General features: G+C 50.5%; 2 long non-coding RNA genes across 6 annotated transcripts in view; both read left to right on the top strand.

The window, feature by feature from the left end:
* LOC102168168 overlaps positions 1-23,418 on the top strand; it is a 39,219-nt gene extending 15,801 nt beyond the window's left edge. Inside the window, exons 2-4 of one of the 2 annotated variants that reach the window (XR_304437.2) lie at positions 7,100-7,169; positions 7,321-7,412; positions 22,062-23,418. This is a non-coding gene — a long non-coding RNA (uncharacterized LOC102168168). Of the gene's footprint in view, positions 1-7,099; positions 7,170-7,320; positions 7,413-20,399; positions 21,807-22,061 lie in introns of those variants that run through there. The other variant, XR_002345714.1, reaches the window with a different exon arrangement.
* LOC110261523 lies at positions 38,003-70,512 on the top strand. Of its 4 annotated transcripts, none has more exons than XR_002345711.1 (6): positions 38,003-38,627; positions 40,675-40,781; positions 42,058-42,097; positions 42,194-42,370; positions 44,625-44,727; positions 69,340-70,512. It is a non-coding gene; the product is annotated as an uncharacterized LOC110261523 (long non-coding RNA). The 4 variants fall into 4 exon arrangements; XR_002345709.1 differs by lacking the exon at positions 69,340-70,512 and adding an exon at positions 68,092-68,220; XR_002345712.1 differs by lacking the exon at positions 69,340-70,512 and adding an exon at positions 51,147-52,097.

Genomic DNA, 70,726 nt, shown 5'->3' with positions numbered 1-70,726 from the left:
ACCAAACATCCCCCTCAAAAAATGGGCAGAAGATCTAAACAGACAATTCTCCAAAGAAGACATACATACACATGGCCAAAAAACACATGAAAAGATCTTCAACATCACTCAGAGAAATGCAAATCAAAACCACTGTGAGGTACCACCTTACACAGAGAATGGCCAGCATCAAAAAGCCTACAAACAATAAGTGCTAGAGAGGGTGTAGAGAAAAAGGAACCCTGTTATACTGTTGGTGAGAATGTAAATTGGTGCAACCACTGTGGAAAACAGTATGGAGATTCTTCAGAAAACTAAACATAGAATGACCATTTGATCCAGCAATCCCACTCCTGGGCATCTATCCAGAGAAAACCATGACTCGCAAAGACACATGTACTCTGATGTTTACTGCAGCACTATTTGCAACAGCCAAGACATGGAAACAACCTAAATGTCCATGGACAGAGGAGTGGATCAAGAAGATGTGGTACATATACACAAAGGCATATTACTCATCCATTAAAAGGAACGAAATACCGGCATTTATAGCAACATGGATGGACCTAGAAATTATCATGCGAAGTGAAGTCAGTCAGACAATCAGACACCAACATCAAATGCTTCCACTGACATGTGTAATATGAAAAAAGGACAGACTGAACTTCTTTGCAGAACAGATACTGACTCACAGACTTTGAAAACTTATGGTCTCCAAAGGAGACAGTTTTGGGGGTGGGGGGATGCGCTGGGTTGTGGGATGGAAATCCTATAAAATTGGATTGTGATGATCATTGTACAACTATAAATATAATAAATTCATTAAGTAATTAAAAAAACCTTAGAATGTTAAAAGAAATAAAATAAAAATGTCTTTATTTGCCATAGTTTTTGAAAGATATTTTCATTGCATGTTGAATTCTAGATTAGCAGTTTTTACTTCTTACAGTACTTTAAAGATGTTGCTTCACAATCTTCTTGCTTGTATTGTTTCTGACTAGAAATATACTAGCATCCTTGTCTTTGTTCCTCTTTATGTAAGTTATCTTTTTCTCTGGTTGCTTTTAAGGTTTTCTCTTTATCATTGGTTTTGAGTAATTTTATTATGATTTGGCTTCACAAAGTTTTCTTTGTGTTTTTTTTTTGTTTGTTTGTTTTGTTTGTTTGTTTGGGGTTTGTTGACCTTCTTGGGTCTGTAGATTAATGTTTTAAAATCATATTTTGAGGGTTTTTTTTTTTTTTCATCTTTTTGCCTTTTCTAGGGCCGCTCCCGTGGCATATGGAGGTTCCCAGGCTAGGGGTCTAATCGGAGCTGTAGCCACTGGGCCTACACCAGAACCACAGCAACATGGGATCCCAGCCACGTCTGTGACCTATACCACAGCTCACGGCAACGCTGGATCCTTAGCCCACTGAACAAGGCCAGGGATCGAACCCGAAACCCCATGGTTCCTAGTCAGATTCGTTAACCACTGAGCCACGATGGGAACTCCATATTCCGAGTATTTTAAACCAATATTTCTTAAGACTTTTTTTGTCTCTTCCTTTCTATACTATCCTCTGGGGACTCCAATTTTAAGTATAACAGGCAGCATGAAGTTGTACAGTTCACTGATCTTTTTGTTTTTTATTATGTTTTCTCTGGGTATTTCATTTTAGATTCTTTCCATTGCTGTGTCTTAAAAATTCACTAATCTTCTTCTCTAATGTCTAATCTATGTTAATTCCATCCATTGTATTTTTCAAGTCAAACATTATAGTTTTCCTCTCTAGAAGTTCAATTTGGGTCTTTTATGTCTCTATACTAACTTTTGAGTTCATAGGTTACAGTTATAATAACTGTTCTAATGTCTGTGTTAATTCTAACATTTGTAGCCAATTCTGGTTGGTTTTAATTAATTGATTTTCTCCTCATTATGGGTTATATTTTCCTGCTTCTTTGTATATGAGGTACTTTTTTATTAGATACTAGACATTAGGAATTTTAATTCATTGGGTTTTGGATATTTTTGTGTTCCTGTAAACATTTCCTGAGCTTTGTTCTGGGTGGTGCTATGGTATGAATGTATCTGCACCCTCTCCCCCAAATTCATATGTTGAAATCCTAGCCCCCAGAGGTGATGGTATTAGCAGGTGAGGCATTAAGTCATGAGAATGGAACTCTCCTGAAAGAGATTAGTGACTTAAAAAAGAGGCCCCAAGAGTATCGCAGCCCTCTCCACCACATGAGGATGCAGTGAGAAGTCTGAGACCAAAGGAGGGCTCGCACTGGAGCACCCAGATCTCAGACTTCCAGCCTCTAGAATGGTGAGAAGTAAACATCTGTGGTTTATAAGCTTCCCAGTCTTTGGTGTTTTGTCATAGCAGCCCAAATGGATTAAGGCAGGTAGTTGCCTCACATGTATGTGCTGATTAGCATTCTGTTGAATATTTGAGAGGGCCTCTGCAATTCCCCTCTCTCTGTGCTGTAAACTCTTGCTACCTTGATCTCTTCCGATGCTCAGCTTCTCAAATCAGGGAGCCCTTGTAGGCACTAAGCTGGTGGAATTGTAGAACTCATCTCATTTGTTTCCTAGCTCTTCAAGATCACTGTCCTTCATGGTTTGATGTCTGGTATCCTGACAACGACTGTTTCATATATTTTGTTCAGATTTTTTGTGTTGTTTTCAGCAGGAGAGTAAAGTCAGTCCCTTTTTCTCCATCTTTAAAAAGGCATTTAAATTTTTTTCTTTTATTTCTACTTTTACTGCATTGTGATCAGAGAATTCTGTTTGTAATATTGCTACTATGGAACCTGCTTATGTTTCCTTTGCAATATAATGTATGATCAATTTCAATGAATGTTTCATGTCTGCTTGAGAAGAAAGTATATTTTTTATTAAAGAGTGCAGCATTTAATACATATTTATGAAAGCTAATTTATGATTCATGTTGGTTAAGTCTTCTGTAGTCATACTTATTTTTTTGTTCTTGTGCCCTTCTTGTCCTGAGAGTGGTGTGTAAAACTTTCTTATTATTATTATTTCTATCTATTTATCCTTGAATTGCTGTAATTTCTGTTTTACAAATATGGTAGTTTCTTTATAATCTAGAGCATAGCTATTAACAACCGATCTATTTTGTTATATTGTAGATTGTGGCTTTTCATAATATAATATGTTTTAATTTATCTTATTTGATGTTTTTGTCCTAAATTCTGCATTATCTAATATTAGGCTTGCAAGCCTTACTTTAGAGTTGTTCTATTTAGCTGGCATAACTTTTCCCATGCTCTTGGAATTTTTTAACCTTTGAATCACTATGTTTTTTTTTTTGTTTTTTTGTTTTTTTTTTTTTGTACAAGGATGTTCTTACTAGCTTTTTTTTTTTTTTATTTTCCCACTGTACAGCAAGGGGTCAGGTTATCCTTACATGTATACATTACAATTACATTTTTTTCCCCCACCCTTTGTTCTGTTGCAACATGAGTATCTAGACAAAGTTCTCAATGCTATTCAGCAGGATTTCCTTGTAAATCTATTCTAAGTTGTGTCTGATAAGCCCAAGCTCCCGATCCCTCCCACTCCCTCCCCCTCCCATCAGGCAGCCACAAGTCTCTTCTCCAAGTCCATGATTTTCTTTTCTGAGGAGATGTTCATTTATGCTGGATATTAGATTCCAGTTATAAGTGATATCATATGGTATTTGTCTTTGTCTTTCTGACTCATTTCACTCAGTATGAGATTCTCTAGTTCCATCCATGTTGCTGCAAATGGCATTATGTCATTCTTTTTTATGGCTGAGTAGTATTCCATTGTGTATATATACCACATCTTCCGAATCCAATCATCTGTCGATGAACATTTGGGTTGTTTCCAGGTCCTGGCTATTGTGAATAGTGCTGCAATGAACATGCGGGTGCATGTGTCTCTTTTAAGTAGAGTTTTGTCCGGATAGATGCCCAAGAGTGGGATTGCGGGGTCATATGGAAGTTCTATGTATAGATTTCTAAGGTATCTCCAAACTATTCTCCATAGCGGCTGAACCAGTTTACATTCCCACCAACAGTGCAGGAGGGTTCCCTTTTCTCCACAGCCCCTCCAGCACTTGTTATTTGTGGATTTATTAATGATGGCCACTCTGACTGGTGTGAGGTAGTATCTCATGGTAGTTGAATCACTTTGTTTTAAATATTTCCCTTGTATATGGAAAAGACTGGAGTTTTCTTCTGTAAGATATTTTGAAAATCTGTTTCTTTTACTAGGCAAGTTAATCTCCTTTACATTTATTGGTGTGACTAAAATATTGGGTTTCAGTTCCTTGCATTTTGTAATATAATTAGTCGATGCATTAGTTATGTTTACTTTGTTTCTTTCTCTATATGTCTCCTTCAATCTTAAAAAAAATGATTTGGGGAGTTACGATTGTGGCTCAGTGTAAACGAGCCCGGCTAGTATCCATGAGGAAGTGGATTCAATCCTTGGCCTCATTCAGGGATCTGGCGTTGCCTTGAGCTGTGGTGTAGATCACAGACGTGGCTCAGATCCCACATTACTGTGGCTGTGGTGTAGGCTGGCAGCTGCAACTCCAATTCAACCCCTAGCCTGGGAACCTCCATATGCCACATCTGTGGCCCTAAAAAGCTAAAAGTGTATATTTTTGTAAACTGGTAGTCACCTTTGCATTGATATCTTTTGAACTACCCTCATTCTCCTTTTTCCTTACTTAACCTTTTACTGTCTGGATTGCCAATTCTAAATGGTATCATTTGTTTCCTACTTGTTCCCTATGTAACAATGATCTTATTGTACTTCTCTTTCTGTCTTCCTTCTTTGCTCAAATTTTAAGGTGCATTTTTTTTCTACTTTATCAGAACATATGACATTTACAAAATATTTTCCACCTTTGTTCATGATCCTCATTTGAATTTTAGATCTACATGCTTTAAATACACTTTACACAACATCCTCCACTGTTCTTTTGCCTGAGTTTCCCCCAGTCATCTCTTGATTGGATAGAATTCATCCTCTAGCGGGTTTTCCAAGAAGGGCTCATGTGCACAGATTATTTCAGTCTTTGCACATGTAATTTATTTTTCTATAGTCTTGATAATTGAATGATGGCTTTGTTGTGTATAAAGTCCTTGGCTCACAATTTGTTTCCTTTCTTTCATGTACCTGAGAATAATGTTCCATTCTTGCCTTGCTTTACAGGTTGCTCTTGAATATCAATATGCCAATATAATTTTCATATTCTTGTAGGTATTATGGGTACTGTACCTGAAAGCCTTGGGTATGTTTTTGTCTTTAAAGTCTAATCATTTTGTAGTCTGTGTCTCCAAGTTGATCATTTTCAGTCAGTTTTCCCAGACACATAGTTGACCCTCATATAAGTTTAGGTGTTCTCTTATTTCTATAAAAGATTCTTGAATTTTATTTTTAAAATATTCTATTTCATTGTTCCCTACAACTTCCAGGGTTACCAGTGTTCTTGAACATGAGAGAAGGAGTAGGATATAGCAGAAAAGTGGAGAGACTGGATTTGGGTAGGAACACAGATAATGCCCACTTATGTAATGGGCAGGGAAGCAGAGGTGTGGACCTGGATGCTGACAGGCAGGCAGTACCTAGCTATGGCAGTGCTCTTCTCATGCCTTTGCCTTTCTCAGTGGTAAGCAAGATCTAAGATCACTCTCCAATTCCTCCCATCTGAAAAAAGGGAAAGGGATGAGTGCCTTCACCAAATTTAAATGTGTGCTCTGAATGTAAATTCTGTGAATAATGTTCTAGAGGGAGCTTGGAGAAGAGTTATTCCCTGGCCTTTCTACCTAATAGAACACCTAAGGCTACTTCCTCCTGGGATTTGTTCATGTCCAGAGGGACTGAAAGCAGCATTGATGGGGATATGAACCAAGGGAGAGGCCAGTCTGGAGGACTGTGGGTGGGAGGTGGTGGAGACATTCCTTGTATTGCTCTGGGAGCAGTGAGAAAAAACCTGGCCATGAGCTTAAGTATAAGAAAACTTCCACAGACCCAGTGAGGCTGTTGTGTGGGGTAGCGACTCCTTTCCCCAGGAGTCACATTAAGTGGTTGAGTATCGTGATGTCAGGGATGTTGGGCTGGAGATTCCTGGGTCAGCAGGGTGATGGCCAGACAGTCTCCATAAGCAACTCCAAGTTGACCGTCATCTCCTCTCTCTGTCTGAATCCCCACTCTCAACAGCTCTTGTCTACTCTACTTTCGATATGTATTCAAAACCCACCGACTTCTAACTTCCTCTGTCTGATTCACCCTGGACCAATACATTGTTTTCTTTCTCCTGACTTATTCTGTAGCCTTGTAGATAACTGCTCTGCTTCCCTCTTGGCCCCCCACTCTCCTACCCTAATCTGTTCTCAAAATAGCAGTTCCTTTTTTTTTTCTTCTTCTTCGTCTTTCTGTCTTTCTAGGGTCACACTTGTGGCATATGGAGGTTCCCAGGTTGGGGGTCTAATCGGAGCTGTAGCCGCCAGCCTACACCAGAGCCACAGCAACTCGGGATCCAAGCCACGTCTGTGACCTACACCACAGCTCATGGCAACGCCGGATCCTTAACCCACTGAGCAAGGCCAGGGATCAAACCTGCAACCTCATGGTTCCTAGTCAGATTCATTTCCACTGCGCCATAATGGGAACTCCGACTGTTCGTTTTAAATAAGTCAGACAATGTCACTCTTCTTTGTCAAACTCCCGTTCCCCCAAGTCCTAACCATGGCCTGCATGGTCACATGTGATCTGTCCCACGCCCACTAACCTCTGACCTCATCCTCAACGGTGCTGCTGTTTGCTTTGCGCCCCCCGCCTATTCCTCAGACCTGCCAGACATGCTCTGTCTGCCTTCCAAAGACCCTGGCAATTTTTTTTTTTCCTGAAATACTTCTGCTTCAGATAGTTAGAGAGTTCACTTTTTTCTACTTTCACCTTAGATTTCGTTACCTATTCAAAGAGGCTCTTCCTGTCCACCCTTTATAAAAAAGCACTCCCATCCTCTTACCTTCCTTTATTTTTCACAATAGTACTTATCATCTGCAGATGATATATTTAATTATTTGTTTACACTCTGACTGCCTTGCCTGACAATGGCTTTGTCTCTTTCTTTGCAGCTGAATTCTAAGTGTCTAGAAGGGGCCTAGCACAGAACCGGTGCTCGAGAAATATTTGTGAAAGGAATGAGTAAGTGAATAGGTGTGATTGTGTTTTCATGGGGATGCAGGACAATGTGACAATCAGCCAAGACTTGTCTCCTTCCTCCTAAAGGGAGGAGAAGGACTGAGGGTTTTATACCTTGATGGGGTTTTAAAATCTCACTATGTTCCAATTCCAGGAGAGATGCAGTAAATACATGCAGCCTCTGTCTCCCACTGACTGTAAAACCTGGGCGGAGTATACGATACAGTTATTTGAAGTCTCTGAACAGTAAGTACCAGCGGGTGGATTGAGGGGGAACTGGGATTCCAAGTACACTGAATTGGTGGTGAACTGAACCTGTTTTTTCCTTGGGTCTCCCCTGTGCAGAGCTCAGCACAGCCTGAAACCTGGAAGTGAGTGTGTGGAACAGAGAGAGGGAGAGAGAGAGATGCAGCAGAGACCTTCTGGTTCTGGTTAGAGCCATGAAAGAGGGGGTGCCTGAAATTCAGAACATGGGGAGGGATCCCTGATATTTCCTTTCTTTTTCCTCCCATCTGGTGTCCCAGCCACCAGGGAGTCGCTGGCAGGAGTGGGAGTGGCAGCCAGGGCTGTCAATGTACAAAGGTAGGGCCAGGCCACTGGGGAAGGAGAGCCTGTGCCCTGGCCCCAGGGCGCTCTTTCTCCCACCCCCCCATTGGGTTCCTCAAGGCTCCTGACACCTATTGCTCTTACCTGTCACTTTTTAACCTCAGGGTATGGGGATGCTCTTGGGGACACAGCAACTGTCAGATCTGAGACAAGTTAAGAAGCCTGGCTCCAGACTCCCCTATAAATGTCACTCCACCTGGACCCTGACCTCAAATGAGCTGAGCCCGGCCCACTGGACCAAAGTGCAGAGAGAGGAGATAGTGAGCCACCAGCCTTTAAAAAACACCAGTCAGATCCCACTGGTCAGGGTCAGCTGTGGCTCCTGGGCAGCTGTGACTCCTGGGCAGCTGTGGCTTCTGGGTCAGCTGTGGCTCCTGGGTCAGCTGTGACTCATGGGCAGCTGTGGCTTCTGGGTCAGCTGTGGCTCCTGGGTCAGCTGTGACTCATGGGCAGCTGTGGCTTCTGGGTCAGCTGTGGCACCTGGGTCAGCTGTGACTCCTGGGTCAGCTGTGACTCATGGGCAGCTGTGGCTTCTGGGGCAGCTGTGGCTTCTGAGTCAGCTGTGGCTCCTGAGCAGCCTTGGCTCCTGGGCAGCTGTGGTTCCTGGTTGTGGGGAGTGGGGCTAAGTTGGAGATCAGGAAAAGGATCAGAGAGGAGGGGCTCCAATATCTGATCCTCTGGAATATTCTGAAAGGCACTTGATGGGCATCTGTGATGAAAGATGGAAGCACAGGAGGTGGGGCCCCTACTAACCTTCCTTGAGTGATCTGAGGCTCCGTGTAAAGGAGCACTCTCAACAACGCAGAAAGGGCTTTATGAGTAGGAAAGGGAGAAGCTCGTATTTTTTTTTGCAGATGTGTGCTGCCAGTTAATCCTCACTAAGCGCATGACACGGGGGATGGGATGCTCCTGTTCCAGAAGTTAAACCTCTATGTCCAAGGTCACTGTCCTGGCAAGCGATAGGGCTGAGGAAGGCTTCATAAACACATTTACCTGTGTCGGAATTGATATGAAACCTAGACAGTGCCTTAATTCCTGCAATCCTGAATCCTAACCCCTGGACACTTTAAGAAGGCGGAGGCCAGCAGCAGCGTGCAGGATACTAGAAATCGGAACAGTTCCCGTGGGTGACTGGCTGAGTACAGGACCCTCAGCCCCCATGGTGAGAAATAAAGAACTGGTCCCAGGCCCATGAGGTCTGCACAGTCTCCCTGAGGAGCTTTCTCTTGTTGACAGGGACAGGGGTGCTTTTCACTCTTCCCTGGTCCCCATGGGTCTGAGGGGCCACATGGCCAGGGCAAGGATGGATAGGCCAGAGGACTGCCTGGTCCAAGGCGGCTCTCCTCTGCGCATTTCTGGCGCTCTGCCAGGCTCCCAGACTTGCGGGCCTTACTTATCAGAGAAAGTGACTGAGGCCTTGGGGGGGGCCGGGGCCGGCGGGGGAGATTTGCTTTTAGTCCAGCCACGGGTCCGTGAATACTGACAGTAGTTTCTGAGGAAGAGGAGGCCTGAGGGAGCAAACTCTGCCTACATACTGTGGGCTCGTGTTGCTGTGGGCTTGTTGGGGAGGAGACAGTAGGCAGGGGAGAACCTCGAGGGGGCTGCCCCCTCTTCGTGAATGACGGGCCCTTTCATTTGTGGCCTCAGTTCCTTAACTGGTAAAATGGCAACAGAGAAAGATCAAGTTCAGGGTGCTGGGTATTTATAAACTGGGAAGTACCGAGTAATTAAATCCATAACCCAGAACTGGAGAAATGGAAGGCTAACAGCACCATGAGTTCCTGTTGTGGCTCAGCGGTTTAAGAACCCGACCTAGTGTCCCTGAGGATGCCAGTTCGATCCCTAGCCTCGCTCAGTGGGTTAAGGATCTGGTGTTGCCACAAGCTGTAGCATAGATCACAGATGCAGCTTGGATCCCACGTTGCTGTGGCTGTGGCATAGGTGGCAGCTGCAGCTTCAGTTTGACCTCTATCCTGGGAACTTCCATATGCTGTAGGTGTGGCCCTAAGAAGAAAAAAAAAGAAAAAAAAGGAGTTCCCGTCGTGGTGCAGTGGTTAACGAATCTATCTAGGAACCATGAAGTTGCAGGTTCAATCCTTGCCCTTGCTCAGTGGGTTAACGATCCGGCATTACCATGAGCTGTGGTGTAGGTCACAGATGCGGCTCGGATCCCGCGTTACTGTGGCTCTGGTGTAGGCCGGCGGCTACAGCTCTGATTAGACCCCTAGCCTGGGAACCTCCATATGCCGCGGGAGTGGCCCAAGAAATGGCAAAAAGACGAAAAAAAAAAAAAAAAAAGAATATGCACCATTGAACACATTGTGATCTTTTATATCATATTGATGATAATACTGGGGGTATTGGGTTCCAGAATCACTGGGCTGACACGGTTAGTGCCTCAAAGACCATCCTTTCTCTGATCAGTATTTGTGCCAAGGACTACTGATATCATTGCGGGTAATAACGGACATGTTGATTTCAGAATTCACCCAGTGACTGGCAGAGAGGGTTCTGTTCAGACCGCCCTCCAGGCAGCCCAGGTTGGCCAGACATGTTCTTGTCCTCTCACACCCTGAGCACAGACAGACAGATTTGGCTTCAAGGGGGTTCTGTGCTCCCACCTGAACAGGAGAACCACCTCTGGGTGGGGACTGGGACTTGAAAACCTTCTGTGGTGTTTGCTGTTCTCGCCCCAGCTCAGAGGGAAGAAGGGCACATGGGCACAGGGGCTGGGGATAGTGGCCACTCCCCTAGATCCAGAAGGAAATGGGCCCCATTGTCCCTTCATCAGCTAGAAGACCCCAGAGAGCTCCTGCTGTCACTCCACAGCATGCGCCACAAGCGCAAGGCCCTAATTCTCTGTGAATCACATCCCCCCAGTGAGGTCAGCATGGCTGCCACATTCATCTGTCATCAGGAGTCATCCTTTCACACAGTCCTTTCTTGGTACAATCACTGAGAAACCACACCAGTGAAGAAGAACACTGCCCCTTGGAGTTCCCTGGTAGCTCAGTGGGTTAAGGATCTGGCATTATCACTGCTGTGGTTTAGGTTTGATCCTTGGCCCCAAGACTTCCATAGGCTATAGGCACAGCCAAAAATAAAAGAATCCTGCCCATCCCACCCCCAGCCTTGCCCAGTACCTGGCACTGGTGGATCGCCCATTCCTTCGTGTTAGCAGAACCCCCTCACAAAATGTAACAACACAGGAAGATGACCCCTCCTTCCAGTGGCTCTAGAACTATTGAGGCCACAGGAAGTGATCACTACCGGAGGGGTGGGGAGTCCCCCAGGCAGCCAGGGACCAGGACCCCTTCCCTGTAATTCTCACCTCTCTTCTTTCCCAAACGTAGTCCACCTGTTGGGTGGAAGGTAAAAGTAGAACTCTCATCTTAACTTCATCAGTCCAACTTCAAGGAGTAAATTATAAGATTAAAAACTCTCTTTAAAAAACCTGTTCAGGAGTTCCCGTCGTGGTGCAGTGGTTAACGAATCCGACTAGGAACCATGAGGTTGCGGGTTTGGTCCCTGCCCTTGCTCAGTGGGTTAACGATCCGGCGTTGCTGTGAGCTGTGGTGTAGGGTGCAGACGAGGCTCGGATCCCGTGTTGCTGTGGCTCTGGCGTAGGCCGGCGGCTACAGCCCCGATTCAACCCCTAGCCTGGGAACCTCCATATACTGTGGGAGCAGCCCAAAGAAATAGCAAAAAGACAAAAAAAAAATAAAAATAAAAAAAAAAAAAAAAAAAAAAAAAAAAAAAAAACCTGTCATCCCAGCCTGATGCCAGAGGGACTCTCTTGGAGCTGGGTGATGGCTGGACCCCTGGGGCCATGGCGAAGCAGTACTCTGGAGTCAACTTTGAGGCAGCAAGGGGATGCACCAGGATGTAGGGTGTAAGCGGAGGGGCACGGCTGAGCTGTGGGCAGGGATGATGGCGGGGCTGCATTTTCCTCATACTAGAGCTCCAGCTCGCAACCCAGCCCTGCCTTCTGAACTATTCTCGGGACCTTCAGGAGGAGAGGGTGGCCCTGCAAACCACCCTTCCCCTGCCGCATCTCCTTCTCCTTCTCTGAGGAGGGGCCAACTTACACCCTCCAAAGAGAGTCAGGAAAAGAGAAAGGAATCATGATGCAAGTCTGCCTGCATCTTTGTTACTTGGTTGACACACTGTGCTGGGTGCTTTTCTGTCCTCTCTCATTCCATCCTCAGAACAGCTCTGAAGAGGGCCTTATAATCCCATTTTACAGACCAGGTCCCTTGCTGGTGGGGGCGGGGCAGGATGATTGTTGCTGATGCTCTTATAGGGAGAAACTCGAGCCACAGGAGTGGGCACCCTCTGCACCGTCCCTTGGCCCAATTTCCCATTTCCAGCCACAGCCTCCTGGCTCCCTGACAGGCCAGGGGGAACATCATCCAAGGTGTAGGGACACCAGGACCTCCAAAGCCCACAGTGTCCAAAGGATGAGGGCCTGGAGCTTGTTGGCACTAGGCAGTTAGTTCAGAGGCGCGTAACTGGGCTTGCAAAACCTCTCTGGGATCTGCACGCCCCCTGCCATGGAGGGCTTTGCCCAGCCCTCTCTATTCAGTATGGGACTTTAGGGACCATCGACATGGAAGCAGAGGCTTTGGGCATCTGCCAGGCTGATGAATGGCAGTTCTGGGGTTTGCTCCACCTCCATCCCCATGCCTCTGCCCTGGGAGGGCATCATATTTAACCTGCTGGCCTTTACCCATAAGGGGGTGTGGGGGTTCGGTATTCTCCTAATGTATGAATCGCCACCCCCCTACACACACACACACACACACACAAATGCACATGCACACAATGCTTGGAGCAGCATTGAAATTGGTAAGACCTGAGTGCCCTAGGACAAGGCTCACATCTACTGGAGCTGAGATGTACCCCTTGGATCATGTACAGTGTGAGGTCCTGCATTTCCCCTGTTGTCCAGAACAGAATGTCCAGCTCAGCTTAGGCCCTGGACCAGAACATCCGTAGGCTTAGGTCCCCTCCATCCCCCTTCCCTCCATCTCCTTGTCGGGGTAGACATGGCATCACCTTCCCCCAGATTGCTCCTGGGCTGAGAGTGGTAAGGTAGGGGGCAGGGAGCTGGGGCAGAGGCACCCCCTCCATCTTATTGGATCTTGGACCTGCCTTCTCAGGGCCTCACCCCCGGCTCTGCTGTCTTTAGCTCAACTTTAGCTGGAGCAATTGGGCCACCCTAGACCCCTCCACTTCCAAGGACTCTGGAGGGACCAGTTCTTCACACCTTTTCATCAGGTCTTCTGCTTCTCCAGGCAACCGGCACAAAAGGCCTGGACCAGGTGATAGAGGTTCTCTTTCCTGTCTGCCTTCTTCCAGGCCAGGTAGTTATGGCTCTGGCCTCAGAAGCACCCTGTTTCTTAGCATCAGCTGCTAAAAAGCCCATTCGTGTTAAGCTATTCTCTTGACTTCTGGCTGGTGCTACCCTGAAGAGAGCTGTCTGTGGTCTGTGCCTGGCATGGCCGCCTTCATGTACACACTCTAGTACAGGACTGTATGTGTGTGCGAGTGTGTGTACTGGTGTGTGAACAGAGTGCTCATTGGTCCGTGTGAATCTCCATCGAGTGCCTGCTGCATGCGAGGCCGGGCTGATCTGGGTGCAGGGTGCACCACGGCGAGGTCTACGGAAGATCACTGCTCCTGTGGAGTTTACATCTTAGTGTCAGAAACAGTAAACCGAGAAGTAAGGTTGTGTCAGATAGTGAGAAGGAAAGACAGCAGATGGATGCGTGGTGAGTGAAGGGTGCTTGGGGTGGCTGTGTTGGCTACTTTAGGTGGTGTCATCAGGCTGGGCCTGTCCCAGGAGATATGAAAGTCTGAGGGCCAAGCATTTCGGGCAGAGGGAACAGCAAAGACTGAAGCCCTGCGTGGGAATGAACATACTGTAGCTGGAGAGTGTAGCAGGGCCAGGCTGAGGAGGGATGGTAGGATCTGAGGTCAGAGATGCCAGCAGGGGCCAGGTCTAAAGGGCTCAAGGAGTCAGACCGTGGACTCTGCAGTCACATTTCCTGGACCCAATTCTGTCCTGGGCCGCTTACTAGCTGTGTGACCTTGAGCAAGTTACTTAACTACTCCGGGTATCTGGAGTATGGTAACAACAGTACCTCCTTTTGAATTGTTGAGATGATCAAATAAGTTAACACATGTAACGGGCTTAGAACACTGCCTGGCACATAGTAGGTGTCATGCGTGTGTGTGTGTTAGCTCTTCTTTTGAAATAAATGTTTGCTATTATAATTAGCCTTATTGCAAAAAAAAGGAGCTTAGATTTTAAGAGGTGTTTGTGCATGTCTGCTGAGTCAAGTTCTGGACTGGAAATTAGGAGCAAACTGAATCTTCCTCCTTGTCCTATCTTCAAGTCCCTGGGTGTACAGTCCCTCTAAGCCAGTCCCAGGACAGTCCCGAGGGACCCCAGCTAAGCAGTTGACACAGGAGTAAGATCTGAAGGGTGAGGTCATATTAAGAAGATAAGGTTGTTGCTCTAGGAGTGAGTTTAGATCCCATCAAGGGAGTGTCATGGGCTAGCTCAAACTCACAGGACACATTGTCACCTGCAGCAGGGAAGGGAGGCAGGCAGAGAAATGAAGGGGCCGTCCCAGGCCTGAAGGAGACTGGATGGTAAGGCCACTTCCCCAGAATCCTTCTTTATGGATTTTGGCCCCACTGTGCGCTTATGGGGATGGCGTGGAGAACAGCACCAAAGGTCCAAGGTCAGGTGGACACTGGGCTCGCGGTAGACCTCTACCTCATTTTTTTCATCTGTCTAATGAAAGAGTTGGTTGAGGAGTTCCCATCGTGGCACAGTGGTTAACGAATCTGACTAGGAACCATGAGGTTGCGGGTTCGGTCCCTGCCCTTGCTCAGTGGGTTAACGATCCGGCGTTGCCGTGAGCTGTGGTAGGTCACAGACGTGGCTGTGGCGTAGGCCAGCAGCTGTAGCTCCGATTGGACCCCCAGTCTGGGTACCTCCATATGCTGCAGGTGCAGCCCTAAAAAGCAAAAAAAAAAAAAAAAAAAAAAGAAAGAGTTGGTTGAGATGGTTAAAAAGGTCTTTTCTAGCTACTCCCCCTGAAAACACTCACGGGAAGCTGACCTGTTGGGGGACCGGGTACAAGAAGAGCGCCTAGAGATGGAGCCCTCATTGAAGAGCCCTGGGTTGGGTCACTGTTTGCCTCCCTCTCTGCCAGCCGGAGGTGGAAAAGGATGTGAGGCTGGCTAGGGGTCCACCCTGTGACCAGACCTCTTAGGTGTGTAGCCACGCCCCCAGAAACGCCTGCGCCCCGCCCATCTAGAGGACCAGAGGCCCTGACAAGTTCCGCACCCCTATGGTGCCTGAGCTTCTGAAAAGGTACAGGTAAGTCACATTTTTGTAAATGAAGTTCCATCCGTTCAGTGCAGTTCGGTTGCTTACTGCTTCAGGCAGCCGTGTCGAAAATCGTCTTGTGAAGAAAATAGCTCCCCCTCCCCCCTGCCATAAATATCAATGTTCATATTCAGGCTTTCAAAGCATGAGAGTCCCATCTGTTCCAGTGTGTGTGTATGTCTGTGTGTATGTGTGTTTGTGTGTGTGGTGTGTGTGTGTGTCTGTGTGTGTACATTGGCATTCACTCTGGTGCATAAAAGAATCCATGAATACAAATTGTTTCTTTTTCTCCCCAGCTTTGTTGTGATATGTTGCTGGAAAAAGACACTGTTCCAGCAAAGGGCAGCCCCTGGGCAGCTCAGATCTCTATCGGAAGGTGTGGCCTGTCCTTCCTGGCGTCTGACAGGCACTCCCAGGGGCATATCCCCTCTCCCCACCTCAGGGAGAGGCACAGTGGGAGTTTCACCTTTGGGGAGAAGTGAAAACCCTGCCTGAGGGCTGGCAAGGGATGGGAAGGAGAGGCTAATGTGGGAGGAGGGGCTGGCTGGGAATCCTCGTGGAATTCATTCATGAGACTGCAATCAGTTATTCGTCAGAGGACATCCAGGGAGCCACCGCTGTTTGCTTCCTGTCCATCTGCAGGACCAGGACGGTGGCCCTCATGGTTGTCTATTACTTCCCCTGGTAAATTCAGGCCACCTCCCTGAACCTTACCCTTGTGTCACTGCCCCACACCGCTGAATTCTGCACTGGGAAGGGTTCCCCTCACTCCCCAGCCTTCTGCAGGCCACAGAAGGGGCCAGCTGAGAAGCCTCTGGAAAGGCTCTTCATCATTTATTTATGGTCCCTGGCCTCGTCCCTGAAATAATTAGGGTTGGATATTTTCATATCATCCAGCTAATTGCCATCTCACTGCTTAACAAGTCAGGGCACCGGGTAGCGATCTGGGGGCCCAGGAGGCTGGTGGATGGACGCGTTGGCTGCCACAGGCAGAGGCAGAAAGTGGTGAGCCTTTCCTGGGTTGTGGGAGATGAGAGGAGTCGGGGGAGGGCGAGGGGTCACCGGGAAAGTGTTAAGAACTTGCCTCTCCTCTAGGAGAAGGAGAGGGGGACAAGATCCTGGCAGAGGCTGGGTTCTTACCACCACAGACACCTCAGGACACCCTGGAGACTGTCTGAAGAGCGTGCAGGTCTGAGATCAGAAGCCCTGTGTTCTGGCCCTTCTGGTTCCCCAGAAGTGGGATCTTGGATGGGAGCCCTGCGGGTGTATGATTTGTTCAGGGAGTGCTCTCAGGAGAAGCTCTGAAGAGTGAGGGGAGCAGGTAGAGGAAAATCTAGGCAAAGCAGTCACTTCAGGTGAGGCTAAGCCAAGGCCTGACCCCACAGGGGGCTCTGGAGCTGAATGGCACGCACAGCTGCCCACCTGAAGACAAGGGGACTGGTGGAGTTCTCTGATGGCACAGCAAATTTAGGACCTGGCATTGTCACTGCTGTAGGTCAGGTCGCCGCTAAGGTGCAGGTTCAATCCCTGGCCCAGGAAATTCCGCATGCTGGAGGAACTGCCAAAAAAAAAAAAAAAAAAAAAAAAAAGGACAAGGGAACTGGTTTTAGGCCCTTACACAGTGTCATTAGCCAAAAGGGCTGTTCCCAGGGGAGGGGCAGGTGATGGCAGCCTTAACCTCCTGGGTGTCTCCCAGGGAAATGGCTCCTGTCAGCTAAGGATCATCGGCTGGAGAAGGACCCCTGTGAGCCATCAGCAGCCAACACTATGGCAGCTCAGGGCCAGTGCCCAGCAGGTGCAGGAGACGTGGGTGGAGCACCGAGGGTGTCTGAGTTCCACGATGAGCTGGACCAGCCTCTCTGAGGCCCCGTTCCCTCCCGTGTGGAAGAGGATTAAACAGCCTTCACTGCTGTCTTGTAGTGCAGAGGCTAACAAACTGACGGAGTGCGTGGAAGGCCTCTTTCAGTGTGATGTGCTCTATAAATACCCGCTCGTGTTATTGCACTAAGCCCCGCACTGTTTGGGGAAGAGAGGTCTGGATCTAACTTGGCAAGTGGCTGGAGGGCCCAGAGCAACGCCGGGCTGGGTTAAGGCTCCTCTCACACCCCTCGCCCCGGCTGGGCCCCTCCATTAGACAGACCTTCCCTGGAGAGGACATTACCCCTGAGGATCATTTACAAAGTGGAGAGGGGTTAATTTCCTGCTCTCAGTCCTGGATGCCAGTGTGAGGACCGTTTTCAGGCCGTCTTAGACTAGTGCAGGGAAGCAGCAGGCTCCAGGCTCTGCTGAGGGATCTGCGGGGGGCCTCTTCCCACCCTCACCTGTGGTGGGGCAGCTTGACGTGGAAGCTCAAAGGGGCTGGGCACTCAGGCTGGTGACAGTGGCCCTCTGCCAGCAGAGAGCAGAATGAGTCCAAAGGAAAGGAAGCACTCCCGCTCTGCCCGTGCTGAGCCCCCTCCTTCCCTCTCCCTGCCCCCCAGAGTTGGCTCCTGTGGGCTGAGCAAGGTTGTCTCTGTCCAGGGTACAACCCTGAAGGAGAGGTGGTCACCGGGGGAGGCAGGGGAGGGGACTGGGAGGACAACTCTCCATTGTGACAGGAACTGGGGAGACAGCCAGGCATGGTGCGGGGAGGAGGAAGGAAGGTGGAGAGGCCTGTCAGCTGAGCCCTCTGGTGAGCCTGCGGCTGAGGGTGGCCTGGGGACAGCAAGCCTTAACAGCGTCACAGTCAGAAAGGCTGACCTGCTGTTTGTCAGGCTTTCAAGGGAGAGAACGTGATATTCTGGTGCTTCTTTCCACCGCAGGAAGGAGACCACCATGTCTCAGGCCCAGCATCGCCTCCCCCAGGCTGGGTGCTGGTCCCTGGGCGTCCTGCCTTGGTGGCCTCTGTGCCACGTCAGAAGTCATCCTGCCACAGCCCCGCCTGGCCCCCTGGGTGCACCCATAGCCCAGGGGTGAGGAAGATTGAAAAATCCAAAAAATTCCTGGACTTGGGGAAAATGCATTTTGGTTGTCATTAGTGGGAATGGTGGGTTTTTTTTTTTTCTTTTTACGGCACCCGCGGCATATGGAAGCTTCTGGACTAGGGTTCTAATAGGAGCTGCAGCTGTCGGCCTACGCCTCAGCCACAGCAGTGCAAGATCTGAGCTGCATCTGTGTCCTACACTGCAGCTCATGGCAACGCTGGATCCTCAACCCACTGAGCGAGGCCAAGAATTAAACCTGCATCCTCACGGATACTAGTCGGGTTCATAACCAGCTGAGCCACAACGGGAACTCTGAATGGAGGATTCTTTTTTGGGAAACAACTCAGTTCTACCTTACAGGACATAGGCTTTGTCTGTCTGTCTGTCAGGGCCTAGGCCACACTGTCCCCCATCCCAGAATAGTCTGCATTGTGCAGAGGAGATCAGACTCAGCAAGGATGGGTCTGACTCAGAAAGCCTTTGGCTCCTCCGCTGCTCACCCAGCACAAGGCAGGCTCTGTGCACCAAGGTGGGGAGGGGAGGTGGGCCAGGCAGAGCCCCCCTCAGGGCCACAGACCAGACTGCCTCAGAGAAATATAATGGAGGAGGGAGTCAGGCCTAGGAAATCGGAGAAGGGGCAGTGCAGATCCACCAAAGTAGTCAAGGAAGGCTGCGTGGAGGAGGTGGGGTTTGAAGGAAGGGCAGAACTTGAATTCAGAGAAGAGAAAAGAGAGGGCACATAGGGAGGGCAACATGCCAGCTGTGTGGGGGCAGGAAGGAGGGAGGGAGCATGGCTGGCAGAAAATCTTGCCAGAATCATCATCATCACCCCTCCTCCTCCTCAGAGCCAGTACTAATTGAATACCTACTGTGTTCCAGGCACCATTCTTGGAGTTTTACATATTAACTCATTAATACTCACAATGACCCCATGAGGTAGGTACTATTATTCCCATTTCAGGGAGGAAGAAACTGAGGCCCAGAGAGGTTAAATAATGGGCACAAGGACACACAGCCTGTGACTGACAGCATCAGGATTTAAACCCAAGTAGCCTTGGTCTGGGGCCTCTACTCCTCATCAATGAACCTTTCAGTACAAGCTGGCACACACTGAGCTGAGCGCTTCCTGTGTGCCAGGCACCATTCTGAGCCTTTCATTCATGGAATCCTTAGTGTTCAGCCCATTTTACAGATAAGAAAACCGAGACACTGCAGGTTTCACACACGATTACTCAGGATCACATGCAGAGCAGTGGAGCCCACACTGGCCCCCAGGCTGTCTGAGTTCTTAGGACCCACCCCCCTTCCACATGGAGCAGGTGGGGACATACGGGTGAAGGCCTGGGACATGTTACTCAAGTGTAGACTTGCCCATAGCACTGGGAGCCTTGTGGGATGTGGTCACCAGGAGGGAGGAAAGGTGTGGGGCGGATGCACACAGCTGGGGCTTGTGGAGGGGTGGGAGATGCCTGGAGACAAGCTGGAAGCCCTTTATGGAAACTCTACTTGTCCAGGGAGTGGGGCGAGTTTGCTAGCCCAGCAGAGATCCTCTCTCCCCTGTCCCCTAGCTCAGCCCCACTCCTGGAGCCTTCCAAGGCTGGGGCAGGGAGCACGGCCTGCCTCCTCCACAGCTCCTATGGCCTAGTTTCCAGGCACCGCCAGGTCCTGGGCCTGGCAGGCAGGTTATAAATATCCCCAAGTGACAGTGAGGCCTTCGCCCTGACGCTGATGTGGATTAAGCTGGAGGTGCAGCCTCAAGGTCATAGGCATGTCTGTGGCATCCGCTTCTCTGGGAGGATCTAGTCAAGGCTGGTGGCAAGGTCAGCAGGGGAGCAGGGACCTGAGCCCCTAGGTGTAGCCCAGCTCAGACTTTCCTCCCGAGTGGGCCACATTCTTCGTCCTGCTCTTACCTGCTTGATGTCTCTCTAAATCTCTTCCCACTGCCAGCTTCCTCTGCCTCCCTCCGGCCTGCCCTTGGCGGCTTTTCTTTGCCCAGTCTAAGCCCAGGGACCCTCAAAGCTTGTGGCCTTGGTTAAGGAGATGGGTTGTCAGGTTGGGGAGGAATATGAATTGGTGGGGTAATGGGTTGGCAGGTGGGGGAAGGTGTTGGCAGGTGGAGGATGGGTTGGTGGGGGAAGGGGTTGACAGGTGGGGGATGGTTCGGTGGGAGATGGGTCAGGTATGTGATGGGTTGTCAGGTGGGGGGATGGGTTGTCAACTGGAGACAGTTCCTAGCTTTTTGCCCACCTTTGTCTTCAGCTGCACCTCCTTCCCCAGCACCCCTCGTCACCCACCCTTTCTGAGCGGAGCTGGCCAGTGACTCTGTGTTGACCCAGCAAAGCTGTGCCCAGTTCTCCAGGGACCTTGTGTGTGTATGTGTGCGCATGTGACCAAGTCCCCTCTGCTTGTAACAACGATACTTAGATATCCTAGTCTCACTTCCCGTCTGGACATAAAGAAGGAATTTATTCAGAGAATGAGGCTCGCAGCAGCATGCAATGTGTGTACAGCTAAAGCTCAGGCTTTCTAAACTCTGACTCCCTGCCCAGTGCTCTTCAGTGACAGCCTGCCTTTGGGTTTGGGTCCACGTCAAAAAGCCCAAGAGGTCCCCAGGATCTAGGTTGCGGTTAGGGGGACCCGGATGTGGGGCCGGATGGATGGGCTGGCGTCGTGACAAGCATGCGATGTCGTGGAGAAGATGCTGCAGGTGTTTGGAGAACCAGCGTCAGAGGCTCTCTGGTGGCCAGGAGGGGCCGCCAGCTGGACTCAGTGGCCCTGTTGATGTGGATGCTGGAGGAAAGCTGGCAGAAATCCCAGCAGACCCTTCACTGCCCTTGATCAATGACCATGGGCCCTGCCCTCCTCCAGAGGGTTGAAAGGAACGGGAAAGCAAATCCAGACCACGGCTCATCCAGAGCCTGGAGGCTGAGCCGGGTACAGCAGCGGAGGATGAAATGCCCCACGAGCACCCCTTTCAGGAATGTCAGCCGGAGAAATGCACAGACTGTCAGGAGCATTTCTTAGGCACTTGCCCAGGCTGCCTTGGCCCCGCAGGACTCACCTCCACCATCTCACTGCCTACGGGAAGCCCGGAAATAGGTCAGCTTGAAGGGAGGAGGCGCTGTGGGGGCTCGGGGGGCTCAGAGGCGAGGGCCCAGGCCCCCATCCTGGCACAGCTGCCCCACTGAGCCTGCGCTCAAGGAGATGAGGGGAAGGGCTGCTCTAGAGGGTCAAGTTCCTGCCAGACCCGCCATTGAACTGAGCTCTATGGAAGAACAAAAATAAAAGCCTGTCAGAGGCCCGCTGACTCAGAGCAGTGGCGCTGGCCTTGGCCGGCTGTTCCTGCTCCTGACCTAGCCGCTTGGTCCAGATGCCCTTGCTACATAGCCTCCCTTCGCAGTGAACTCTCCCCGAAGCCCACTTGGTTCCAATCCCGAGCCCCCAGACCCAAGTTTGCTTGCCCGCCTCTGCATCCATCCCCCATCTGTAAAGTGGGGGTAACAGGAATACTCACGCACTGGGTGGTCCTCAGGATTAAACCTCAGGGTTAAAAGTCAAGTACTTCGAACTGGTAAGTGCCTGGTAAATGTGTGAGCTGCCACTAGTGCTACTATTATTTTTTCTTCCTTCTTCGGCCACACCAGTGGCATATGGAAGTTCCCCAGGGTCAGGGATCTAATCCGAGCTACATCTACAACCTATGCCACAGCTGCAGCAACAGTGGATCCTTAACCCACTGTGCTGGGCGGGGATCGAACTGGCAATGCCACAGAGACAAGCCAGATCATTAACCCACTGTGCCACAGTAGGAACTCCCAGTGCTATTATTAATTGACCCCATTAATCAGATGATTGCCCCAACTACAGTATCCATGGCCAGTAACGTTAGAGTCTTTAAACATTTTCTGACTTTCTTTCCAGGAGACCAGTTCTCACACTGGAGGTCAAAAGTGAAGGCTTAGTGATCTCCCCCGTCACTGAGCCGCCATCAATGGCATGTTTCAGCAAACACAGAGGACCCTGCCAGGAGCCTCACTGTGGGTGGAAACCAGAGAATGCGGTGCCTGCTGGCTTGTCCTTGAGGGTCTTTGAGCAAGTGCCACACCAGCTCCCTGTCCCCAGCCACCTCCTCCCCAGGGCGAGGCAAGTGAAGGATTAATGTGGAAGCACAGTTGTCAGCTCCCCACTTTGGCTTTGCTTGATGGGTGCTGGGTGGGCTTTTCCTTCCTTTCAGCTGAAGCTGGTCACTATCATGCTGCTCTGATATCATCTGTTGAAATTTGGTCCCAATGTTTCTAAATACAGAAAGGATGAGATTGGCCCCAGCGTGTGCTGTCGGGAGTGGAGTGAGGGGAGGCCAGCTAGGTGGTGGGTCTTCCCAGCACCGTGAGGGGCACTGGCCACTGGGAACCGCCTCTTGGGCTTCCTTTGAGAGGAGAAGGGAGCAGGGGCTTTCTTTGCCGGTTCAGGAGCCCTAGAGCCACCCTGGTTGATCTGAAGGCAGAGGGGGGACGTGCTCAATCCTTGGCCTAGAGCTCCATCACTTTGGGCACCTTCGTCTCATGGCTGGCAGACGGGGGACCCAGAGCCAGGTGCTTTGTTTGGCCAACACAGTGCTTCACGGTTCTGAATTTAAATGCCGTGCTGCTGCTTTCTGGTTCTTTTCCTTCCTCATTGTCCTGTACTTAGTAGTATAAACGTTGACTGACCCGCTTACTACCTTGTGAACAGGGCCGTCTCCAGACTTCTTATCAGTGCAGGTGGTCCTGGGAAAAGTATTAATTCCCATGATTACACCTTGTGGGAACTAATTTTTTCATAGCCGTCCTCCAATAACCAGCTGACTGGGACTCTGGTGGTTCAGGAGTGGGACGGCATCGTTTTGGAGCCTGGGACGCTGGCTTGAACTGGAGTAGGACAGCAGAAGGAAGAGGTGGCTTGGCCAGGAAATGGTGGGAGATGCTTGGCCAGCTTCCCCATTTTTCCAGGACCGATCTTCATGGTGCCATTATTTTAAGCACCCACCAGGGACCAGGGTTGGTGCTGGATGCTTCAGAGATATTACTTAAGCCAATTATCGTTATATCACTGGTGGGAAAACTGAGAATTAGAGAGGAGGAGTCACAGTGGACAGGAGGCCATGGGGGTTTTGTGCGCGGCACTGGAGTGACACGTTATCTTCCTGTGGCCGTGTCCCTGTCACTGATTCATCAACGGTAGATTCATGGACCATCCCCTCCTCACCAGGATACAGGCCAGGCCCCTGACCAGTTCCGGGGTGGATGGGGGAGGCTAGAACAAGCTAGAACTTTCTAGCTCTAGGAGGTGGGTGCTCCTGCATGACCACCACCAACCAGACAACCAGCAACATTTACCTGGAGCTCATGGGGCACCAGTCTGTCTTAGGGCTTGGCAGGCATTAACCCTCTCAACAGCCGGACCAAGGAGCCGTTTTTTTTGTTGTCTTTTTTTTTTTCCCATGGCTGCACCTGCAGCATATGGAAGTTTCAGGGCTAGGTGTCAAATCAGAGCTGAAGTTGCAGGCCTTCACCACAGCCACAGCAATGCCAAATCTTTAACCCACTGAGTGGGACCAGGGATCGAACCCACATTCTCACGGAGACAATGTCAGGTCCTTAACCTGTAAGCCACAACAGAAACTCCACCATCTCCATTTTAGACAGTCAGCTGAGTCTCAGAGAGGTTAAGCAATTTACCCAATGCCACACAGCTAACAGGTACAGGGCCAGCGTTTCTTACTGTGACATTACCTAGCAGAGGTGGAAACAAAGGGCTGTAGAAGCTCAGAAGACGGGGACATCCACACGGAGACACTGGCTGCTCACAACAGGCCCACATGCAAGACAGTTAATGGAGACCTGGGGCAGGTAAGTGGCCCACCCAAGGTGGCTTCAAGAGCCAGTGGTGGAGCTGGGCTTTCACCCTGAGGCGGGGGGATTGTGTCTGAGACACTGTTCATCCTTCACCTGCACTGGCTGTGAAAGACTCCTTAGTGATAGGGAGGAGGTGATGAGAAATGCTTCCTTAGAAATTTTTAGAAGAGGAGGCCTCCTTAGAAAACCTTGGCTCCGAGGCAGAAGGCTCCAGAATTCAGCTGGTGAAGCGCTGGGCCTGCTGACCTCGGCCTGTGGGTGCGGCTCCGCTGCAGGCTCTGGCCCCCATTTGAGATGCGCAGCCTGCTGCCGGCTGAGCCTCTCAATCCCCAAGAGTGATTCCGTCTCATGGATGAGAGCCTCCGACATCTGTACCTGTCAGGCGACAAATGCAGACGCATACTCTCTGTCTGGTTAGAGATGCATCAGGCCCGATTAGGCCCACGAACCTCCTCACTGCTCCAGGATCCCTGGAGCTGAAGCCACAGAGATGAAAGGAAACGGGGAGCAGTTCATGTTGGGAAGTCACCTGCTGACAGCCTTGTGAAGAGTCTGGAGGAGAGACATGGGGGAGTGGGCAGGGGACGGCTGGGGTGATGCTGGGTGGAAGAGTGACTGGCTGGGCCCCCAGTGTGTGTGTGTCCACATGCACATGCACAGCAATAGGTGACATAGGGTCCCTGCCCTCAAGCTGACAAGCTGCTCAGAAGTAAGCTGCTCAGTGAAACTGTGTAGACGAGAAGGCAGCACAGTCCGAGCAGGAGGAGGTGGGTGACTGGGACTGGGACTCAGTAGGACTCTGAGAGGCAACCTGGAGCGCTGCCCAGCCAGAAATGGAGGGGGAGCAGGACAGAGATCCTGCAGCATCCGAATCTGAAGTGGGAGACAGGGCATCAGGCCACCGGCTGCCTCCCTCCAGCAGGACCAGTCCCACCAGAGGACTCCATCTCAGCCCCTAGGTCCAGACCCCCTGGTGGATGCAGCTGCCCCTGCCACCCCAGGAGCTGCTCCCCCAGAGCTCAGCCAAGGCTTTGTCCTCAGCGGGGAGCCAAGCAGGGGCGTGGGGCTCAGGACTTCCAGGGAACTTGGCTGAAGTGCCCTCAACATGCTCAACTCAGTCAGGGTCCCTGTGGACAGTCCCCTTGGGGGCCTCTCATTGGAGCCCTGTAGGAGTTCCCTGATGGTTCTGTGGGTTAAGGATTCGGCATTGTTGCTGCTACGACTCGGGTCTCTGCTGTGGTGCGGTTCACTCTGGCCTGGGAACTTCTGCATGCTGCGGGTGCAGCCAAAAAGAACAGGCCCTCCCTCCCTCTGGAACACGGTCCCTGGCGAGGCCACTCCCTGCCTCTCCTACCCCCGCCTCCCTGTCCCCTCCTACCTGACCTCCCTCTCCCCCACCTCTGCACATATCCACCCTGGCCCCCTTTCTCCCGTCCCTTTCTTCCCTGTCTCCCTTCCCTCTCCGCCACCTCTCAGCCATTTGTCTGTCGCCTACTTTCCTTTCCACCTTGGTCCCAACCTCTCCTCTTCTTCCTGGAGCCCTGCTGGCCTCACCTCTCACCTGCCTCTCTTGTCGCCTGGCTCCTCTGTGAACTCCAGGGCTGGACAGGGCACAGCAGGTTGTGCTGGTGTCTCCCTCTCCTCATGGGAGACATTATCACAGTCCTCAAAGGATATGTCAAACCCTCCCCTGTCCTGGGGACAGTGTAGGATGGACAGTTCAAGAGAAGCAACAGATGGAACGGTGGACCCCTAGGAGACTCAACTTGAGGAGACACAGCTCCTCAGCTCCAGGACAGGGAGCAGAGATTCCAGCGTGGGGCGGTGGGGCGCTGTGGGGAGGGCATATCTGCCTCCCTCTCTCTCCGTCTCTGTTCTCTGCCTCTGTCATTCCATCTCTGGGTTCCTCCTGTCTCTTGTATCTCTGGCTTGTGCAGTGTAGAGGGGGAGCTGGAGTAACTTCTCAGCATTAACCACCGCTTCTGTGCGGGAGAACGTTATCTTAATTGAGTCTCAGCTTGCTCACAGCCACTCCGCTGCCATAAATAATGGATGTCCAAATGGACTGTAAACCAGAAGGACTCAACAGTGCTGCACGATGCAACTGCCACCAGCCTCTGCCTTCTGCAAGGTGCCCAGCATCTCTCTTAATAATGCATGGTCCAAGCCTGCCATAGCCAGACACCCAGAGATTCCCAACAAGGAGCTGTGTTATGTTGTGGACCAAAGTGAAGTTGCGGCGGGGAGGGGGGGAGCTTTAGAAAGCCATCCCCCAACTGCTCCTTTCAGGGTGAGGGCAGTGAGTACCCCACAGAGAGGTATGGATGGCTCCGGTCTTCAGACCACCTTGTTAGTGACAATGTCACTGAAACATTGCAACTGACCCCCACTCTCTCCCATGTGCACCGGCAGATGGTCATTTGGTTTGTGGCTTTAATCCTGGGGTATGAATCCTGTGACCGTCTGCTCACCAGGTCCCCAATGACTGCACCATTCTCTGTGTACAAAGCAAGCTGCCGTTTAGAGTCTGAAGCTATTTAACACGCTTGTGCTGTTTGCAGAACCTCCCTCTGTTTGTAGAGCCTGCCAACAGTTGCAGAATGAGGGTTGTTTGCAGGCCAATGCTGTTGGCTAGTTCTGCCCCCAGGACTCCCAGTCCCTGGCCCTGTGGGTACACAGAGGACCTCCCTCCCTCATTCCCAAGTTCCAGTTCCCACTGTGCTGTCCCCTCTCTGGCTGCTCTTCCTGCCCAGGGTCTTCAGCTCTGACCCATGGACCACCCACATCAAGGGTACGCCCACCCACTATCCCCCTGTGTCACAGCTGTGCTCAGAAACACTCTCTGATATTGGATCCTGAACATGAACTTCAGGCCTGCTTGAGGTCTCTGGGGTGGGGGCGTGAGGGTGCCCTGAGAGGGAATCCCATGCTGCTCGACAGTGCCTGGTGGGTTATGCTCTCGATGCCCGGGGCTTGCTTTTAAAGCTCCGGACAAACACAAGGTCTTAATAAATCTCTAACACGATCGTGTTGGTTTTGTTTTGGATGCCTGTGGGGTGGATGATGGAAGCCAGCTGTGGTTGTTTAGTGGTTTTTAACTTTAATAGCTTTGGTAATGTAGCTAAAGCCTGTTCAGCTTCTCTTGTTACTGGTACCCAAATGCTTCAGGTGAATCATTCCCCAGTCTTCTGGTTATCTCCCCAACGGGCCAGACTGGGAGCACACAGGTCACTGGGACAGTTGAGGCCCTCGGAGGGCCAGGGGTGGCACCTCTGTGACTCAGGCAAAAGCAATTGCTTTGTTCGGTGATGGCTGAGCGGAGCCTCCGGATGGATGGCCTGCCCTTGGTCTCCTCAGTGCCTGTGGGCTCACTGGTCATAGACAGGCTTTGAAATTGCCGCTGTGCTGATTAATGATGCAACTAATAACAGTGAGCATGCCTACAACCCTGTGCAGGGAACAGCATTTTCACAAACGTTATTGCACTGGATGCTCATGAAACAGATGGGCGGTGACTTCTCCTTGAGTCTGCCGACTCCACACTCAGCGTTCCCACTCGTGCTGGGCTGCCTTCACCTGGTTCCAAAGAGGAAGGACCTCAGCCCCTTCAGGACTTTCTGTTAATTCCCTGAAGTTATTTTCAAAATTCTGGGGCTCAGCGGGATCTGACATTGTCACTGAAGCAGCTCAGGTCAGTGCTGTGATTCAGATTCAAACCCTGACCTGGAAACTTTTGCATGCTTTTGTGGCCAACTTTTGCGGCCAAGTTTTTTTTTTTTTGGTTTTTTTTTTTTAATTAAAAAAAAAAAAAAAAAGAGTTCCCATTGTGGCCCAGCAAGTTAAGAACCCGACATAGTGTCTGGTAGGATGTGTTTCAATTGCTGGCCTCACTCAGTGGGTTAAGGATCTGTCGTTGCCACAAGCTGAGGGGTTGGTCAGAGGTGTGGCTCAGATCTGGTGTTGCCATTGCTGTGGTGTAGGCCGGCAGGTGCAGCTCTGATTCGACCCCTAGCCTGGGAACTTCCATATGTCTCAGGAAGAAGAAAAGAAGAGAAAAGGAAAGGAAAGGAAAAAGAAAAGAATCACACTGCATAGAGGGTGTGCGCACAGCTCCCTCTGGGCCAAGAGCCTAGAGCCTTTGGGAGATGCTCATGGACTACAGGAATGTCAGGACCAGCCTCGTCTCCCATGCAAGCCTCAGGAAGCAGGGCTTCCCTCGTGCTCAGTTCACATGGCACATATTTATCAAGTGCCACGAGGAGCAGGCACTGCCTTAGGACTGAGGAAACAGAGGAGCAAGATAGCTGAGATCCTTGCCCTCGTGTAGCCTTTGTCCTAGGTGAGGAGGAGGCAAGTGAGTCAAAATAAAATAATGAAAAGGGGACTGCTTGGTTGTGAGAGGTGACATGAGGGAAACAAATAGGGTGCTGGAACGCTGAGAGCGGGTTGGGGTGGGGAAGATCCTTCTGTGTCGGTGCCGTGAAAGAGAACCTCCACCTCCATCTGACAGGGAGCTTCCTGAGGGCAGCTGCTCTGGCTCCCCAGTCAGACCTGGAGATCTGGAAGGGAAGCACCGTAAGTCCTTCACCTTCGCTAGTCTGGTAGGCGCCACGGCAGGTAGGGATGCTCAGCGGCTCTGTTGTCTTGAAATATCAACGAATAGGAAATATTCTTTAATGTGAGGCTATTTATAACTATTGATAATAATGACGTGATAATGTCAGTTATTTAACAAAGACTTTCTCACTCTTGGCATCTCCAGCCTCAAAACTCTGATCATTCCCATCCTTCCAAAAAGGTTTCATCCCTTTTCAATCCTACAATTTCTTCATCAGCGTCATAATCTAAGAATAAAAGCATATGGGGTAAAGCCAGCCAGACCCCCATCCCCACTGCTCCTCGTCCCAGCACCCCCTCCTCCCACCCACAGCCCCAGTAGCCTGGCCCATTTCCCCTTCACAGCTGAGCGTATAACCAAAATTGGCTGTTGTAATGGCAAACTAAACGATGCCCTAATACCCAGATCCATCTTCCTGTAAAATAACTCATTACTCAGGCTCTGGTTGCAGGGGATGGAATTAAGACAAGCACAGTTAAAAGGAGGAACTGCAGTGCCAGGTAGCATTTGGGAAACGCAGGGGTGGAGTTCCCTGGTGGCTTAGCAGTTTAAGGATCCAGCATTGTCACAATGGTGGCTTGGGTTCAATCCCTGGCCTGGGAACTTCTGCATGCGGAGGGCACGCCCCTCTCCCTCGAAACAGGGAAATGCAGCTGAGGAGGACGTGAGGGAGGGGCTCAGGCCTGCTGGGAGAGCCCCAGGCTGGGCTTTGGGGAAAGGGGTGTCGGGTCAAACCATTCCCCCCTTTTTCTTGAGAGGAAAGGGGTTGCAACCTTTGCAGAGCCAGCAACAAGCTACAGGGTTCCACCAGGAGTCACTGTCCCTGTCGGCAGCGCCAAGGCCAGAACAGGTAGCTCTGAGCAGACTTCGAGCCCCAGTGACAAGGGCCAGGCCATGCCCCCTTGGACCTGGACCGAGGCTTAATCATAGAGAAGAACCTGGGGCCTCTGAAGGTCGCTCCCTGGAGAGCAGTGGAAACGGCCTTTATGCACACGGAGCCATTGCAGGAGAGGTGTGGCTGGAGGAGAGGTGAGCTGGCTGACCTGAGCCGTGGGGACCCCTGGACACCCTCCTCCCCACTGCTGTCTGTTCTGCTGGCGGGGCAGGGGTCAGAGGTCACCAAGGCTCCAGAGAAAGACAAGTGGTGCTGGAGCAACTCTTCCCTCCTGATACAATTCATTCATTCTTTCCTTCTTTCTTTGATCGAACACTCCATGGTCCCCCACTCTGTTTCCACCAGGCTGCCTCAGGGGATGCTGTGCGAAACATGACACTGGGCAGAAAGTTGGGAAGCCAGGTTCCAATTTCGGCTCTGGGACAAACTGGCCGTGTGACGATGAGATGGCGTTCTCTGTTCTCTGGGTCTTGGTGTCCTCATCTGAAAAGTGAGGAGGCTGGACTGGAGTGGGAGGCAGGGTCCCATCCGGCCCTGGCACCTGAGTGTCCACCCGGCTGAGCGTGGGAGGCCTCCTCACACCCCGACGGAGCCTCTGCGGGAGCCTGGAGCAGGACCAGCATGTGCCTCCTTCCGGGGTTCAGGTGCCAGTTTGAAGGCTGGAGCGGGGAAACTGGAGAAAGAAAGAGCAAGACAATGCATGTGAGATAGAGAGAGAAAGATGGCGAAGGAATGACAGAGACAGAAAGACAGCCAAAGAGAGGGAGGGAGGAGGAGAGATCCAGGGAGAGGCTTCTCTGAAGAATGAGGAAATAGCTTAGTCCACCAGATCTTTCCAACACATTCTTACTGGAGTATTTTCCACTTGCCAGGCACCGCTGTTTTTATTTTGGCGCCATGCCCACGGCATGTGGAAATTCCCAGGCCAGGGATCTAACCCACACCACAGCAGTGACCCGAGCCACAGCAGTGACACCACCAGGTCTTTAACCTGCTGATCCACCAGGGAACTCCAACCAGGCACCATTCTAAGTACCAAAGAAAAAAGGCCGGTAAGCAGTCACTTCCTGCCATCAAAGAACCATTAATGATCCTGTGATAATGTAAAAATGAGCAAAATGGCAAAATGCCTACGAGGCAGAGTCCCTCTTGCAAGGGGATCTTAATCTAGATTTCATGGACAACAGTGACAAGGAATACTTGGTCTGGGTTCTTACTAACTCCCTCTTCACAGTAACCTTATAAGGCCGTATAAGCTAGCGCTTCTTTTATATGTGAGGAAACTGAGGCACGGAGAGGTGAAGCAATTTTTCCAAGGTCATGCCATCAGTCAGGTACAACCAGGACAGTCTCCAAGCCTGTGCTTAACCATCACGCTCTTGGGTCAGACCAGGAAGCCTGGTGTGGAAAAACGGAAGCCACCCTCCTGCAGCCCCGGGCAGGGTGGAAACAGCTAGCCTCCTGTGTGGCAGCTTCACCCCAAAGAAGATTGATTCTTTCCCCTGCATCTGCTCTGTATGATAATAAGAAGTCTGGTGCTTTATAAAGGAATGCACTTCCAAGGGAAGAAGGAAGGAATGGGGCTTGGCCAAGGAGAGCTCTGATTCTTATAGTTGGGACCAGCCCGTGGCAAGATTGGAAAGTATGTCAGCTTTTCTCTGATGTCTTCCAAGCTCTCTCTGAGCTGTAGCAGAGGGGTGGGCAGAGCCTGTGACTGTGGACTAATGATCATTCTCTTGGAAACTCAGTCTTCTCATCTGTGAAGTGAGCAGATTGAGTTACATCCACACACCCTCTTTCTGTGTCCCGGACCTCTCTTCCCTTCCTGCATATCCTTCCTGTCCTTTATTCCATTCAGACATCACATCTGTCACAGTTGTATCAGCAACTGGTTCAGGCAGTGGGCCTGGCAGGCAGGCAGTTCCTGTCAGGCAGATCAAGTAACAGGTAAATGGCTGTGTCTTCATCAATTAGGAATCAATTCAACTACCTGCATCAGAAAGAAACAAACTAATAGTAGCTAAAACAAGACAGAAACTTATTGCTATTGTAAAAGAAATTCAGAGATGAGCCAGCCACACAAACAGGGTGGCTCTTCAGTGTCAAGGAAAGAGCTCCTTCCATCTTGTGGAAGATGTACCTGTTGCTGCCAACTCTTGCTCCAAAAATGCCTGCTAGAGCTCCAGCCTTTGCATCCATATTCCAACTAGCAAGTAAGAGAAAAGAAAGAAAATCGTGCCTTCTCCTTTTTAGGAAGACCTCGCAGGAGTCTTGCTAAGACTTTCACTTAGATCTCATTGGCCAGAACCTCATCAGGTTGACATGTCTGACCCGTTTTATATGTAAGCTGAGTTTCAAGCCCTGTGCCCAGCTAAGGGATCTGTGCTACAGAAGAGGGGGGAAATGGATATTTTGTCAACACTTGGTGGTCTTAGTCATTTCTTTCTTTCTTTCTTTCTTTTTTTTTTTTTTAAGGGCTGCGCCCTCGGCATAGGGAGGTTCCCAGGCTAGGGGTTGAATAGCCGCAGGCCTACACCACAGCTACAGCAACGCCAGATCTGAGCCGCACCTGTGACCTACACTGCAGCTCATGGCAATGCCGGATCCTTAACCCACTGAGCAAGGCCAGGGATAGAACCCGAAACTTCATGGTTCCTAGTAGGATTCGTTTCCACTGTGCCACGATGGGAGCTCCTCATTTTTCTTGACTTTAAATATGCTGATATCTAGGACAATAATCACCCAGGATGGCATCATCTTACCACAGAAGTGAGTCCTGCCATAAGCATCTGAGGACGGGCTTGCAAGATTCTAGGCTTGTCTAGCCTGGGGAAGTTGAAGACGTAGTAACAGCCTGAGGCAGGAGTTCCAGGGGAGTGATGGGACAGCTGTGCTGCCTTCCCAGGACCTGCATCCTGTTCTCCCCGGGCCTGAGGCAGGTCCAAACCTCAGGGGCTAAGTTCCCCAGCTGTGGGGTATGGGAGCCAGGAAGCAGGCAGCCAGATAGCTCATTATACCAGGCATGCGGCCTAGGAGAGAGGGAGGGTGGACAAATGGAAAATGTCAGGTGCTTGGACCAAGGACAGGAACGCCTGGACTCCCAGCCCCAGGGCAGGTCCCCACGGAAGACAGAGCTGGGCCGTTCTTGAGGAATGGGAGGAGGGGTGTCCTGGAAGCTGGCTAATAGCAAGTCCCCCCCACCTCACCCCCCAGTGGGAAATGGTATTCTAAACAGAATAAAGCTTGGGAAGCAAAACAAAGCTATTCTGCTGAATAAATGTTCTGCATTAAAGCAGCCAGAATAGCGATGAATTAAACATCAGGGCTGAATGAAGGGAAAATGCCGTGATTTATAATTGCTTCAGGCAGGAGGCAGCCTGAGAGAGAGGCTGTGGCTCCATCAGGGACCAGGTTTCCCCACCGAGCTTCGGAAGCACAGAGAGGAAATGTGGGCTGCCTTCAGGGTGGGGAGACTGGGGTGGGGTCTTCTAGAAAAGCAGGCAGCCCCCGGGAGATGAAAGGAATGTGTTCAGGCTGCCAGGAGGCCCAGCTGCTCATCTTTGTGCTGTGTGACCTTGGCTAAGTCACTTGGCGTCTCTGACCTCTTTGCCCATTTGTCTCATCTCGCTTGGTTCTTGAGAGGATACAGGGATATAAATGGATCATAAAGGGTTTTGTAAATGTAATGTGCTGTCATTACCTCTGGGGCTCAGCATCGTGATGAAGGCAGTGATGACACCCATGCTGAGTTGCCCGGCTTCCCGTAGCTGACCAGGGTTTGGGGAGGCAGAAGGCAGGAAGGGCTAGAACAAGATGTATTGGCGAGTGCCGAGAAATGCTGCTTGGGAGGTGTCTATCAGAACAGATTTGCATCAGATGGTCTCATCTTCCTGCAGGCAGTGGGGTGTGGTGGTTGAGATCCTAGGGGACTGGCTTGGAGTCCCAGCTCACCCGTGTGTTAGCACACAACCTCAAGAAAACTTCTCTGAACCTCAGTCTCTTCCTTTGTAAGAGAGTAGGTAATGGTACCTCATTGCAGAGTATCCTTGGGAGGATTAAATGAGTTAAGACAAGTAAAACACTTGCAGTGTTGCCTGGCACATAGAAGCGTCCCTGTAATTGCTAGCTCTTATTAAGTTTTCCAATACCGAGCCCATCAGCTAAGCATCTAGAAAAGAAGCCATGGGCTGGCTTTACAGGCTTCGGAAGACTGCCGAAGCTGTGCTGCTCATGCTTTGTTCTGCATAGGAGTCTCCTGGGGATCTTGTTAAAATGCAGATTCTGATTCAGCAGGTCTGCAGTGGGGCCTGAGATTCTGCATTTCTAACCAGTTCCCAGTTAGAAGTGAGAGCGAGAGGCAAAGGGATGCTCCCGGTTAAATCCCCAGGAGCCTGCCTCCTCCAGTCCGGATGAGGATACTGCGCTATTTCGGGAGGCTGTTGGGTCAGCAGGTCTGCACTCCACCCCCACCTCCTGCCTGAAAAACTGCCTTCCTGAAAGAAGGAATCATCGAGACAAACAAGAGGGATGAGCCTTGATTTTCAACTGACAGGACTTTATCAGCTCATAGAAAATCACCCCAAAGGTTCAGGCAATCTGTCTCGCTGGGATATTCTTGATCTATTACAAATGACACAGAAATCCATTCCTAAAAATTCCCAGCAGCTGATGATGGTACCAAGGCTTCTGGGAGAGAAGCGGTGAGTGGGTGGGTGTAGCTGTGGGCTGGTCCCCGCTGGATGCTGGGATCCTGCTGGGCTGACAAGCCTGTCCCTTGTGGGCTGTGTGCCTGGGGCAACCAACCTTCCCTAAGCCTGGCTTCCTCGGCGATAAGTGGGGATCACAGAGACCCTGCTTAACACAGCAATGTGTGCGGGTATGAAAAGTTGTCCAAGATTGAGTGTTAAGTGAGGAGAGCAAATTGCAGAAAAACTTAATTCCATTAAAAATGTACAGTAAGAAGTTCCTGCTGTGTTGCAGTGGGTTAAGAACCTGACTGCAGCAGCTTGGGTCACTGTGGAGGTGCAGGTTCGGACCCTGGCCTGGCGCAGTGGGCTAGGGGATCCAGTGTTGCCGAAGCTGTGGCTTGGATTCAGTCCCTGGCCTGGGAACTTCCATTTGCCATGGGTGTGGGCATAAAAAGGTTTTTTTTTTTTTTTTTTAAATGTACAATAACATACATTTGCAAATTCATGGGAAAGTTGAGAAGAAAATATATCCCAAGTGGTATTATTTTGGGGAAGGAGATGGGTAAGGAGGGCCATTTTACTGTAAGTAATTTTACTACCCATAATTGTGAATTTCTGTATTGTTTGATTTTTAAAATAACAAGCATGCATTAGTTCTGTAATCAGAAAACCTCCATTAAAAAAAAGAAAAACACCTGCTTAAAAATGCTAGAATTCTCTTGTGGGGCAATGGGTTAAGGATCTGGTATTGTCACTGCACTGGCTCAGGTCAGTGCTGTGGCATGGATTCGATATCTGGCCAAGGAACTTCCACATGCCCTGGATGCAGCCAAAACAAACAAACAAAAAAGTCTAGTTCTGGTGTTCCCTGGTGGCACAGTGGGTTAAGGATCAGGTTGTCACTGCTGTGAGTCAGGTTCAAACCCTTGCCCAGAACTTCTGCATGCCAAGGGATCAGCCAAAAAAAAAAAAAAAAAAAAAAAGGCTAGTGCCAGCTTTATAGGCCATTGAGGAGAGAGTGCATGTGGCACTGTCCCTTCTCCTAGTCAGCACAAACCACAGGCTCTGGGCTCAGAAGGCCTGGTCACCAGCCGTCCAACTTGGACAGGTTCCTACTTCTCGCTGAGGCCCTGGATTCCTCATCAGCAAACTGAAAATGACAATAATACCTAAACTGGGAGGTCAGCATCCACCAGTGAGGATGGAGTGACACCTCCCCAGGAAGGAAGAAGAGGAGAGGGAAAGGAGGAGGAGGGAGAGGGCAGTACCACGGGAGAATCTGGGACCCACTAAGCTCTTGGGGTAACACATTTGGGTCTTCTCTGACTAGCAAGGAAAGGAACAGATCCTGCTGCTCAGACTAGGGCATAGCTCTAATGGCCCACATTCCAGTCTGAAAACTCTCATGCCTCTGAGCCTCTCCCATGCTGTTCCTGCTCCCTAGGATGCCCTTCCTTTCTTCACCTGGCTACTTCCTGCTCACCCTTCAAGAATTGGCTCCTCCAGAATCATCCCTGAGCTCCCTGCTGCAGTCGGGCAGGGGTGGGGGGCAGACACCCCTCTTGGGGGTTCAGCAGGGAACATTTCTCGAACCCCTAGATTCACCCCACTGCATAGTAATGACCTGTTTCCTTGTTTGTTTCCCATTTAGGACTGAGAAGTGGGCAGGTGTGCGTCTCATTCTCTTTTTAATCTCTGGCATCTGGCACAGTGCTGGGCACGTGTTTTTATCTAGCTTTCAGCCTTTTATGCCTTTTGATTTAAGCCCCTTAGATTATCCTGAGATTTCCTAGTTGGCTCCTCTGTGCCAGTGTGAATCCTGTTCTATAAGGAAGGGTAGGGCCGGATTGCTAGGGTGGTGGTGATGGCATGGCGCCCTCTAGTGGCCAGGTGCAGGGTGGCTGCAGCACCCAGTTGGAGAAAGAGGTAGGGATCAGATGGGACTGGGGCAATCTATAAGACCAATGACCGTCCCTAAGAGCAAGTAAGTGAGTTGAAGGCCATTGTTTTAACTCCTTATGCCTCCATAGACCCAAGGAAGGGTTGTGGTTTGCCTTAAAAGCATTAGAAAAGCAAGAGAAAGCCCAGAGATCGCCCCCTTGTGGAGAGAAAGAGGCAGCCATGTGGAGGTGCCTCAGGGCAATGCTGAGGCTGGAGGGTGGAGTGGAGATCCTGGAGGGGCGTCTCTGGGAATGGGAGATGGGCTCATATGTCCTGCTCAGATGCTGATGTAGGTCTGAGAAGAACAGAGGCCCTTTGGCTGGGGGACTGGATCAGTTTTCTCTTGCAGGGAGATCATACTTGAGAGTCCCTTGCTCCTCCCAGCCTCCTTCCAGTCTTGACATCCTGGGACACAGAAGGCTTCCTCACTTCTCCATGACCCTTTCTCTAAAGCCTGTCCTAGGGCTATGGTTAGAACATGTCGACTGATTCAACAGACGTAAGACATTTCCTAGGGGTTCAGTCATGCAGAATAACTGAGGGGAGAAGCGTCGATTATCCAATTCCTAAAACGGTGCCCTTTCTCCAGGTCTTGTGAGGAGTTTCCAAACCCACAGAAGTCATCTGGTCCAGCCCCCTGCTTCCGCCCTTAAGCCAATGTAGGCAGACACTGGCCAAGCTCCTTTCTTTCTTGTCATGTGACACCAGTGACATTATCAGGTCCTCTCTCGCTTTCCAACACCTATAGGACCTCATTCCCAGCCGCCCTGTGTGTTAGGCCCTTTGTGGGACCAGGGGAAGGCCCACTGAGGTGTCCTGAGAAGGCATACAGCCGAGGGAGTGATGACATCACCAGAAGCCCAACCACCTCTTCCAGTGTATCACCCCCTCTCAACCAAGCTTTGCTGCCTAGAGTCTAACTTGAGTCTCTCGTGCTGCTATATGAACCCAGGTCCCCGAGTTTTGTTCCCCTGAGCCTCTACCTGCCTCCCCCAGCCCCATTTAACTCCCACCCACCCTGTAGGCTTTTCCTACAGGTTCTATTTTTTTCCCCAACTTTTCATAATTTCTCCTATTGGCTCTGGCTCCCCTCCAGAACCTCAAATCCTTCTTAAATGTGACAGCTAAAATAAGATGCCTGGAGAAGGCCAAGTGCAGTGGGATGATCGCACCCTGTCTTGCATGTGCTGCTTCCTCCTTCCTGGGCCCTGTCCCAATGGTGGAGGCTGGCCCTTCACTGAGGACACTAATCAGGCACGTGGTCCCCTACAATCCTGGGTCCTCTTGGATTCTGTTTTCACCTCCTCCTCCCTTGGCAGGGCTTGTGCTTAACTTCTAAAAGCCTTGCCATGTATTTTACCTGTGCTGAATGGATCATTTTTCTTTTCTTTCTCTTCTTTCTTGGCTTTTTAGGGCCTCAGATGTGGCATACGGAAGTTCCCTAGGGGTCAAATCAGAGCTGCAGCTGCCATCCTGTGTCACAGCCATAGTAACATAAGATTTGAGCCTACACCTGTCTGCGACCTACACCACAGCTCACAGCAATGACGGATCCTTAACCCACTGAGCAAGGCCAGGGATTGAACCTACGTCCTCATGGATACTAGTCAGATTCCTTACCACTGAGCCACAATGGGAACTCCCCTAGATGGATCATTTTTCTAATCCATCAAGCTTCTCCTGAATTATATTCAAGCTTCCTTAGACTGAGTGTTTTCCATCTAATACTCCAGGATAAGCCAGGATCTAATTCTGGTCCTGCTTTTATACATTTTTAACTTCACTCATCCATTTACTCAACTGCTACTTTTCCCCCTTTGCACCACCCACTCCGCTAGCTCGCAGTGCCCAAGGCAGTCCCTGGCCTTTTTGGAGATCACAGCCTTAGCGAGGACTACTGAAATGAAACCAAAGGGGGTGTCCTTGTGGAAACATATGGCTGGGGCTGAAAGAATGGGAGGAGCAACTGTATTTCAGGAATGTCGGGTGTGCTGTGGTTAAAACAAACAAACAAAACAACAGAAAACAATCAAAACACCTCCAAAATGCAATAATGTTATGCAATGAAGATTTTCTTGCACACACATTCCATTGCAGACTGTGTGACTCTCCAAGGCAGCCATCCTTTCTACAGAAATCATGACTGCTTGTTTCTCCTGGTGTCTTACCAACATGCGCCAGCTTCCAGGTGAGGCAGAAAAAGCGGACCTGGTGGGGGTGGTGTCTCACACCTGCATTTAAGCGCCTTTGAGTGGAAGAACCCCCACCCTGCTCTCTCCTGCTCACGTGCCATTGGCTGGGACAGATCACGTGGCCGCAGCTAAGCGCAGGGGAGGCTGGGAGAGACGCCTTGCCCAGAGCAGGTGCAGGTGGAGGAGATGGACAGACGGGCACATGGCATCGTCTCTTCTGCGGTGACTCACGTGGCTGGAGCCCAGAAAGAGAAGCTCGGTGAGTCACCAGCCCCTAAGTCAACCCCTTCTTAGCAGCTCCCTGCCTTCACAGCAGCTCCTCGTCCTAAAGAAGAGGGCCAGGGCCAGGGGCCTGACATATCCTCCCCAGGGAAGGTCTGCATTGGGGTCCCTGCCTCGGAGCGGTCAGCGGAGGCCTAGACCCAAACTCGAACTAGCCATGGGGTCTTGGCAAAGTGGCCTCCCAGGCGGTACCGGGTGGTCTGGCGATCCCGTTGTGTTCCTCTTGGGCCTGTTGTCCTGGAATCCTCGCCCTGCCCTTCCCCTGCTCTGCATCAGCGGGGAGGGTCGCAGCAGGCTGCGTTCCCCACACCCCGAGTCAGCTGGGTTTCACCCTCCCAGCTGGGAGCGGAGGGTCAGGAAAGAAACAGCGGGTCTGGGCCTCTGTCCCCGCCTGGAGCAGCTGTGGCCCAGCTCGGGCTCCGCTCCAGACGCCGACATGGTCCCAGGTGGCTCAGCATCCAGGTTCTGTCGACGCCCCCTTCCCTCTCCCTGCTGTCCTGCCCAGGAGCTGCCGGTCGCTTCTCGCCCCGTTTGGCCCTTGACCCTTCCAACCTCTGTGTAACCAGGCACCTGCAGTCCATTCCCTCCACTGTGTACTTGAATTGATTTCTGTTCTTTTATTAGATCCAGACTGATCCTCCATTTACTGGGCAGGAGCCTGTCAAGGGTGGTGGGAGCAAAAGGGTGGGGGAGGAAGTGGGTGTTGAGTGAAATAGCAAGGAAAGTAGAAATCAGGTACAAATGAGAGTCCTCCCTCACTTTGTGGCCTCCAACATCGGTCCTCAAAACTGGTCCTTGGCCATAGAAGGTGGGGGAGGGGGAAGACATGCATCAGAACAAGTGCTGGCTGTTGTCCTCCTGGGTTGGTTCTGAAGCAAAGGGATAAACAGGCAGAACTGAGTCCTCCACATTAGAACAGAATTTTTCCAGGAGCTTCCTGCACACACGGCCTGTGTTCCCTCATCCATCCCGGAGCCCAGTGCCAGCAAAGCTCGTCCGGGAGACATTTGGGTGCAGGCAGGGCCTTGTCGCATCACATAAATCACCCCCAGGAAGGCAACTGGCTCCTCAGCCAATGGGCTGGGCTAACTCTGCCATCCATCCTGGCCCAGCTCATGCAGCCCTGACTGGGCAGGCAGAGTTCTCTGTATGCAGAAGAACAGCTCCGAGGCGGGGGAAATAAATAAGATCAGAAACCATAAATAAATCCACTAGCCTTACAGGAGATGAACAAGCAGCCCCCTGGGGAGCTGGGCTCTGCTTACAAGGAGGTGATTAAATTCCAAACCAAGCCAGTCCCATTTTCTCCCCAAAAGCCCCGCCAGGATTCTGGGGCCGTGAGGAAGGATTGAAAACACAGAAAGCTTTTTAAATGAGGTATTTCAGAGTGAGAATTGGAACTTTAAAGCTGCGAGGGACCTTCCTGGGGGCTCTCAGCTCTGGCAACATATTGGGATCACTTTCAAGGCATTTAAAAAAGGTGGGGGGGGGTTCCATCGTGACTCAGCAGAAACGAATCTGACTAGTATCCATGAGGATGCAGGTTTGATCCATGACCTTGCTCAGTGGGTTAAAAATCCAACATTCCCATGAGCTGCAGTATAGGTCACAGACACAGATCCCGCAGCTCAGATCCTGAGTGGCTGTGGCCTAGACCAGAGGCTGCAGCTCTAATTGGACACCTAGCCCAGGAACCTCCATATGCTGAGGGTGGGGTCCTAAAAAGATAAAAAAAGAAACAAGAAAGGCCAGACTCTTCTCCTCTCCAGCTCCTGAAGATGCTGACTCAGTAAGGCTGGATGGGGCCTGAGCATCTCAGACCAAGAACTCCTGAAATGCCCTCCAGCCCAGAAGCTCCAAGCTCCACTGATAAGCTCTAGGGGGTTCTGAGGGTGGGGCTGAGGGGTTCCTCCACTCAGTCAAATCACACAGCTCTTTTCCCCAATGTACCGAAGAAATCAACTCAATGAAGAGAATGTTGTGTGTTTAAAGTTAGCCGCTCATACATTTTTCCTCTCCTTTAGGCACCGGCTGCTGCATGCCTGCCAGGAACCCATGAGAAACCAATATGAACAGGACATCTTAGAAGCCATTGATCACATCTATGTTGACTATTTTTTGGTGGAGGGAGGTATGCCCATGTGCTTGAGCTTCTGTTTCTGCATTTGTGTTTCTAGCACAAATTTCAGTAAAGGTAGCATTTCTAGGCAATTTAAGCTCTGGATAACAAAATCAGGTAGCCGTTCCCTCAAATCTTCTCTAGAAGACAGTAGATTAGGTGTAAATGAATACGACTCCATCTTTGGAGCTCCTCAGGTGTCCATAACTTAGATAGTACAGTCCTCCTAGAGGTCAGGACACAGGTCCCAGAACTAGTCTGCCCAGGGTGAATGCCAACCCCACTGCTAATTAGACAAGTGACCTTGAAAAGGAAATTAGCATCCCTGTGCCTTAGTTTCCTCACATGTGGAGCAGGAATAATAAATGGTACCCGCCTCACATGGTTGTTCAGAGAACTAAATAAGACTGTGTATTTAAAACTCCTTTCAGCAGCACCTGGTGCTTAGTAATGCAATTAGCTAGATGCATTTTGGGACTCAGTGGGGGTGTGGGATAACAGAGTCACTGTCTTTAAAGAGGATGCTTTAGTAAAAGGAATAGTCTTTTTTTTTTTTTTCTTTCTTGGCTGCCCCACAGCATAAGGAGTTCCCTGGTGAACCACAGTTGTGACCTCTCCTGCCAGGGTGGCAAAATGGATCCTTTAACCCACTGTGGCAGGCTGGGGATCAAACCTGCATCCTGGAGCTGGAGAGACACCACCGACCCCATTGCCCACAGCAAGAACTCCAGGAATAGTTTTTTGGTTGGTTGGTTGGTTTTGGCTGAGCCCATGGCATGTGAAACTTCCCTGACCAGAGATCAAACCCATTCCACAGCAGGGACTGGAGCCACTGCAGTGACACCAGATTCTTAACTCACTTTTCCACAGGGGAACGCGCAGGAATAGTCCTTTATCCATCCTTTTTTGAACGTAATTTTTTGAAGAACAGTTTTAGATTTCTTTAGCAAAATTGAAGGGAAGGTACAGAGATTTACATTATGCTCCCTGCTTCCTCCCCGCCCCCACTGCTTCCCCATCATCAAGTTCCCCCATCAGAGTGTACATTTATTGCACCTGATGACCTGACGTTGACACATCATTATCACCCAAAGTCCACAGTTTACCGTAGGCCTCACTCTGGTGGTGTACATTCTGTGCGTTTGGCAGATGTCTGATGACATGTGTCCATCACGGTGCTGTCACACCAGAAGGCATTTTCTCGGCCCTCAACATACTCTGCTTTGCCTCTTCATCTCCCCTCCCCACTAACCTCTGGTAACCACTGATCTTTTGATTGTCCCCATAGTTTTGCCTTTTCCAGAATGTCATCGGGTTGGAATCATATGGTAGGTAGCTTTTTCACGTTGGCTCCTTTCACTTAGGAATATGCATTTAAGTTTCCTCCCTGTCTTTTCAGGGCTTGAGAGCTCATTTCTTTGTAGGTCTGGATAACACGTCATCATCTAGATGTACTGGTGTGTGTCCATCCACCTGCTGAAGCACATCAGTTATGAACAAAGCTGCTGTCAACACCTCTGTGCAGACGTTCATGTGGACACAAGTTTTCCGTTCCTGCGGGTGCATACCACGGAGCACACTTGCTGGATCGTACAGTTGGAGTATGTTTAGTTTTTAAAGAAACAACCAAACTGTCTCCAAAGAGGCTGTACCATCTCGTATTCCCACCAGCAATGAACGAGAGCTCCTGTTGCTCCACAGCCTCCTCAGAATTTGGCGTTGTCCGTGTTCTGGGTTTTGACCATTCTAATAGGTGTGTAGTAGTGTCTTGTTTTAATTTGCTCTTCCCTGATGATGACATGTGAGGTAGGGCAGATTTTCATATACGTATTTGCCTTCTGTGTATCATCTTTGGTGAGGCATCTGTTAAGGTCTTTGACCCCCCTTTTTTTTTAAGTTGGTTTGTTTGCTTGCTTATTTGGAATTTGAAGAGTTCTTTGTACATTTTGGATAGCAGTTCTTTATCAGATGTGTCTTTTATAATTGTTTTCCCCCAGTCGGTGGCTTGCTTCTCATTCTCTTGACATTATTTTTTAATCATGTGGTAACACATGAGTCGTTCTCTCTCTTCTTTAAACCCATTGAATCTAGCACTTTATTCTGCTGTCCTAGCTGGGATCTTCTGATGGTTTCACAGGAGCTTGCCACATCCACACAGCCAGGATGCAAGTTTCTTTCTTCTTCGTCTTCTTTTTTTCTTTTCTTTTCTTTTTTTTTTTGCTTTTTAGGGCCATACTCACGGTGTATGGAAGTTCCCAGGCTAGCGGTCGAATTGGAGCTGCAGCTGCTGGTCTGCACCACAGCCACAGCAATGCCAGATCCAAGCTGTGTCTGTGAGCTACACCACAGCTCATGGCCACACTGGATCCTTGACCCATTGAGTGAGGCCAGGGATCAAACACATGGTCCTCATGGATACTAGTTGGGTTTGTTACCGCTGAGCCACAGTGGGAGCTCCCGAATTATTCTACTTTTAAAAATCCAGACCAGCAGCTCCCACTGTGGTGTAATGGGATTGGCAGTGCCTTGGGGGTGCTGGGACATGGGTTTGATCTTCGGCCCGGCACAGTGGGTTAAGGATCCAGCATTGCTGCAGCTGTGGCTTAATTGGAGGCTTTGGTTCAGATTTGATCCCTGGCCGAGAGCACCGTATGCCTCAGACAAGATAGCAATACGTAGAATGAAAAAGTAGCAGTGCCCTTGGGACCCACCCCTTCCCAGTGCCACTTCCTGGAGAGATTACTACTGTTCTCAAGCAGTGTGGGTTTTGCTAAATTTTGTTCCTGGGAATCCACAGTTAATTAAGACACAGATCCTCTTCTCTAGGGACAGTCTCGGGGGGCAGACAGACAAATAAAACCCAGTAGAGAGTGGTGACTGGAAGAAGGCATCCGAGAGGAAGAAGCAGGGAGTTCCCTGGTGGTATAGTGGTTAGGATTCAGAGTTTTCACTGCTGTGACCAGGGTTCTTGGTTGTCTGGGAACTAAGATCCCATATAAAGCCTCTGCATGCCATGGCCACAAAAAAGAGAAAAAAACAAGACACATTCCAGCATTACCAGCAAGGAAGGTTGTAGGATGGTTCTGGTGCCAGGTAAGACGCTAGACCAGTGGTTCTCAAAGTGCGGTCCTCTGGCTGGCTACATCAGCATCAGCATCCTGTGGAAGCTTGTTAGAACGGAGATTCTCAGGCCCACCTACAAATCCAAAGCTCCAGGGCAGAGTCAGCAAGTGGAGGGGCCAAGGGCGCAGGGCTGCCCCCAGTGGGGGATGCAGGGAGGATCCCTCTACACTCAGCCCTTTGCCCTCAGGCCTGGCCCTTTCCTGGGAGACGAGTCTCAGCCCTCCCCTTGGCTTAGGGAAGTGTCTGTTGCTACACACCGCCTAACGGGCTCCACTGGAGGCCTCAGCCCAGAGCACACACCATCCATAATGAATAAGCCCAACTCCAGTGCGAATCAGGCGTGAATCAGTCAGGACAGGTTAGCTCTGGTAATGGAGCTAAAGTCAAGCTCATTTGTTTGCAGGATTATTGGGAAGTCAGAGTCCCTGGCTCAGAGCAGAGAAGGCAACAGCCTGCTCCTTTTGTTGAGAACTATGCTATGGGGAGCACAGGCTCCGGCACGTGCGCATGTGTTGTGTGTGTGTGTGTGTGTGTGTGTGTGTGTGTACATTCCTAGGAAAGAGAGAGGAACGTGAAAGCCTTGTTCCGAAGCCTGAGGACCCTGACTGTGTAGCTGTGACCCTTCAGCTTCCACCCTTGCCCCACGCATGACCCAGTTTGGTTGGACCCCAGCCTGATGGGGTAGGGAGCTTTGCTACTTTCTCAGTGTGAACAAATGATTTCTTCTTTCAGGGTTCACCTACTCCTGGACTCTCAGGTGTTAAGACCACAAAAGACCCAAGACCTGAGCCATGACTGGAGAAGCTGCACTGAAATTTTCCAGAAGGACCTGAAGGTATGTACACGTGGGAGCCCATTGTGGCCCAAACCCACTCAGAGTCCGGCCGGGGTTGGGCTGGACTTGCAGGACCCTGTTAGCACCAGTTTGGGTGCCTGAGGCACAATGAGGCCAAACAAATGGAAATGTCGGAGCTTGGAGCAGAGAAAGGTTTATTGCAGGCTGAGCAAGGAGACAAGTGGCTCCTGCTCTAAAAAAACCGAACACAACAAAAAAGCTAGCTCCTCACACAAAACTGTAAAGCAGTTTTAAAAAGCAGGTGAGGAGTTCCGTTGTGGTGCAGTGGTTAACTAATCCAACTAGGAACCATGGGGTTGTGGGTTTGATCCCTGGCCTCGCTCAGTGGGTTAAGGATCCAGCTTTGCCGTGAGCTGTGGTGTAGGTCACAGATGTGGCTTGGATTCCGAGTTGCTGTGGCTGTGGTGTAGGCTGGCAGCTACAGCTCCGATTAAAACCTCTATCCTGGGGAGTTCCCGTCGTGGCGCAGTGTTTAACAAATCCGACTAAGAACCATGAGGTTGCCGGTTCTATCCCTGGCCTTGCTTGGTGGGTTAACGATCTAGCGTTGCTGTGAGCTGTGGTGTAGGTTGCAGATGCAGCTCGGATCCTGCGTTGCTGTGGCTGTGGCGTAGGCCGGTGGCTACAACTCCGATTAGACCCCTAGCCTGAGAACCTCCATATGCCATGGGAGCGCCCAAGAAGTGCCAAAAAGACAAAAAAAAAAAAAAAAAAAAAAAAAAAAAAAAAGACAATAAAAAAAAAAAAAAAGACAATAAAAATAAATAAATAAATAAAAATAAAAGGCAGGTGAGAGAGAGGGTGTCACAGGATAAGTGATCAGCTCCCACAGAATTCTCTGATGTGCTGATAGAGAGGCAGCTGTGGGCTCACAGGGGACTTTATCAACCTTTAGGCTCCAGGTGGCCTGGGGGCTGTGTATGTCCACTGGTTAACATCTTCCTTTGAGGCGGGGGCGGGGTTCACTTTCATAAAACAGCTCAGGAAATGTGTGGGAGACTCTTATCTGGTACTTCAGAGAGGAGCTAAAGCAGACCTCTGGGGAGGGGTCTGTCCTGGAGGCCCCAAGGATCCTGCTCCATTACAACCCCAGCCACCAGCATCAGCTAGGTGCCCACATCCCAGGAGACCAGGGTCCAAGGGCTCGGACCCCGCTGCTGCTTCCTGGGAGAGCTCGGGGTTCGGGAAGCACACCCTGTTCCTCACTTGGGAAGTTCCCCCTGCCTTGCTAGAAATCTTAAAGCTCCCAGACCTCCTTTGGATAAAAACCAAACTGCTCAGCGCTGCCCACAGGCCCTCAGGACCTTATCCCTGCCCGGGTATCTGGTTTCTCCACTGCCAACCCACCCCCTTGCCCCTTGGCTGTGCCCAGACCCCCCTCTGCCTTTGAACTCTGACTTATCCTGTGCAGAGGTGATCTCCTCTGGGAGCCCTCCCGGAAGCTTCAGGGGACAGTTCCCCCAGCACCACAGCTCTGTCATTTCTCACACAGGCACCCCCTTTGGTAATAAGTGTCTGCGAGCCTGACTCCCACAGCAGGCTGTGGGCTACAGGCAGGGCGGGGGATGTTTCCTGTACATCTTGGGCCCTCATGCACAGGGGCACCCATGGGAGATGCTCAGTGAACAAGGGATGGAAGAGGCTCAGACTCTAGGAAACCCCTTGGAGCCCAGGACACCGTGGACTCCCAGGGATCCGCCCCTCCAAGGACAGCTGTGTTCTCCTAGCAGGGCCCACACCATCCCCAGGATGCCTGTTTTTCTCCTAAGGCAGAAACCTCGGGAAGGAAATGCATAGAAGCCACTCGATGACTTTCCTTATTGTCTCTAAGCCAGGCTTCCCCGAGGGGTCAGAGCCCACTCCCTTCTCCTCCCACCTGCCAGATGGCACCCTGAAACAGGCAGCTCTAATTTTATAGCCAGAAGGAGGCTAGAAGGATGGAAAACTCCCACCTCGGGGACTGTAATACCCTTGCATCTTGAAGAATGGGCTCCATCCCAGAGAGCAGGGCCTCGGAACTCAGAGCCAAGACTATCCCCAGTGGACAGAAGAGAGGGTGGCTGTGGACCACAAGGGAGGACGCTGTCTCCGGAGGCGGCAGCACCCCTTCTCCCTCAGATGCGTCCGTGCCCACTGACTGATGAGGCCTCTCTGTGAGCCCTTCACTCCTGGGGGTGCCTCAGGTTCACACCCTAGAATCCACCTGTCCCTGTGAGGGATGATAACTTCAGCCATTAGCAGTTACATTCTTCAGGGACCGTTACTTCAACAGATAATGAGGACTGGCTTAGTCTGCTAGCGCTGCCAAAACAAAATACCATAGGCTGGGTGGCATAAGCATGAAGAGTTTATTTCTCACAGTTTCGTAAGCTAGAAGTTCAAGACCAGGGTGCCAGTATGGTTGGATTCTAGTGAGCGCCCTCTTCCTGTCCTTGCAAGGCAGAAAGAGGGCGCTTGCTCTCTCTATCCTGTGAAGACACTGATCCATCTCCAGGGCTCCACCCTCATGGCCTAATTACCTCCAAATACCATCCCCTTAGGGCTTCAACATATGAATCTGGCAGGGGCACAAGTATTCAGACCATAGCATTCCAGACCTGGGCCCCCCAGTGCATCTCCTTTTCTCATAAAAAAAAGACATTTGTTCCAGCCATTTCAACAATCCCCTAAAGGCTTAACTAATTCCAGCATCAAGTCTACGTCCAAATCTGAAAGTCTGATCTAAATATCAGATTTGGGAGTTCCCTGGTGGCTCAGCAGGTTAAGGATCCGGCATTGTCACTACTGTGACTTAAAACACTGCAAACCCACAGATTTGGACGCAAACCCACAGGCTAGGACTCAAATCTGGCCCAAGCCCAGATGGGGACTTGAACCCAAATTAAAAATTTTTCAAATTAAAATCACACACCTGGTCCCAGGACTTAACTGAAGTTCAGGTTTTCCATGTCTCAGTGCAGAAGGTATTCAGCAAGAGGCAAAGTGACAGGTAAGAAGTAGGTTTATTGAGAGAGTGCAAAGCGTGGGTCATCTCAGGAGAGCGGTCCGGAAACATGGGGCGCTGAGTTTTTATGGGCTGGGCAATTTCATAGGCTATTGAGTGGGAGGATTATTCCAACTATTGCAGGGAAGAGGCAGAGATTTCCAGGAATTGGACCACCTCGCACTTTTTGACCCTTTAGGTTGGCGTTGGAACTATCCTGGCACCTGTGGGCCTGTCGTTCAGCAACTGGTGTGTGACAGTGAGCCTGTAATGAAGCTCAGGGTCCAGGGGAAGTCGAACCACCCACCCTCTTGGACCTAGTTGGTCCTAACTGGTTCTTGTCACATCAAGGACTATGTCATCCTTTTAAGAGTTGTGCCCTGCCCCCTTCCCTCCTGTTTCAGCTGGGGTCACTGCCGTGGGGGTTCGATCCCTGACCCTAGAACTTCCACAGGCTGTGGGCATGGCCAGGTGAATAAATGAATTTATCAGATATGAGTGAGTCTCAGGTAGGAGTCATCCCCTTGCCAGCTTCCTCTCCTGCTGTGAACACATGAATCCAGACGGATGATGTGCTTCCAGGCCAAGGCTAGGCATTTCCATTCCAAAGTGGAGAAGCAGGGAAGATGAAAGGAGTAAGGAGTTCCCAAACAAGTCAGAGCTGAGCCAGGGAGACCCCCCCAGATCTTCTGTCTCAAGAGTGGTCCTCTGGTTCAGTGCTCTGCCTTCCAGACCCCCTGGATCAGGGGGCCCTTCTCTGCAGCTCTGCTGAGTGGGGGCCCTGTCCCCAAGGTCCCACAGGTTTTCCCCACCCCACAAGAAAGTCCTGGCCCCTAGGCTTAGTCAGGGGCTGGAATGCCTATTAAACCGAGGGGGTGGTTCTGATGATCTCCGAATTGCCTCTGGGGTCTGCCTTCCCTTTCCTGGAAGAATAGCACATGCTAACAGTCAGACAGCTCTGTCATCCAGCCCCGTAGGCTCATCCGAGTCTGACAGTTTTCCTTCATTTCATCCTGTTTTTTCCTGTCCCCTTGAACTCAGACTGTCAGTGTCATTGTATACAGTAGGCCCTTATATCTGCAGGCTTCACATCTGTGGGTTCAACCAGCCACAGATCAAAAACTTTTTTTTTGTCTTTTTGCTATTTCTTTGGGCCGCTCCCGCGGCATATGGAGGTTCCCAGGCTAGGGGTCCAATCGGAGCTGTAGCCACTGGCCTACACCAGAGCCACAGCAACGCGGGGTCTGAGCTGCGTCTGCAACCTACACCACAGCTCATGGCAATGCCAGATCGTTAACCCACCGAGCAAGGGCAGGGATCGAACCCGCAACCTCATGGTTCTTAGTTGGATTCATTAACCACTGCGCCATGACGGGAACTCCCAAAAACATTTTTTAAAAAGCTCCAGAAAATTCCAAAAACCAAAATTTGAGGGAGTTCCCTGGTGGCTCTGTATGTTAAGGATCTGGCATTGCCACTGCTGTGGTTCAGATCACTGCTGTGGTGTGGGATGATTCATGGCCCCGGAAACATGCTATGGGCACAGCCACAAAACAAAACAAAATAAAATAAAACAAACTTGAATTTGCCACATGCAGGCCATTATTTACATGGCATTTATGTTATATTCATGACTATTTACACAGCGTTTTGCCTTGTATCAGGTATTATAAGTAATCTAGGAGTGATTTAAAGTATATGGAGGGGGAGTTCCCTTGTGGCTCAGCGGGTTAAGGATCTGGTGGTGTTGCTGCTGTAGCTCAGGTTCAACCCCTGGCCCCAGAACTTAGATGTGCCATGGATGTGGCCAAATAAATAAAGTATATACAGGGTGTGTGTAGGATATCTTTTTATATAAGGAATCTGAACATCTTCAAATTTTATTATCCTTGAGTTTCCTGGAACCAGTTCCCCGGATACTGAGGCCTGACTGTAATCCCATCTCTATTCCTGGCTTCTGCTGAAATGTCAGTCCTTGAGCTGCACTTCGATCGCCTTATCAAATCATGTTCAGCTGAACCCTTCGTGTTCCTTTCAGATCAAGATATCTCCTTTTTTACAATATAGCGAGGCCGAAAATTCTCCAAATCTTTCAAGTTCTGGTTTCTTTTTGCTTAACAATGACTTCTTCAATTCATCTCTCTTCTTTTGCGTTTTACTCCATGCAGTCAGAGAGAACCAAACCACTCCTTCAGTGCTCTGCTTAGACTCAGCTATGTGTTCAATTTCATCCTTCGAAAGTTCTAGCTCTCACAAAACACTGGAGACAGTTTCCCCCAAATTATTTGCCACATTAAAACAGGGATCCTCCCCTTGCTCTAGTCTCTAATAACATGTTCCTCAATTCCACCCAAGACTTCACCAGAATCCCTTCACATCCGTTTTTCCAGAGTGCATCTTAAAAACTCTTTAGTCTTCCCCCATTACTCAGTTCCAAAGTCACTTCCACATTTTTAGCTATTTATGATAGCGGCCCCCCACTTCTTGGTATCAAAATCTGCCTTATTCAGCTTGCGCTGCCATGACAAAATACCACAGGCTGAGTGGCTCAAACAGTAAAAAGGTATTTGTCACAGGAGGCTGAAGTCTAAAATCAGGGTGCAAACTTGGCTCCTGGTGAGCGCCCTCTTCCTGGCTTGCAGACAACCTCCTTCTTTCTGTGTCTTCACGTGGCAGAGACAGAGACCTGGTGCCACTTCCTCTTATAAGGGCACTAATCCCATCATGAGGGCCCCCTTCTGTGACCTCATCTAAACTTCATTCTCTCCCAAAGATCTCCAAGTCTTCAACGGGGGGCGGCGGGGGGGCAGTGCACAATTAGTCCACAGCAAGAATAATGCCATGCACGAAGGAAGGAGCTAACTTAAGCCTCTTGGCCAGAAAAATAAGGCACAGCTCCTATATTTTCCTGGTGCCTCATATCCTGCAAGACAGGCTATAGATAGATAGCATTGGTCAGGTTGTGCACTGCACACCTCTACTGTTAACCAAGCACATGAGAGAGAGACCTGGTGGCTTTGAAAGCTTAATATGACCAGTTTTGTAACAGATTGCTGTGATACATCTTGGTCTAAGAAAATCAGTATATTATGATAAATTCTCAGTGTAAGGCAGTAAAATCTATTAAAGACTCCTTTTTTGTCATCCATTCAAAAGGTACTGTGTCAACTAGATTAGCCCTTCTGCAAAGTCTCCTCTTGATCGCTAACTGGTGGGTATTTGAGGTCCCTTTTATTGGCGAGGAAGTTGACATGGGCAAGATCAAAGTCATCCAGTGGGTAAGTGAGGAACTAGCCAGTGTGCAAGCAAGCCCAAGACAGAGTCCCTTTCGCAGGGTATCTGGTTCCCAAAGACATGGTCCTGGTCTGGTTCCAGCACCTGCTATGAAGACGTTTCTGTTGTGGTCCTCCTACAGGGCAAGCGTGGAAACACAAATCTCCCCATATCCGGCCTCTGCCAGACAGCCCATCCACGGCTCCTCCTGGCCACACAAGGGCCACCTGGCTTAGAAGGACAGTGTGCTGGGTGCTGGCATCCCCAACTGAAACTTACCCCAATACTGAATCCAGGAGAGGAGGAGGCCCCTTTGGAACTCCTGGGTTTGCTTTGTTGGAAGTTGGGAGCTGGGGGAGGGGAACGGTGGGACCCCAGAATGGTCTCCCAAGTGAGGTCTCACTGAAGCACCTGTAGGGGACACCTGAGGAATGAATGCTTGAAAGAACAGTGCTGATTTCAAGGGCCTGGAGCCTCAAGCAAAGCTGTAAATGGAGAGTTGTCATTAAATTGAGGAATGGCATACCTAGCAGAGTCCGGGATCTTCCGTGTCCAGCTTGCTGAGCCCTTATGTATGTGCACACCCACATAAGCACAGTTTTCAACCTGCCACAGGCTTCCTGGTGCCCCTTCCCAGTCTCCACCCCATCCCAGAGGTGACTGCTGTTTGATCCCTGGTGTTGCTTATTTTTGAACTTCTATAAATGCATGAATACAGGGTGTTTTCTTTGGTGTCTGGCTTCTTTCACTAACAGTGGTGTGTTGTTGCAGGTAATAAGTTTGTTTTCCGTGCTCAGGAGCTTCCAGGTGTGAATATGCTACAAATTGTGTATCTGCTCCCTTGTTCTTCGTGATTTGCTTGTTTCTAGCTTGGGACTGAATGAAGTTTCTGGAAACTTTCTCATGCTTTTGGTGGATGGGCTTAAGCCCTCCTTTCTCTAGGGTAAATACCTGGCAGTGGACTTGCGGGGGCGCAGAGAGGGTTTCACAGCATGGGTAGCTTCCTTGGGGGATGGCTCAGAGAAGACTTGTTTCAGGTGCTCCGCCACCATTTGACCTTTTAGTTGTTATTCATGTGAAATATTTTTCTTGCAATGGGTACAAACCTATAATTTTTCTTTTTCATAAAAATTATCATTTCTTTCCTTTGTTTTAACACAAGGAAAGTGTTGTTAAACAAACTCCTCCATTTCTAGCGGCCCCTTCTCTGCAGTTACCCAGCTCCCTAAAGATGTCTTGAGAACCTCTGGTGAGAAGGGAAGCAGTTAGGAAAACTAAGGTTAAAATGTGGCAAATTCTTGGAGTTCCTGTCATGGCTCAGCAGGTTAAGAAACTGAATAGTATCCATGAGGATACAGGTTTGATTCCTGGCCTCACTTAGTGGTTTTAGTATCATTGCTGCTGTAAGCTGCAGTGTAGGTTGAGGATGTGGCTTGGATCCTGCATTACTATGGCTGCAGTTCTGATTAGACCCCTATGCTGGGAACTTCCATATGGCATGAGTGCAGCCCTAAGTAAATAAATTTTTTTCGGTCCTTTTTTTAGGGCCGCACCTGAGGTATATGGAGGGTCCCCAGGCTTGGGGTCCATTCGGAGATGTAGCTGCCAGCCTACACCACAGCCACAGCAACTCGGGAGCCATAGCCAAGCAGTCTGCACCACAGCCGCAGCCACACCAGATCTGAACTGCATCCTCGACCTACACTGCAGCTTGTGGCAGCGCTGGATCCTTAAGCCACTGAGTAAGCCCAGGGATCAAATCTACATCCTCATGGGTTCTTAACCCGCTGAGCCATATGGGAACTCCAGAACCCCCTTTTAAATACAGACTTCAAAGTATTCTTGCAGATAAAAATGGCAAAGAACATAAGCTCACACTTTTAAATCACCAAGCACACAAGGAAACAAGCCACCATGAGCAAGAGTTGCCAGAAACAACAAATTGAAGAATCAGATCCCCCCAAATAGGCACTAATGTAATCATCAGATACCCAGTCCTAAAGGAGTCAGTCTTACATGTTTAAAGAATGAAAGGGGGATGGAAAGTAGGCTGAAGCAAAGAAGAGCTTTCAAAATTGACCAGTTTGCAAAAGAACTAAATACAATTTCCATCAATGAAATAAAGTTAAATTAAAAGCTCCATAGAAGGGGCAAATAGCAGATTGAGGTATTGCTGAAATGAGAATTTGTGAAGTAGAAGAGAGATGGGGATGGAGCCCACTGCCTAAGAACCTGGGTCCTCGTCATGAGGAGGCTAGATTTCAGTGCTGAGAAGATGAGTGGCAGCTGGATCCAGGCTGGAGAGGAGGCCCTGTTCCTGCAGTGAGATGAGAAGATGGAACAGCATTGGCCATCACTTTCTCATGAGGGAAGACAGGAATTGTGGGGACAGAGAAACAGGAGGGGTCCCTGTAGTAAAGCCAGTAGTAAAATAAGCTGCATTAGGGGGGACCACCCAGAGTCCCAGATGCTTCAGAAGACAGTCACTGCAGGTGCTCTGGCCATCTGCTGCTGTGGAACAAGCCACCCCCCAAAATGTAGGGGCCTTACAACAACAATAAGCATTTATTTCACTCAGGACTCAGCCATTTGGGCAGAGCTGGGTGGGGACAGCTTGCCTCTGTTCCCCTTAGAAGAGGGGAACTCAAGTAGGGGCCAGAGGACAGCTTTCAGAGTGGCCCCCCTTTAGTAGGTGCAAACCATTACATTTAGAATGGATCAGCAGGATCCTACTGGGTGGCAAGGATAGCCAATCTCCTGAGATAGACCATGATACAAAAAATATAAAAAGTATGTGTGTATATATGTAACTGAGTCATTTTGCTTTACAGCAGAAATTGACACAGCATTGTAAATCAACCACAATTTTTAAAAAGTTTAAAAATCACAAAACCAAAGTGGACCCCTGGCTGGTGAGCTGAGGCTGGCTGTCAGTGAGGAGCTGGCCGGGGCCTCTGCTCCTTTCCATGGGGCGCTTCCTAACAATTATTCCTTATTCCTACAACATGATGGCTGAGTCCCCAAAGAGAAGGCAGCCGTGCATGATATAATCCAGCTTCTGAAGGCACATGGTGTCCTTTCCGCATTGGTTGAGGCCATCACAAGGGTCTGCGCTGGTTCAAGGAGCAGGGGGAGTGGGAAGGTTCTAGAAGAGCATGTGGGATGGAAGGTATTGCATCATCTTTGGAAAATGCCATCTGCCATAGGTGATGCCAGTCCAGGTGATGTTTGGAGACCTAGGAGGTGGCCCACCAAGCTGTCATCACTGGGCTGGGAGGTGGTGGCAGAATTACAGCTCCCGAGGAGGGTAGTGGATAAAACCTGGGAGTTTACTAGCAGATGGTACGGTGTAGTGATTGAGAGTAGAAATTCTAGAGCCAGGTTGTCTGTGTTTTGAGTCCTGGCCTTACTGATTAGTAGTTTATGATCTTGGACCAAGGATTTACCCTCTCTCTGCCTACGATTCCCCGTCTCTCTGCCTCTGATTCCCCATCTGTTACAGGCATACCTGAAACTGACAGCATAACAGCCTGAACCCAGCCTAAACCCAGACTGGGACTTGAACCCACATTTTAAATTGGCATCACCCGATGTCTGGACTTGCTAAGGTTCAAGTTCTTCATGTCTCTGTGCAGAAGGAATTCAGCGAGAGACAAAGTAATAGGCAAGAAATAGATGCATTAGGATAGGACACTTGTGAGAGATGCATGCAGGCAGGCAAGGAAGCTCTGCCCCAGGATCCAAGGATCCGGTGGACCACAGTTTTATCACCCAAGGGGCATGGGGGTTGGAAAAGCCCACCTCTTCCTTTCTGGGAGTATGAGCTCCTCTTTGGTATCTGGTAAGGTGTGTATTCAAATCAGCTGAAGGGTGGTCCTCAAACTCCTGCTCAAGGTCTCAATCTGAATGCAGGCCTCACCCGCCTCCCCCAACCAAACGACCTGAGGCAATTCTCACATCACCACTAGTCAAGCAAGTCTGCCTGGTTCTGATGGCTTTTTTGAGCTATTTATTTATTTTTGCTCCGTTTTTTTTTTTTAGGGCCACACCCACAGCATATAGAGGTTCCCAGACTAGGGGTCTAATCAAAGCTACAGCTGCCCGCCTGCGCCAGAGCCACAGCAACACCAGATCTGAGCCAAATCTGCGACTTACACCACAGCTCACTGCAATGCCAGATCCTTAACCTGATGAGCGAGGCCAGGGATCAAACCCGCAACCTCATGGTTCCTAGTTGGATTCGTTTCCGCTGTGCCATGATGGGAACTCCTTTTTTGAGCAATTTATTAACTTACAGTGGTCTCCCAAAGTCCCCTAGATTTCCTTCTCTATCTGTGATCCTTTATTGGGACTTTTATATGTGCCTACTCCATCCCTATTCTACCAACAGTACTTGTCTGATAGGTTTGCTGTGAGGCTTCGGAGAGTTAATACAGGTAAAGAGCTTGGAACAGTGCCTGGCTCCCAGCAAGTGCTATCTAAGGATAAGTAGCTAATATTGTTAATAGGCTGTTTCTCAGAAAAGCACTAGGAACAAAACAGGGAACCAAACAGCCAAATGGTGTACATTGGAGCTCCGAAGTGAGTTGAACTTCCAGTAATGAGAACCTCCAGTAATGACAAGGACGCTGGGGTAGGGGTGGGGGGCGGCGCGGGTGAGGCGGATCCTTGATGCAGCAAGGAAGGAGTCATGGAGCAGAGAGAATGGTCTCTCAGCCCCAGCCTGGAGGTCTTGCCCAGCTCAGAGGCAATGCCAAGTTCAAACACTATAAAATTCTCTGCAGTGTTGTTCCAGCAGTAAAAATAGTGAGGAGTCCTGAGGCTACTTAGAAATAGAACAACTGTTTGGTCCTTAATGAGCTGCCATGCACAGCGTTTAATTAAAACTGCAGGAGCATGCCGAGAACGTGGACGGAAGGAGGTTGGGGGCTGTGGCTGTAGGAGTTTGTCAGGGCTGGGGACATTCCTCAGAATCTGGGCACAGCTGCACCCCCTGCCCCCAGGTCATGCAGGCTCCATGGTTGCCTATGGGGTCCCCATGGACCCTCACAATTATTTTCTTGTTCGTCATCATGGTCAAGCGTCATGGTCCACCTGCTTCAAATATCTGTGGGGCAGCATAGGACAAACTACCTTTCCAAGCCTGTTTCCCCATCTAGAAAGTGAAGGTAAATGAGTTCTCCTTCATAGGGTTGTCGCTGGATCAAACAGGATACACACTAGAGGAGTTCCCTTGTGGCTCAGTGGGTTAAGGACCTGGCATCACTGCAGGAGCTTGGACCACTACTGTGGTGTGGGTTCGCTCTCTGCCCCAGGAACTCCTACGTGCCATGGGTGTGGCACCAAAACCCCCGAAAGACACAGTGGAGGTGCCAGACACTTGTCCATCCCCACCCAGTGGGCATCCCTGATCAGAATGATTGAGATCTTGATGCTGTTAAGTTTGCAGGCGTTGACTTCCAAGTCATGTCCTGGTGAGATGCTCCTTGAAAAGGGGTTCGTAAGTCCAAATAAGTTTGGGGACCAGTGTCCTCTCCATATGCTCCTCCCCACCTGCAGGGTTGCAGTGCACGTGGGTGTTTTAAAGGTTCTGAGAAGTTCTGCTATAAATAACCCTGCCATGTTTAACCCGGTGTTTTCTAAGATTTCTCACCATGGAAACTCCACTTGTTCATATGAATTTTTCTTTATTTGTTTCATCCGTTAGCATCATGGGGAACAGTCTCTAGGAAACACTGGGATGGCAGAAATCACATGTGCAAAATTGCTTCATTTCTCTGAATTCATTTCTCATCTGAAAAAAAGAGGGTAACTAACACCCACCTTGCAGGTTGCTATGAAGATTAGACAGGTAGTCCAGGGCCAGGCACACGTTTGGGCAGTAGGTTGAAGCTACCATGACTTAGAGGCACAGGCACAGGGAGGAAACCGAGAGATACAGATGCTAAAGGGGAGGACTGAGGCAGGAGCTTGACCACAAAGGAAGAGACCAGCACAGGCTGCCCAGTGCTGCGTTTAGAGGTTCAAGGCAGGAATTGTTCCCAGCTGAGGGGCATAGCTGGGCCTGCAGGAGAGGGGTGTGAGGGGCTTGGAGGGTAACTGGGCACAGAGTCTGGGAAGGGAGTCATTTGTAAACTCCTTCATCCCTCACGTATTTATTGAACACCTACTGCATGCATGCCAGGCCCTCTTAGCCACAGAGAATGTGTGAGTGGACAAAACAAAGTTCCTGCTCTCACTATCAACAAATAAACTAATATGTTAGGTGTTGATAAATACTACCAAAAAAAAAAAAATAAAGCAGGGTAGAAGGATGGATATTATTGTAAGTAAGTGGTCAGAGAAGGCTCTGACCTCTGTTAGGAGGTGATGTGAGCAGAAAGTTGAAAGAGGCAAGTGATTTCACATTCACTGACTCATCTTTGTTCTCCTGGTCGTCAATGCCACCGTCTCTAATCTCCCCCACCTGCCTCCTCCTTGGCCTCAATACCTGCGCTAAGTGCCTCTCCGGGTCCGCTTTCCTTCCCAAGGCGCAGTTCCTGGAATGGCCACAAGGTGGCGTCACGACTCTAACTCGGTTCAGGGGCTGTGCGTTTGTGGATGAGTCCCGAAGACTCGAATCCAAGTCCCCCGCTCCTAAAATCCTGTCAAGGTTGAGAGCAATATCAAGCTGTCCGCAGCCACAGAAATTCCACGTAACTGGGATATAAACTCTATCCATGGTGTGGGTGCAGGGTTTCTGGCTCTCTGCCACCTAGTGACTAGAGGCTTGGGGGAGGGAGAGGAGAGCCCCAAGGAACTTCCAGGGAAGCTGAGGGAGGGACGGGCTGACAGGCCCGCTGCATGGGATGCAGGGGTCCCAGGGCTGGGGTTGGCATGGCCACCAGGAGAGCAGTTCCAGCTGGGACTTCCTCACTTTGTGGAGGGGTGGGGTGGGGGGCGGTGGCTTAAGACGTCCACCTGCTTCTGGCGGTGAGGAAGGCAGACGAGGAAGCAGGAGCCGGAGAGGGAACTGACCGTGAAAGCTAAGCCCTGCATTCTGCCCAGCCAGCATGGAGCCGGTAACAGCCTATCTGCGTGTTGTTAATGCCTGGCTAGCTGCTCCTCTAAATCCGTCTCAGTGCGGGAGAGGGCAGCTGTGAGCCTGCTGACTGCCGCCCCAGATTCTGGGGAAAAGCGGCCCTGCTCAGACCCCCACCTCCCTTATCCCCTGCAGGTCAGTCCTTGGTGGCAAAACTGCCACCACCCCCTGTTTGGGGTCTTCCCTGAGTGCCCACTGAGAAGGGGCATGCTGTCCTGGACGCTCAGGGGAGAGGCCCTCCTGCTCTCCCTCCTCAAGGCTCAACACCCTCCCAGCCTCATTGCAGCGAGGCAGACTTGCAGGCTTTCCAGTTTTCCATTTTGCTCCCGATAACATGTGCACAGATGCTGCCCAGTTCTCTCTGAGGATCCCAGGTAGGGAGGGCGGGGTCTTCTCCGTGAGGCTCTTTGCTTTTCTGTGGGAGGAAAAAATCCATTTCACATCACTCTGTGCTCTCACTCACCTGCAAATGCATGGGCGCAGGCCGGGCTTTGCGTGTAGATCCACGTCTGTGTGCAGACTAGCTCCTCCTGCAAGTGGAGCAAATCACACTTACCTGGTAGGGTCCTCTGGTCACCTCAGTGTGATCACACGTCTAACAGCACCTGGCACCCCATCAGGGCTCAGTGAATAGTGTATCTCTTAAGTCTAGATAGACTATGAAAGGCAAAGCAGATATTCTTAGCCATGATCTTGTTTATTCTAGAGAAAAACTCTGGTGATTTTCTCCCTTTTTTTCCCTCCTATTTTGTTATTTTTTTTCCTACAAGAAATATTTGGAAACATTCTTATTATAACAGAGCATTGCTTCAATATTTGGAGTAAAATACAAACGTCTTTCTGGCCCACCCCTGTCCCCAGCCCCACCCCACATGCAACACATTCACCAGAGGTAACTTCTGGTATAAGTTTGGTAAATAACTTGGCAGATTTTAAAAACACACACGTTGTATTTTACAGTACAGCCCTTGGAGACGTAAAATTCAGTTCCTTGTCGGAGACCATTAGGTGAAGATTCCCCTTTGAATTAGCTTCCGGGGAGGTGCAGCCCAGACTAGCTCTTTCTCCAGGCGGGTTTAGTTCCCGTCCGCCTATCACGCTCAGCATTGTGCTCAGAGCAGGTGCTTTATCAAAATAGACCTGGCGGGTGGGGAGAGGGTGGGTGGGAACACTTGGTACATAATTACTATTAAGGTCTGGAAAGTCACAGAGGTAGCTCACTTTCCTACTAAATGCCGGTGGCCTCTGGTCCAAGCTCCAGTCAGAGGATGTGGCTGCTCATTCCCGGGACATGATTTCTCAGGCCGTTTTTGCCAGAAGGAGGTGCCAAGTGCGGAGGATGGGCCTGGCTGCCCGAGGGCGGGGCAGGCCTCAGCTCTGGGTTTGAGGCTCTGTCTGGGCAGGGAGGGTCGTGTCCCATGGACCCTGGGGAGCCATTGGGCCCCCACCCACTCCCCTTCCCAGCCATCCCGGGGCTGGAAGCACAGTGCTTACTGAGTGGGTCTGCAGGGGCCTCCTCGCTGGCTGCCTACCTGCTCCTCAGGCGGAGAGTGGGTCCAGCCACTAGCGCCCCCCCCCGCCCCCCGCCCCACAGATGAAGAAGAAAGCGCCAGGCACACACGGCTGGACAGTGGCAGTGGTACCGGGTTGACCCCAGTTTCAAGTTACAATAAGGGGGCTCCTTCTATTTTCTTTCATTCTTTCATTTTTTTGTACATAAGTCATATGTGAAATAGAAATGAAACTCTTTCAACCCCTAGGAGGCTCCCTCCCCATTAGTGACCACCGTTATTTGTCAAGTGTGACCTTCCAGACCTTTTTGCTACACACACACACACAGCTGCTGCTTTACAAATATAAAAGATTGAACTATACAAATATTTCTATGGCCGTTTTTTTCTTAATGTGTTCCTTTCCATACCCACAGATTTAGACCTGTTTCCTTTTTTAAGTGGCTGTGCAGTGTTCCACAGTGTAGCTAGGTCCTAATTTTATTCTACCTCTGATACTGTTCAGTTTACTTCTCTGTAAAATGGGGATAGTAATAGTACCTGCCACATAGGATTTTGTGAGAATAAAAGAGAAATTATACGCAAATTGCTTAGAATCAATCCTGGCACGTGTGTGCTTGTACACACACACACACACACACACACAGCCACTAGCTCTCATGATCTTTACCAGCATCTTCATCACCATTACCGATGGTCATTAACATTCTTTCTGGTCTTTTCTAGTATAAAGAGTGCTACAGTGGGAGTTCCCGTGGTGGCTCAGGGGAAACGAACCCCACTAGAATCCGTGAGGATGCAGGTTCGATTCCTGGCCCCACTCAGTAGGTTAAGGATCCAGTGTTTCTGCGAGCTGTGGCACAGGTCGCAGACATGGCTTGGATTCTGAGTTGCTGTGGCTGTGGTGTAGACTGGCAGCTGCAGCTCCGATTTGACCCTTAGCCTGGACTTTCATATGCCTCACCTGCAGCTCTAAAAAGAGCAAAAAAACAAAACACAAAACAAAACAAAAACAGTGCTGCAATGACGATTGTACATGTGAGCTTACTTGCAGAATAGATTTCTGGAATGCCGGTGAGAGTTTGGGGGCTGGGAGGAGAGAGTTTGGGGGCTGGGAGGAGAGAGGCTGGGGTATTTCTTCCCTGGTTCGGCCCCATGTCTCTGGCGTCAGCCTTGTTCTGAGGCTGCAGCTCCTGCAGAGCAGCCCCTCCACCTGCTCCAGCCCTCGTGGCACTTGAGTCCCTGTAGCCTGAGAGTGGTGACAACCCTTGTCCTGGATGCCGTCTTGGGGCCTCGCCATCCCTTCCTTATTCCAGTAATCCTGCTCGCGCCCCAGAAGCTGATTCTTTACATGATTGCCAGCATTTGAACCGTCGGGGGTCAACTCTGGTCTTCGGTCTAGCCTCTTGTTTGTCATAAACTGCCTGTTGGGATCCTTTGTCCATTTTTATAGTGTTGCCTTTACGAGTATTTATAAAAACTCTTCAGAGAGTGTACATATTAGTATTTGTTAAATGTGGTATATTTTATCTTAAAAATATTTTAAATATAGTACATGCTTATAGTAAAAACATTTCCAACAATATGGAAGGGTGTAAAATGACAAAATGAGAACCAGGTGTCCCCAGAATGGGAGGCCTTCCTGTAAACTCTGAATGTGCACAGCACGGGGTGTAGACAAGCGAAGGCAGGCAGGCCGGCACCTCCCCACCCCCACTCCGCGCCCAGGCTCCAGGAGTCTCTAGGAAGTCTATCTGCACGGATCAGAGAGTTCCGGTTCTGGCCAGGGGTAAACACCACCCCTGCAGCCACTGTCCACACCGTGGCCCAGGAGCCGCTGACTGCACAGTTGTTCTGGGGACAGACTCCCAGTTGATCGGAAGTCCCAATTAGCTCACCCCAGGTCTGTTCCTCTCTTGTCCTTCCAATATCTTCATGGCTTATCACTCAAACCCGCCAAATTAGGAGGCAATTCCAGGTTTTCCTTGCCCCTCACATCTGTGTGAACAATAAATTCTGTTGGTTTCAATCCAGAACATGACAGGGAGTTCCCTGGTGGCTCAGCAGGTTAAGGGCCTGTGTTTCACTGCTGTGGCAAGGGTTTGGTCCTGCACGCAGGAACTTCCACATGCCATGGGTGCGGCCAAAAAAAAATCGTAACCCGTAACTGTCCTCGTACCCACAGCTCCGCGGTCCCTCCCCATGCGAAGTCCCTCATTGCCTATGTGAGTGATGCACGAGGACTCCTGCCTAGCTGCCCGCCTCTCCCCTTCTGCACTCAGGGTGGTTTTGGTTTTATAAGGGAGTCATATCAATCATTCTGCTAAAATGCCCAAGGGCTACCCATCGCACTTGAGATGCTGCCCCCTCCTTACTGTGGTTCTTGGGCCTTGTGGCCAAGGCCATCTCTGCCCTCCCTCCCTGTGGACCAGCCCCACCGGCCTGCTCTTCTGCTACAGGGTATCACTCTTGCCCCCGCATGCTTGTGATGCTCTCCTGGCTCATACAATGGCTGGATCCTTCGGGTCATCCCTGTCTCAAGTCAAAAGGCATCTTCTCAGTAAATTCGTCTTTGTTCCTCACATCCAGGTGACCAGACCCCCCACCTGGCTGCTTCCACATCACACTTTCAGCCATCACCACCTGAAATGACATTGTTCATTGATATGCCAAGAGGTTAAGAGCCTAGGTTCTGGAGCCCGTCTCCCTGGGATCTCAGCTCTTCTGTTTCTGGCCATGTGACCTCAGACGACCTCAATGATGTCTCTGGGCCTCAGTGTCCACATCCGTGAAATGAGGGTGATCCCACAGCAGACCCCGTAAGCCAAATTCTGTCCACAGTCTGAGATCGACCCACAAGTTAAGAATGGTTTTCCATTTTTAGGTGGTTGAAAAAAATCAAAAGAAGGATATTCTGTGGCTCGTGAAAATTATCTGAACTTAAAAACTTCCGTGTCTAGAAATAAAGTTTTATTGGAACACAGTCAGGCCCACACAGCTGCTTCCGAGTTGACAGTGGAGTGGAGCTGTTGGAACAGAGACTACAGCAGGGCCCATGGAGCCTAAAATAGTAAAACCTAAGGTATTTACTATCTGGTTCTTTACAGACCATATTTGCTGACCTCTGAGAAAAATACCTGCCATCTAGGGTTGATATAAATGAGCTGTTAACAGTGCCTGATATCTACGTAGCTGAGCTGAGGATGGTGGCTGTATAGGTACATGGTTGGAGGCATACGTGTACGTCAGAAACATGAAAGTGCCAGCTCTCGCTGATATCCGCCTTCCCTGTGCCAGCCTGTGCAATAGAACTTCCTGCCACGGTGGAGATATTCTGTATCCACGCCGCGCACCAGTCGCATGTTGACCCCGGAGCATTTGATATGTGGCTAGTGTGAGACTAAGAACTGAATTTTCAATTATAGTTCATTATAATTAATTTCAGTTTTAATTTAAAATGCCACCCAGGGCTAGTGGCTACCAGCTTGGGCAGCCCTGCTCTAGAGCAAAGCCCGTGAGAAAATGCGCGCCTGTCGTCTGGCGAGTTCTCAGCCACCATCAGCTGCCCCGTTTCCACCCCTCTTCTCCCAGCCTCTGTCCTCCCACTCCGCCTCTCTCCTCTCTGGCCCCGTGCTTCTCCTCTGCTCCTTGTCCCACTTTCTCTCCAGGGGACCTGCCCTGTCTTTCCCACCCTGTCCCCCATCGCAGCCCTCTCCATCGGGCAGTGCCCATTGGTATCCTCACCTCACTCAGCCGACGGAGCTGTCACTGTAAATCAGCCCTGCTAATTCGCCATCTGGTCCCAGCCCGTAGCAGAGCAGAGGGAGCCAGGCCAGGCGAAGGCGGGAGGGTTACCAGGCCCCTCGGTGCTGCAGCCAGGGACACTCCATCCTTTCCGAGGCTGGCTCTATGCTTACAGGGCACCTGTTGCCAGGAGCCCATGCCAGGCCTGAGCGGGGCCGCCAATCACAGAGGAGCCAGGGGCTGGGAGTGGGGAGAGGGGCCAGGAGCCGGGCTGCAGGTGCCGCGGGCAGACGGCAGATGGATGGAGCGGAGGCGGAGACAAGAGGGCTGCCGGGTAGTGTCTCCAAAGCGTTCTGTTCTCTACTTATGGGGCTTGTTACCATCACTGCAGCTGCGGGGCCCTTGTCAGTAGCAGGAAAGGGCATTGGGGAAGCCTCATTCAAGACTGACATTCCCATCCAGCAACAGCCCATGCCAGGCCATCTTGCAGCCTCTGGCCCTCCCCTCTCACAGAGCCCATGAGCCACAGGGCACCGTGCCCCCTCCGGGAGGCTGGAGTAAGGGGAAGGGGCCTGGGTCCCAGCAGGAGGGGCCAGGGAACCTGGGCCCGGAGCCCCGAGAGGAGAGAACACGTCAGTAATTTGTGATTGGTGCAGTAATGAGCAAGTAAGTCCTGAACCCTCCTGGTCTTTTTTGGAAGAAGCTGGGACCCTTCCCAGCAGGTCTGGCTCAACCTCTCAGAACCAGCTGTGTGTTGCTGGACAAGTCACTTGCCTTCAGCTGCAAAACAGGGGTTGGACTGGATTGAGGGTTCTTAATAAAATGGAGGGAGATTGTTTAGAAATGGGGGGGGGCATCTTTGTTGTCACAGTGACAAGGAGGTGTGATAGCCTGGGGATGCCAGCATCCTGCACAGAGTGATTGTCCCACCTAAGAAAAGTCATTTCACCCAAACACTGGTAGCCTGGTAGTGCCTAGAGGAATCTTTTGATCCCTCCAGCCTGCAGGTAGGAGCCACAGTGGGCTCCCTGCCCACCCCTGGTCTTGATCATTTCAGCCACTCCCAGATTAAGCCTCAGCTACACCTGCTTTTCTTTGCCAGAGGACTTTTTCTGGCTGCTGGATTCTGTTCTTCTGCTCAAGTGGCAGCCAGAAAGCCAGGGAGTTAGCTGGCCCTGGGAGCAGCCCTCACCAGTAGAGATACTCCCAGCTCCCTATCCTTTGGGCTGGTAACTCCGGGCTGCATCCCACACCATCTCCCAGAGCACTCCTGGGGGGCTAGGCTCCATTGCCCACAGTGGGACCTAGGGTGGTATTGCTGTCCATGGGCTCCATCCCTTCCTCATCTCAGCCTCCAGCCCCTTATTTTCACTCGAATTCTTGTCTCAGGACCAGCTTTTGGGGGTGTCTGGACAACGGTTTTCCTGCTGACCTGTCCAGAGAGGCCCCTGCCTACCTCCGAGGGCTTGATTCAATCCTACCAGGAGGTTGGCGGGAGTCGGGGTGGAGGGAGCCTGAGTAACTTTTCAGGACTTCGAACTTAACCAAACCCCTTGGGATGGATGGCAGCTGGGTCAGGTGTATAGCTGGCAGTGTCAGGACACACCGCCTGGTGTCCTGGTGTCCCAAGTAGACATAGGGACAGCCGTGGGGACCCAGAGTCTCTGTCTCTCCTCAGCATCCTTCTCTAGGTTCATCACTGGGTAAGTCACCCACTGGCCAGGAGAGAGAAACACACGTGTCAAACTGCTTTCTCCTCATGCCCACTCTCAGTCACTGATGGAATCGGACATGCTCTCTTCAGCTGCACCGGGGGCTTCTCCTTCTTTCAAAGGGTGATAAAAGTGGAGGGGAAAAAATGGAGCAACTCCTGGTTATTTTCCATCTCTTTGCATCTCTCTGGTCTCATTGAAAAAAATCCAGCCTTCAGCCTACATGGTCCCAAAGGCCAGGGCCACTCAGGACCAGCTATGGGTTGGAAGCAACAAAGGACATGCGTGGTGAGGGCAGAGGAAGAGGCCAACTGCTCCACAAAGAGAAGGAAAATGGGGCCTGTCTGTGTGGCAGGCAGCACTGCTTTTCTGCCAGCCCTCATTTGGACCCCTTCCCTTCCACCCAATGGCTCTACGTGACCTTTCCAGCCAGTTGATGTATGCTAGAGGGATATGCTAGAAGGAGAGCTTATGCTGCCCTAATAAAGATGCTGTCCCTTTCCCCTCCACCAAGCTTCCACTTTCTTCCTGCTGGAAATGCACATGTGATGGCTGGAACACCAGCAGCCATCCTGGGCTTATAAAAAGAGAGAGAGAGAGACAGACAGAAAATCTCAGACTTTTTTTCTTTTCGCTCTCTCTCTTTTTCTTGCTTTTTAGGGCCACACACATACAGCATATGAAGTTCCCAGGCTAGGGGTCGAATCAGAGCTATAGCTACCGCCTACACCACAGCCACGGCAACACTGGATCCGAGCTGCATCTGCAACTGCACCACAGCTCATGGCAATGCCAGATCCTTAACCCACTGAACGAGGCCACGGAATGAACTGGAGTCCTCATGGATGCTAGTTGGATTCATTACTGCTGAGCCACAAGGGGAACTTCCAGAAAATCTGACTTTGGGGCTGACATTCCCAAACTTGTACAGTAGCTGCTACCTCTCTGGATTTCTCCTTTTGGGAGAAAATAAACCTCTTTCTTTCTTGGACACTGAAGTTGGGTTTCCTGATCAGTGCTGCCCAAGCACATTCCCGACTGAGACAGGTGGCCACACTCTCTTGCCCTCGCACAGGGCAGTCACGTGGCAGGTCCGTCATATGTCCAGCCTCTCAGTCCAACTTTTCATCACAGCCATTGTGGTGGGAATCAGCCCCTCACAGCATCTTCTGACTGAGCCCCTCACAGCATCTTCTGACTGCACTCCTCCTGCCCTCTTCCACCCCTCTCCCACTGCAGCAGTGGCTGCCTAGACCCTGCTCAGCTGTGCAGACGTAGGCAGGATCTTGGCAGTACAAGGATGTCAGTACCACCAGGGCGTGGGACAGGGCCCGCAACTAAAAGATAAATGGGACCCTCTCATCCCACCCCTCCCCACCTTGAGTAGACGTTTTGAAAGCACTCAGAGGGCCCCCAATGTGATGGTAAAGCTTGTTCTCCTTCCTAGTTCCTTCTTCCAAGCCCCTGAGTTCCATCCCGTCTCATCCACAGACGCACTTTTCCTCTGCTTTGGCGGGTCGGGAGACCCAGGCTAAGACATTCTAGTTCACTGGCTGATCTCGGGTAGCTTGCTAACCCTCTCTGGGCCTCCGTCTTCTCCTCTACACAGTTGGTAGACCTTGGTCCCCATGCTTCTGGGGTCCCTCCCTCTCTGCACCCCTGTGCCCTGTCCTTGTCCGCGTGTCATCCCCAACTGAAGGTTCCCCAAGGGCCGGGCCCACAGCTGCCTGAGCCTGTCTCTGGGGGCACCCAGGCTGGCATCACACGTATAGCCAGTGGAGGAGGGAAGAGAGCAGCCAGAAGCAAGTGTTAATTATAAAGTGAAGCGAACCAGAGAGAGTAAAGGAAAAAACCCTGAGGCTGGAAGCTCGTCAGGGGAGGGAGAGAGGATGGAGGTTGCCAGGCGGGTTCTGAGACCATTAAATGGGAATGAGCTGGGGTGGTGTGTGCCAGCCAGGGGCAGGGGTCAGACACACAGCCCGGTGCTAATTTTGCTGCTAGTGGCTTTGGTCACAGGTCCCCAAGAGCAGAAAAAATGCAGTCTTGCCAGGCCAGGGCCAAGGGAGCTAGGGGTGACGGAAGGGAGGGCAGAAGATGGTTGAAGGGCTGGAAGATGGGCTGGAGGCACAGGGCTGGGAGCCGGGGCTGGCACTGAGCCATCCTGTCCTTTCAATGCCACCTGGCTTCCAGCTGTGCTCCTGGGAGAGGCTCTGAAGTAGTGTCATGAGTGCCCGCCTGCACCCGGGTCCGCAGCAAAGGAGACACAGTCTGATCCCATGGAGGTTCCAATCCAGCGTGGAAAGTGCCTCCATATCAGCAGCAGGAGCACTGAGGGAGCGCTCAGCAGGGGCTGAAGCTTCCAAGGTTTCCAGGCAGACGTGTCTTCTTCTTTTTGTTTGTTTTTCAAAGTTTCATTGGAGTATAGTTGATTTCCAATGTTGGGGTACTTTCTGCTGTTCAACAAAGCGATTCAGTTACACAGATACGCACACAGTCCATTCTCTTCCAAACTCTTTCTCGTATAGGTTATCACAGAATATTGATTAGAATTACCTGTGCTGTACAGCGGGTCCCCGTTGACCATCCGTTCTACCTTCTGTGGTGTGCGTGTGCCAACCCCAAACCCCCAAGTCTGTCCCCACCCCCACTTTCCCCTTTGGTCACCATGTTTATTTTCTTTTTTTTTTTTTTTTTTTGTCTTTTGTTGTTGTTGTTGCTATTTCTTGGGCCGCTCCCGCGGCATATGGAGGTTCCCAGGCTAGGGGTTGAATCGGAGCTGTAGCCACCGGCCTACGCCAGAGGCACAGCAACGCAGGATCCGAGCCGCGTCTGCAACCTACACCACAGCGCACGGCAACGCCGGATCGTTAACCCACTGAGCAAGGGCAGGGATCGAACCCGCAACCTCATGGTTTCTAGTCGGATTCGTTAACCACTGCGCCACGACGGGAACTCCACCATGTTTATTTTCGAGGTCTGTCCGTCTGTTTCTGTCTTGTAAATAAGTTCATTTGTATCTTTTGTTTTTTTTTTTTTCAGATTTCACGTATAAGTGCTATCATAGGATGTCTGTCTTTCTCAAGACCTATCTTTGTTGAAATCTGGGAGAAGAAATCCAGGCAAGCCAAAGGGAGGTGGAGGGCAGGGAAGAGTGTGGCCAGCAGAGGGAGCTGCAGGCGAGAAAGAGCATGGCAGTTTGAAGAGCTGCCAGTCCTGCTGGATGCTTCTCCCTCAGTCAGTTGCAGCAAGCCTCTGGGCTATATTTATTATACCTCTGGAGGCCTTCCCACATAGGGTTGTGGTTTCCGTCTCTTGCCCCTAGGCCTCCTGAGTAGGAGAACTGAGCAGTGCAGGGTGCTGCCCAAGCTGGTGCTGGGACCCTGGGCCCCCAGTTTAGGATTCCATTCTGCCCTTGCAAGATGAGACCAGAGGGAAGCTGTTAAGGCATCTTTCCAGGGATCAGGCGGGAATGAGAGTCTGTCATTTATTCATTCAGTGAACACAAAATGCCTCCATAATGACAGTCTCCATGCTGGAGACTCAAGAGCCACAAAGATAAATATCTTATCAGGAACCTGCCCTGCCCAAGTCCCTGCACTAGGGAGATAGATACATGCACAAACAATTACAGAAAACCCCAAATAGCAGGCACTTAAGAAAAACAGAAGTTCACTTCTGTCTCACACTAATTGGTTACAGAAGTAGGCAGCCCAGAGCTGGTATGGCAGCTCTGTATGCATCTAAGACCCATCCTCTTGTTCCCTCACCCCTCCTCAGCACACAGCTTCCATTGTGTGATCCAGTATGGCTGCTGGAGCTCCAGCCATCTCATCCACATTCCAGCCAGCAAAGTAGAGGAAATGAGGAAGAGAAGGGCACTCCTCCCTATAAGAACACTTCTAAAGAGTTGTCTACACTGATTTAGTTTATGTCCTATTGGCTAGAATGGCCGCACATTTTTGCAAGATAGGATGGAAATATTGACTGTGTGCCAGGAGTTTCTTGTGCTCAGCAAAAACCAGGGATCCCATCACTCAGGAAGATGTAGGAAAGAGAGATTGGGGCATCTAGCAACCTCTGCCACAAATCAGAATCCTTCCTGGCCAAGGATGGCAGAATTCTGAGCCAGGAATTTCTGCCACTGCATCTCTTTGGGGCCCAGAGGCCTCTGATATAAGTCTCAGAACCTCAGATTATTGTTAGTGCCTAGAAGACTGGATCCTTGCAGGCTCCACGACCCAAAGAGGACTCTCATGCCCTGTCTGCCTTCTCGCATTTCCTTCTCAGGTGGTGCTTCCCAAGCAGCCTTTTGCATTCCTAACTCCACTTCACCTTCTCCTTCCCAGAAGTCAGACCAGCCAAGGGGGTCAGCAGACGCTGTTTGTGCATCTTTCATCTGCTTGGCGCTACTCCTTCCTCCAGCCATGGCCCAGTGTCTCCAACAGGCTTGGACCAGTTTCTTGCAGGTGCAGCCCTGAAGCCCTCCCCTCTGTCTGTGCCCTGCATCTCTCACTTCCTATCAGGGGCTTCTCTGAGGCCCTAGCCTGGGTCTCCCTGTGTTATTGCGTCCAAGCTCTTGTTGCTCATTGCGGGACAGGCCAACAAAGAGAGAGACAAGGTCAAGTTGGGGCAAGAAATAGTGACTTCATTCAGAAAGCCAGCAAACCAAGAAGGGCCACCACTAGTGTCAGAATTCGGGCTTCTTTGATACTAAAAGGGGAGAGGGTGTGGTTGTTTGCTGCAAACTTCTTGGTGTCAGAATCCTTTGTTCTTGGAGCTGTCCCTGTAGGTCAGCTCATAACATTCCTGTAAACCCCCAACAAGACAAATATTACTCTCCGTTCTGCAACTTTTTATCTCTAGCGTTTATGGAAAAGTTGTTTATGGAAAAGTGTTACACCATCGAAGGTCAGAGCCTTGAGAATAAGCTATCCTGTGTATTTCAAGCTATAGAACACCAAAGTTAAAGCAAAAGAAACAGATCTAATATGGCGTTGGGTTTGTTCTTCCCTATTAATATCAGGAGGACCTGCTGGTGCTCAAGTGCCTGCAATCAGGAAGCACTGGCCACTCTTGTTCAAGGGTGGGGTGGGTGGTGACTGAGAATTTCCCTCCCTCTTGTGGCCCTGGTGTATAGCTCTGAGACACGTGCCTTAAGGCTCCTGGGACGTCCCGTGGAGTCAAGCACGGTGACCCACATAAGTGGCCAATGGACCATGTAAACTTGGCATGGCATTTTTTTTTCCAGTGCCATTTCTACTTCTCTCTCCCTCCTGCCCACAGGAACCACTTCTCAGGCAACTGCCCACAGGCCAGCAAGCCTTTATCCCAGGTTGAGATACAGATGTGCAGCTGAGACACAGATGTGCAGGCAGGCTTGTTCTCTGTCCCACTTTGCCTCACACACCAGGAACTGCCCATGGGGCACTTGACCTGAAATCAGAGACTGGGTTCAAATTCTGATCAGTGGGCTGTTCCCGTCGCAGCGGAAATGAATCTGACTAGGAACCATGAGATTGTGGGTTCAATCCCTGGCCTCGCTCAGTGGGTTAAGGATCCGGTGTTGCCATGAGCTGTGGTGTGGGTCGCAGACGCGGCTTGGATCCTTCATTGCTGTGGCTGTGGTGTAGGCCAGCAGCTATAGATCTGATTTTACCCCTAGCCTGGGAATCTC

Source organism: Sus scrofa, chromosome 7, assembly GCF_000003025.6.
Source record: "Sus scrofa isolate TJ Tabasco breed Duroc chromosome 7, Sscrofa11.1, whole genome shotgun sequence".
NCBI classification, from domain to species: Eukaryota; Metazoa; Chordata; class Mammalia; order Artiodactyla; family Suidae; genus Sus; species Sus scrofa.
Note: the sequence above shows the minus strand (reverse complement) of the source record. Positions and strands in the feature narration are given on the sequence as shown.